The 53,723-nt window shown below is 40.0% G+C and overlaps 1 protein-coding gene across 1 annotated transcript; it reads left to right on the top strand.

Moving 5' to 3' along the window:
• The first annotated feature begins 14,621 nt into the window (after window positions 1-14,621).
• On the top strand, window positions 14,622-25,770 carry LOC117338856. Its single transcript, XM_033900219.1, has 3 exons — window positions 14,622-15,050; window positions 24,209-25,734; window positions 25,767-25,770. The coding sequence occupies exons 2-3, from the start codon at window positions 24,968-24,970 to the stop codon at window positions 25,768-25,770; spliced, it is 771 nt and encodes a 256-aa protein (XP_033756110.1). The 5' UTR covers window positions 14,622-15,050; window positions 24,209-24,967.
• Window positions 25,771-53,723: the final 27,953 nt, after the last annotated feature.

Genomic DNA, 53,723 nt, shown 5'->3' with positions numbered 1-53,723 from the left:
TTTTCTCCTAATACAAGCGGGGCATTCGTATTTAACCTATAAGTTCGATTCCACGGCTTTCTCCGGCTACTCCAGTTTCCTTCCACTGGGAGTAAGACTTACATCCGGGTCAACAAGAATGATTAATCTATTATGATATAACTCTTTTTCTTTTTTTTACAATTATAATATAATAAATAAATACATGTAGTCAAATACAATTGGTGGTCCTTGTTTGTATCGACAAGCGTCTGGTTCACACTGATCCCTGTAGTTCTGGTTTTAATTGTGAAACTATTGGAGTTTTTTGAATGCTAAATAATAAGCCACGTATGCTTAAAATGTCGAAAACGTAACATAAACACAATCACTTTTAGGTCACAACAATAATATCCATTTGTTTGTAATAAAATTGTATAACTTCCTGGCGGAAGTGGCAATTGTCAGAATGTACGCGTCATTAATGGCAAGAATTGTGACGTCATAATCATCACTACATATATAGGTACTTCAGTAAGAAGCAAAGAAAATGTATACGTATTTTCAACCATAGATACAGTATCATTGGCATGGCATTAATAGTCGATATGACCGACAATATTCAGTTATACAATATAGAGCTATATATCGCTTGCCTGCAAAGCTGTGCTATTCATATCGAGGATACGACATGAGAGTGTCGGATGACATTTTGTTGGGTGTTGCTAAGTCAATTACAGACATGTTACAAAACCAGAGATTCCAGTGGGATCCTGGCGCCTGCCATTGAATGATCTTATTGGATCAATGCGATTAATCGTTATATATATATGACATGTAAATATTGAATAAAATATTGTTTAAACTGATTAATCGTTGGAAAGTAACTGGAACCTGCATATGTAATCTGAGAAAAAAAATCCATAAAGAACATTCTGGGAAATAATTACTATAGTAACATCACAAAATTTCTAAATGTCTGCCTGTCAGCAATTTTATATTCTGACCAATCTCAAAATTGAACGAGCACAACGGTGACGGAGGGGAACTTGTACATCAAGTTCAGAAATATCCCTCCAATTTCTTTTCAAGAAATAGCGATAAAAACGTCAATTGTCAAAATCTAAGATGACCAGCTGTCGGACATTTTTTTTAATGATCAGACTCAATATTGGAAGGGCAGAACGACGAACCAAGTTGAATCTACGTACAAGTGTTGACAATGCTTCCAGTATATCTCAAGAAATAGCGATAACAAGAATTGTTTACGGACGAACGCACGGACTTGGGACGTAGGTCGATGGTTGACTATATCAGATGATTGGCCAATAGATATCTGCCTTTATCAGCAGATCATGTGATATTAACATTTGATTTCAGAGTCATTGCATTTACAAAGTTAATTGCACCTCATTCATCATTTTTCTTAGCAATGAAACCATCTTATATATACAACACCAGAAATGTATCGGTCCATCTTCAGGGAACACATGATCAACACCGTAGGTTAATAAAATTATTCATTATACCAGTCCGTCCATTTGTACACCAACCAATCGACACTTGCCGTTTAATACGAAAAACATCGGAATACTAACACATACCTCAGCGGTACTTAAATTTAGACGTTAGATGTAATCTTAATAAACAGAGTTTTAAAAAAGATGAAATCTTTTGGAATAACATATACAAATCGAATCTCAAACAGACAGCTGTGTCGATGATAAAAATTAAAAAAAAAAATGTTTTCGACATAACATATCAGCGATAGTACATGTACCTTCTTATTTATTACAAACACACAGGGATCTGGTAATTTATTACAAACACACAGGGATCTGGTAGTTTATTACAAACACACAGTGATCTGGTAATTTATTACAAACACACAGGGATCTGGTAATTTATTACAAACACACAGGGATCTGGTAATTTATTACAAACACACAGGGATCTGGTGATTTATTACAAACACACAGGGATCTGGTAATTTATTACAAACACACAGGGATCTGATAATTTATTACAAACACACAGTGATCTGGTGATTTATTACAAACACACAGGGATCTGATAATTTATTACAAACACACAGGGATCTGGTAATTTATTACAAACACACAGGGATCTGGTAATTTATTACAAACACACAGGGATCTGGTGATTTATTATAAACACACAGGGATCTGGTAATTTATTACAAACACACAGGGATCTGGTGATTTATTATAAACACACAGGGATCTGGTGAATTTATTACAAACACACAGGGATCTGATAATTTATTACAAACACACAGGGATCTGGTAATTTATTACAAACACACAGGGATCTTGTGATTTATTATCAACACACAGGGATCTGGTGATTTATTATAAACACACAGAGATCTGGTAATTTATTACAAACACACAGGGATCTGGTGATTTATTATAAACACACAGGGATCTGGTGATTTATTACAAACACACAGGGATCTGGTAATTTATTATAAACACACAGGGATCTGGTGATTTATTATTAACACACAGGGATCTGGTAATTTATTATAAACACACAGGGATCTGGTGATTTATTATAAACACACAGGGATCTGGTGATTTATTATAAACACACAGGGATCTGGTGATTTATTACAAACACACAGGGATCTGGTAATTTATTATAAACACACAGGGATCTGGTGATTTATTATTAACACACAGGGATCTGGTAATTTATTATAAACACACAGGGATCTGGTGATTTATTACAAACACACAGGGATCTGGTAATTTATTATAAACACACAGGGATCTCGTAATTTATTAGAAAACACACAGGGATCTGGTAATTTATTACAAACACAGGGATCTGGTGATTTATTATAAGCACACAGGGATCTGGTGATTTATTATAAACACACATGGATCTGGTGATTTATTACAAACACACAGGGATCTGGTGATTTATTATTATAAACACACAGAGATCTGGTGATTTTCTATAAACACACAGGGGTCTGCTAATTTATTACAAACACACAGGGATCTGGTGATTTATTACAAACACACAGGGATCTGGTGATTTATTACAAACACACAGGGATCTGGTGATTTATTACAAACACACAGGGATCTGGTGATTTATTACAAACACAGAGATCTGGTGATTTATTATAAACACACAGGGATCTGGTGATTTATTATAAACACACATGGATCTGGTGATTTATTACAAACACACAGGGAACTGGTGATTTATTATTATAAACACAGAGATCTGGTGATTTATTATAAACACACAGGGGTCTGCTAATTTATTACAAACACACGGGGATCTGGTGATTTATTACAAACACAGGGATCTGGTGATTTATTATTATAAACACACAGAGATCTGGTGATTTATTATAAACACACAGGGGTCTGGTAATTTATTACAAACACACAGGGATCTGGTGATTTATTACAAACACACAGGGATCTGGTGATTTATTATAAACACACAGGGATCTGGTGATTTATTACAAACACAGTGATCTGTTAATTTATTACAAACACACAGTGATCTGTTGATTTATTACAAACACAGTGATCTGTTAATTTATTACAAACACACAGTGATCTGGTGATTTATTACAAACACACAGGGATCTGGTAATTTATTACAAACAAATAGGGATCTGATAATTTATTACAAACACACAGGGATCTGATAATTTTTACAGTGTATCATATAGCCCAAACCAACAAGGAGATACTGAGACTGCGGTCCTGTAACAATTTCTCTGGTCCCTGTGTTATTACTCCTACAAACTGTACTGACTTTATTGTCAATAATGTGTCAAATCACCGATTGGATTTCTAATTAGAGGACACAATAGAAAGCTCGCTATCTACACAGGTCTATAAATAGAATAGTTAGGACGTCAGGATTAATTATATGTCACCCAAATGACATTCATTTAATGTAGATAATGAATATAATCTGCTAGTGTTAACAATTTAAAAGTTACATTTCAGAGACTATTTGAAATATTCTCGTGTATACCTAGAGTTTTCTTGCATTAATATCTTATATTCCTCAGGTACTTCATGTTGTAGGTCAACATTGTGTCAAAATGACGTCATTATTGCCATTTAAACTGGCGAGTGCAAAGCAAAAATTTGTTATATAGCTCTAAAACATATGATTTTAAGGATCACGTTTATATTGACGTCTGTCGGTGTTAAGTTGTTTAATGTTTCGCAAAACCAGCGATCAGGAAACGAACTGTATTGATTCAACGTTCATAAATAGAAACTAGATAGAGATTCCTTGATTCAGATATACCGCCGTGGGTCGTCAATATTCAGACATAATTACGTTAATGCGTGTTAATCTTAATGTCCCGTCGATTAGAAGGGCTACACCTGTCTACAGTTTCTATGCACGCGTTAGAAATTAACTTTGTGGAACCGAATGGGAGCAGTCCATTCGCCAATGATATACAGTATGGCGTAGCTATGACGACTGGGCGCGTGCCTGCTGGCGATCAGTAGGTATGTACCTATACCAGTACATTCATCTTCACAAGGAAAGGAATTTTCCTGGAGATACATTGTAGAATATTAACAATTTTTACGCTCAAACTCCTGACCTTTGTGAACAGGTAATTGTTAGATGAACTCAATTAGTACAATGTGAAGTCACATTTTGTTTAGATTTAAGACGTTGAACGTCTTGGTGGAGTTGGAAGCCTATCAAAATGCAGAAGATTAGTGACTGTTTTATCAACTCTCGGTCTTCTAAATTAACAAACTATAGAATATTATAAAATACATATATTAAAATCGACAGTTGCGTTCATACCCATATGAAAGAGGCAGGCCAAGCCACAGGGACTTGGCACGGACCCCCAACCCACAGTCCATATATACATGTATATATAGTATTATAATTAGTTGTCTTCCTTCGTCATTTGTGTTACTATGTTATATATCTATCTATTAGCACAATGCATCATATACACTATATGTTGGTGATCCGAAGATATAGATTTGAATTTCCTGTCGTAGTTGTACCGAGAGAAATAAGTATTATAATTATACATATATAAACTGTGGGTTGGATATTCGTGCTAAGTCCTTATGGGTATAGCGGAACGTGTGGTTGTCAACATGAATCTGGCAAGTACCGGAATGCTCGCTTCAAAAAGGAGGGGAAATAATGTCGGCCCCTCTTTTTAAAGACCACGGAACCAGGCAGAAAAGGGGAGACAAATGATATAGGAACAAAACCATTGGAAAAGAAATAACCTAAGAGGAAATACGAAATAAAAGGGAACATAAAGCAGAGAGAAACATACCTGTATGTAAACCACTAAACCAGTGTGAAATACCTAAAAACTCTGAAAGGTTACGTAATCCATTTTAAACATTATGAAACGGGCGTCAGGGATACACAAAAAACGAATGACAATTGACACATGGGGAATATAAAATACCAAGCAACCAAAAAACATAAAGGATAAACAGACACCAGACAGTGTAAAGGAACGGCTACAACTAGCTAGACATATTACTAGAGAACAAAGTCATCCGTTCTTGTCTGTTTATTGTCACGTGATAAGACACCATGACGTAAGAAGGTTGGTCATTGTATTTATATGTATTTGCCAGTACAATATGCCATTGCTAGTATGTCACATTTGCCTGGCATTATCACTATATAGTGTGTGTCGTTCCTGTACGTTTAAATACCATGCATCACGCGACACAATTCTAAGCGTATGCATACAACATAGACCGGAACTACAATGTGTCCTAATGTAAAAATTAAAACATTGTTAAAAATGAATTTCAACGAGGAATTATTTTGTTTAATTATTATGAAAATATGCCATATGCGTCTTATATCGATAATAAAATATCAACAAAATTGAAGTGTTAATCAAATTGTCCATGTACTATTTTGATTGCCAATCAGCACGCGACCATGTCCAGTTGTTCCATCTATTGACCAAAAAATTTGATGACTGTCGGTAAGGCGGGAATTATGAATTTTAGGTAGGATCTTTTAGCGAAAAAAAACAGTTTAAAAAAGTAAGGGTGATGTAATATAAGCGTTGAATTGTATTTGTATGGTATTTATGATATACATGTATTTGAACGCCAGAGGTTTTAAGGCAAACAAATCATAATGCGCATTATGTTGTTAAGCTTGCTAAGCTCTGGCGTTCAAATAGATCATAAATTCCATATAAAACAATTCAATGCTAAAATAAAATGAATACCATGACTTTTTATTGAAACGTTTCCAGTTGGCTTCATATTGCATATATATAGATAAAGCGAATATTACGCCCCTTTATATCACATACTAATACGGGTTGGTCGGTCGGTTTCGACTCTCAACTGTAAATAAACTGAGTTTTGAAATTATTTTATGGATTATCTTCTCCTTCTATAGATCCATTAGTCCCTTGTCAATAGGGAGTGTAACGGGAGAGAAACAGCCTTAATTATTTGCTTTCATACCTATTGTCTGTGTCAATTAGATCCGTAATGAGTAGTATGCGTGTAATTAGTGCTACCAGTAAGACCAATATAAAGGATAATTAAACCAAAACCGATGAGTCTAGAGGACACTCGAACTGTACGTCGAACTGGTCGCATCCGGAACATGTAATTAGGATCTTCCCGTCCGTTTGTGACTTGAATTCAGCGGTCGACGACAGAGAAGTGTCCGTTACTTGACTCTTTTGAACTTATAGGACCATAATAAAGGAAAAGGAACTGTGTATGACCTTGGTGTGCGTCGGAAAACATTTGTCGATATCTACATAGAAAACATTAATTAAAGCGGACATCCTGTTATTAACACGTTCTCAAGTTAAAACACCTGACGATCTTCATCCCATCTAACAGCTCATCACAATTGATGACGTCATATATGTCGCCACGTGAACTAGCCCTAATGAATGGTCATGCAAAAGAAAACAGTTGCTTTGATTTCGTATGAACATGGCTATAGTCAGTCTATGCTGTATGAAACTCGAACAAGCCATCGATCAAGTCCGTCCATTGTTCAGTCCGTGTACGTAAGCATAATGTTCTTTTGTATTCGTATTTTGACAGCCCTTGTTAACTACTGAAGTGCTTAGCTAAATAAACCAAATTGATAAAATGTTCAGTCAAAATATTTCATAGTTATAATTGAAATATACCGTGGGATGGCTTGTGTGACATTTACCATAATATATAAATCTCCCTTTCACCCGGTCCGCATTCTCGTTTGTTGAGGGCTCGCTAAACTAGGGAGTCTTCGGAGATCGTGCTTGCGACGGAGATTGTTGTTTGCCAAGATGACTGGTTTCTTAATACGATACCATATAACTGCGTAGACCTTTCTCGCAATACATATAAGAGAAAGCCATTTTCATCTGTAGGACAGAAATCAATACTAAAATATATCTAGACGGTGGCTATTTTTTTCTAGTTGTATTTATGTATAGGTATAGAATTCATATTGTTTTATATCAGAAATCGATCTTATCCCACAGACAAACTTAGTAGATTCTTGAGGCGTTCATAGGTATAGTTGATGAGCTTTCATCAGATTTTCCTAACTAGACCCCTCTGGATTTCCACAATTTTGACCCCTAACATCACTTGCGATTCCTCAAAGTGTTTTGTTTGTTTTTAAGGATTTAACGTCCTCGCAACAGACAGGGTAATACGAGGACGGGTGTCAAGGTCACACTAACAGACAGGATCATATCACGACGGATGTCAAGGTCACACTAACAGTCAGGGTCATATGACGACGGATGTCAAGGTCACACCAACAGTCAGGGTCATATGACGACGGGTGTCAAGGTCACACCAACAGTCAGGGTCATATGACGACGGAAATCAAGGAGACACCAACAGTCAGTGTCATATGACGAGGGGTGTCAAGGAGACACTAACAGTCAGGGTCATATGACGACGGGTGTCAAGGAGACACCAACAGTCAGTGTCATAGGAGGACGGATGTCAAGGAGACACCAACAGTCAGGGTCATACGAGGACGGATGTCAAGGAGACGCCATCAGTCAGGGTCATATTAGGGCGGATGTCAAGGACACACCGACGGTAAAAGTCATACGAGGGCGGATGTCAAGACGACACGAACAGTCGGGGCCATACGAGGACGGTTGTCAAGGAGACGCAAACAGCCAGGGTCACATGAGGACGGGTGAACAAAACAAGCACAGTGAGACGGTGCCGTGAGTAAAGAAAGGAAACATTTCGGATCCCAAGTGTTGCGACGGGGTAGACTATAAGTTTCGGTATCTCTAATGTCTCCTTAATAGAAGACGGTCAGTTCTATGACGTCATTCGTATTTGAAGGTGTTGTACACTGTGAGTCTTTTGTCTTACTTTATTTATTATGGCCTTAATACCGCTAGGACGGTAAGAAGTGCCGGGAAATAGCACCTTTTTGGGGGGCACAGGGACTTGTCACAAATTCCCAGCCCATGGTCAATTATACTTTTGTATTTGGATTATAGTAATTATGCGCCAAATCCCTGTACATGAGTCAAAGAAAATGGCATCTGCAGAAGTCCACCCTTTCAATTCATGTATTTTGTAGATATGTATATACATTTATGTACATATACAAGTGCATATATACTGATCATACCGACATCAGTAAAAGTTGTCAACTAGTCATATGCATATAACTCTGTGAAAATGGAGTAACACTCCAACATTTCTATTCAGGGGAGATTTGTGGCGGATTGCAGCATCGATCCTTCAGGCGTCTGCAATCGACCAATGTAACTTTGTCGATAGTAATGGGAACAAGCGAGGGGACAGAAGGCTCACATCACTGTATATTGACAGAGAGACAACAAACCATCCACTCCACAACACGCGGTACTAACTAACCGTAAACACAGAAATCGGTTACCCGGAAACACACATGTTGTAACATTTGGAAACTAAATCGTAAATTTCATTTAAAAATATAAAACAAAAATAGCAAAATGGCTGGGATAATGGGTATCGGTTGTTTCCATGGCTTCAAAGAAAATTAAATGAATTCTCTGCTCGAAATTGACCAGATATGTTGCAATATCGATTTTCGCCTTTCTCTCCAATACTGCTACAGATGCAAACGCGGGACGCTGTCAAATAATATTTATCTATGATAATTTCCTAATCTGTATAGCATAATTACATTTCTAAGTGGCATGGCTGTACGATATCCCAGTGAGCCGAGTTTGGTCAGCATGTCTAACATATCGCCTCAACAGATGGAAGTACATGTAGTTGATTTAGTACAAAACGAATTTCAGCTAAAGTCTGTATGAGAGATGTAGCCGAAGAGCTAGGGTATATAACGTGCAATATAATGACAAATACTGCAAAATGTTTGATTGAAGAGGTCAAGTACGAGATATGAAGATATTTTTCTTTTAATATTTTTCGAGGCGAAGTACTGAAATTGAGTAATCAAGTGACAAAATTCCATTCAATTAGCATTTGGCTTTAGAATTCAAATTAATGAATTAAGATATTTAATACATTGTTAAAATGACATCAGACTTGCCATAGTTAAAGAGAGAACTTTCTATGTTTAGTGGTTTGTTTAGTTTGATATTTGTTTTCAGCAGATAAATGGGATATCCATGTCGCCCTGTTCCACGCTGTCCGTTATTAGCCATAACTACAGGCAAAGTAAACACTCATCTCCACCAAATACACATCCCTGACAAATATAAACATGTCTACCCGGCACAGGTAGGATCGGACCCAGTACAGAGGTACTGTCATAGGCAGTGACTATTGAGGCGTACGGACAATTCACAGACACTTATGATAAAATAAAAACTTTACTTTACAACAAACATGACATAAGATTTCCCCGTGTAACGCTACAGTTTAGGTCAACGAGTGATTTCTCTTGTTGAACCCAGTGGAAGGGTTATGGTTGACTCATATGACAGAGCAGTCTCGTGGGTTTCCGTCATTGATGAGAAAGTACCACGTGTAATTACTCGGGTTCTTCAAAAGACTCACTGACACACCAGGATGCAATATAATATGCTGCTCCCTCCCACACAAATCGGCGAGTAGAATTCTGGTCACCCCGGGGAAGACGAGACCACTATCAACTACGCCCTCTCACCATATGTATCGTGTTTTGTTTAAAAAAAACGGCCATTGACCAATACATTAATGACATCGAAGATGACATCCAATGATAATACAGCAACGTCAAGCGTTTTACAGTGTCACGTTTTTCTGAATATATTTTGCTTTTATTTTGTTTTGTTTACGTCTTTTGTCCAGAATGAATGCCATTAACTCATTGTTTTCAAATTCATATTTACTCCATCTATATTCAATAAACATTTACGTAAATGTATGATATATAACATCATCGTTTAACGAATGGAACTTTCCTGTGTGAAAGTGTGATAATGAATTTCATAACTGTGTAGTGTGAAAGTTAATGCGATTCAGGAGGATAAATGATAAGCTCCCCTAATAGTCTCCTGTTTATATATTACAATCTAATTGAAACTCATTTTTATTGAGGTCACCTGTCATATTTATCTTCCTGACCTACATTTTCACTTCTCGCGGCTGTTTAAAATCCTCTTCATTATCAGTCTATTCATAGGAATGAATGTTTTCATATAATCTTGTTTGTAACGAGCCTTTTCATTGGCTGAATTATATTATCAGCCCATAACGTAAAGCTGACGTCTTCGTTTGTGACGTTGTTTTTAATTGGCTGATACGATGGCGTTATAATTTCTAAGAGAAAAAAAGTCCATCAACAAAAGTGTATTTTCGCAGAGAGTGTGTATGTTATGAAATAATAAAGATTAACTTGAATATATCATATGTTATGGAACTATACCACAAAGCGAATAGAGTCACATAACATATATTCAAAATGGTTTCCAGCTATTGTGTACGCCAAAAAGTGGAGACAACAATACACATTAAAATAAACCTCAGAAAGACTCATCTGTTCAATTAATATGCGTCTAACTGTAGAGGAATTATTTAGTATTGAAACAACGACCACATTGAACAAAATAAATAAATTGTAATTAAATGTCTGCAATATGCATACTGCTCACATGACCATAATGTGGCGTCATGTCAGAATCATATTGACCTGTGCTACATGTATGTCACCGCTTGCATATCGCCTCAGATAGCACGCGATGAAATCCTTCATAATTTGCTTATGATAGAAAACAAAAATATTTTAAAGTTATATCTGGAAGGCAAATAAACCTATCGAACGGATGCCAGATTCTATTTATTTGCCAATATTATACAACGTCGTTATAGTCGTCATCATATTTACTTGTAATTCTGATGGGATTAACATTGGTGATGAACACAATTTGACGACCGTTTATTGATGAAATGAAGAACAGTCCGAAAAGAACGTAGAAATGGAATCAGTGGGAATATTAGCAGTAGAAATGCTATATATAGAATGAAAACACCCCCCAAAAAAACAAAAAAAAAAAACAACAAAAAACAAACAAACAAACAAAAAAAACAAAAAAAAATCCCCAACAAATCTATAAAATCACATGCCTGATATTTGACAAGAAGATACACTATTTATATACTATATTGTAGCAACAATAAAACCAATTCTGTACGTTATATTTACCAATATATAATGCATCTTCGTGATCTTGTTGATAACAATGACTATATTTATTTAGGATATTGTCCACATTGGCGTCTTCTTCAGAATATTTAAATGTTCCCGAGGAGAACTCGCCGGCTTGACTTTGACCCACTGGAGTGACTATTATGATAACAATAAACTACTTTCATCTCGAGTGTGTATTAAAGTCCTTGTTAAGTATTCAAAGTACTCATGTTTTTCTTTCCACAATAAATTCTTGCTTGACTGATTTGAATAAGTAAATAGAACATTCGAGAAATCAGCTTTAATATTGATGACAATGTAATCACAATATTGGATATTGACTGACCATTAAATATTCTATATCAGTCTTTATATATACGAGGTTATTCTATAGAAATACTAACTGCGATGACCGTTGGTCAGTTTAAGCTGTCATATTCAAGGACAGTGTCTGTATTGCCTTCCTGTGGGATCGTATACGTATAGCATGGATCGTTTCGATACAGTCTCGCTTCCAAATACTCCCGGCGTCAAAGATAGTTATTACCATATGACGCCCGGCCTCTGGAATCATTTCCGATCCGAAACTCGATATCTCTCGGATTACTCAAACTTGATATAGAGCTGTCTTTTCCAGACTTATACAGAGCGTCTGTTCAATTGTCAGCGACACTTTAAAGACTAATAGGAAATCAGCTTCCATTTTCCCTGAGTTAATCAAAACCACACAAAGCTTCGTGCTTATTGGCTTCGGGATTGCTCTTCAAGGCGGACGGTCAATGGTTATACTTCTGTAAAATAACAAAAAAAACCCAGCAAAATCCTGCCTTCTTTTTGGTACAAGATATAACATAAAGGTTCTCAATATCATTCAATAAATACACTCAGTGTCAAGCAAAAATAAATAAGTAGATCAATATAAATAAATTTATTGGATGAATAAATGAATTCAAAAAATAAGATAAATAAACGATAAATTGAGATAAAAAATAAATTAAAAAAAAAAATGAAATAAATAAATGAATTCTGATAAAGAAATATATTTAAATTAACTTTGAAATTTGAATAGAATAAGGTAAATAAATGAATGGATTTAAATAATAAAGAAATAAATAGATAAATAAATAAAAAATTGTACGTCATCTGCGGATACAAGTTGAAATATCATAAGTGAGAAAACAATGTCTTGGGAATTGCACTTTGTCTACCATTATCTTTTATATAACATATCTTAACTACATGTACATGTAATTTTGTCGATTGATCTCGAGACTGTGTCGGTGTCACAAGAGATAGTCCCAGAAATCACCCTAAGAGAAACTATATATGTAAGTTATTTCTCGAGACCAGCCATGCCCCATACGGACTCAGCACGAACTTAAACTCCCAAATACCGACGATTAATTCAATACACAAAGCCCTGCCAATACACAATATTATAAATAAACTGCCTAAATCTCAATAACCTGGTAAACTATATATAATACAGTATATATACCTATGTTTACTTTCACACGGCGAGTCAGCTTTGAAGTCACGTGGTGCTAATCAAACTGACCTACCAAAAACCAAACTGTTATTGTAAACACAAATTAGGAGTACGTCCGGAGATTTCAAGTGTTATAGATATTCGGTCTATATAATATTAGGCCAGGTATGACGTTCTCATATGGAGGGCCCGTTCAATCTTAAGTGCTTCGCCTAACTGCATTTATAGTGTTATAAAACTCAACATAATAACATCGACAAGAATGGGTATAAAATCTGAAGTGTTAATATTCTTTATTAAATGTTTAAAGTGTAATTTCATTCGACCAATTGATTCATTTTGTTTTCAAAAAGTGAAATTGGCAAATGTAGAATGTTTTTACCACTTAAGGTATGTCAATGTATTTAAACTTAAGGTAGCGAGACTTCTATTTGAATATGTAAGGTGTCAAATTATTTAATTTATGAAATAATTCTCATGCTGATTTTTGTATAACAATCCAGAATAGGAAGATTTTAAGGAAGCACGGCTGCGAATCGGAATTCATAGAGCAGTCCCCAGGGTCGTCATGGAAACTAGCTTAGATGATCGGTCGTCATGGAAACAAGTTTAGATTATTAGTTGTCATGGTAACGTTGCTAGGAGATTGGTCGTCATGGAAACGAGTTAAGAAGATCGGCCCTCATGGAGATGGCATTAGGACTAATTGTCAACGTGGAATGGACTCTTGAGAATCAATTGTCTCGTATTAAATTATTGTTGGGCATTTTGGTTGCTCATTTCACTGTTAAATATGAAGCATTCGTTGTAATCCACAAAACAAAAAATATAGTGATTTACATTTATTCGCAGATTTATTGTTACCATCAACACAGCCATATACATTTTTTGTAATGAACTGCAGAAACTTGGCACGATTTCTGTACCCACGGAATATATAACTGTTATATGTGATACTAATTACATATAATACATATATATGGCACCGTGTTTGGAAAGTCGTGCCAAGTCCCTGTGTAATTAACCATCAAAAATATAATAGTAATTAGCAGGGGTACTTGCGGATTTCTGTCCCATATTTGGCACAAACGTCCAACCCGTGGTCAGTATATCTAATACCTGTTATTATCTAAACCATGAGATTGGGAGTTTGTGCCATAATCCGTGATTCCTACAGCCAAACTTTGTTTACCTGACAGGATTTTATTGTGACCAGTAACGCCGAACAGTTAATTAGTTCTTTAACCCTGTGCTCATTTGATTTGAACACATTTTACGTTAAGGATAACAGGGTTACCTCCCCTGAATCTTAATGCCATGCTCTGTTTTGTCCGGAAACTCTCCGCTTCATTAGTTCTTTGTATTATGACGATAAACAGGCATGTATAAATGGTGAACGGTCTCCACTTTACATTTGGTCAATTCCTAATACATTTCTGGGGGGTGGGGGGTGGGGTGTGTGTGTGTGTGTGTGTGTGTGAGGGTGTGTGCTCTCAGAATTACGGAGTTGTGGACACATAACGGTGTATAGACCAACGTTGTGGACACATTTTACATTGTGGACACCATAATTTGGTGTCCACAGTGTACACACATCTAGTGGCCTACTATAACCCTACTTAATATATTTAAGGGAAAACTGTATAACAGCGTTGTGAACCACCCTGATACACACCGTGTGTATAGGGCTGGAAAAATATGTTGAGTAGACACCTAGCGAATTACGTTATCTATATGGGTCACCTGCAGCTGATCCTGCTGCAGTGGCTAGCGCGGGTCAGTTTCTTACTGTCTATGAGAGGCACCAACGGGGTATATAACGTGATTGCATTAGTAAATCTATATAAGAAACACTATTCTATCCTACTGAGCACCCCGTAGTTTTCCCGCAAAAATGTCAAGAAAACCAAGGCACCAGTAAACCTAGTTTAGTTGCCGATACTACACCTGGACATTGGTGAGTTGATGTTATTCTATTATTACTTTCTTAATGATGATACAAGATAAATGTTTTGTATATATACTTTGTTGTATATCTGTATATATAATATATAAAACTGAATATGGAGGGTGTAAATATAAGTTTATATGCAATTACTAAAGTAGAATATATGCATACCCATATTATAAACAGGGTATAAATCTAACGGGATTTAATATGGCTAAGAAAAAAAAGAGCATTTACGGAATATTTTGTGGTAAATGATGTACATAAAAGTTTATCAGCTGAAACATGATATTCTGTTTGATTGTTTTATAACATTGGCATTATATAACTATATGCGGAAGCATTGTAAATTTTATATTTTTGATGAATTTCGACCATTTTGTTGTTTGTCAAATGATTATGTTCTGGACACATGTTTGTTTGGAAATCTAACAGGAAAAAATGGGAAATATATTGTAGTTTTTCATACATATACTTACTACTAGTGATGTACGTCATTGTCAACCTTTTTTTAGCATATATAGTTCAATATAAAGATTTTTGACTTAGTAATACATATTAGATTTTTGATTATTACTCTCTAACAATGAAACAAAACATGCCGCGCATTGTATTTAATGAGATTATCGGAGGATACAGAACATACGTCGCAATTCTAAACATGTTTATGTATTTAAAACAAGTAACAAATTCCACATAATATACAAATGTAATGCAATAATGCTATAAAAATATTTAGCGTGACTATATTTAAGGATTTTTTTTTTTTTTTAATTTTTAATTTTTAAGACATTTTTAATACATAAATACATGAATAATCACACACACACATACATACATCGATTCCAATCGGTATGTTTTTCACACTATCATTTTCACCATCATCACAAACTGTCTTTCATCATCATCATCATCATCATCATCATCATCATCAAACTCTCATCATCATATCATCATTACATTATCAAACTAATCATAACCATTATCTTATCGTCAAACTAATCTTCATAGCATCATCATCATCATCATCACAATCAACATTATAATCATAATATCACAATCATCTCATTATCATAGTATCTTCATCAACATCATATTCTCATCATCATACTAATCATCACAATCTTATCATCATAATCTTTTCATAATATCATCATCATTTTCATCATCATCATGGTCATCATTCAAATCATCATAATTATCATCATTATAATCATCATCATCATGGTCATCATCATTCAAATCATCATAATTATCATCATCATAATTATCATCATAGTAATCATCATCATGCAATCATCAAAATCTCATCATAATCTCATCATTCTTTCATCATCATCGTCTTCAACAAAACATCACAATCATCATCACATTATCAAACTAATCGTCATAGTATCTTCATCATCGTCCATGAACAATCATCATCATCATCATCATCATCATCAATATCACAATCATCATATCATTTTCAACAAACATTTTCATCATTGTTTTCAAACAACCATCATCATCATCATACTCAGCAATAACAGTCATATATCATCATCCATCAACAGATCATCATCTTCATCATACATACTCATAATCATGAATATAATGACAAACATATATACAGAACATACACACATCCTCATACACCGACACAGAATATACAAACACACACAAACATATTCAGTTTCCTGGTAGCCTGATCAATCATGTCAAGGGCTAAGTATCTGTGTTGGTCATATCAACTCTTTCCACATCAACAGAGTCATTGACATGATTGACCAGGCTCCACACTGATTCAGTCGATTACATCTATCATATCCTCTCACAAAAAAAAAAAAGGTAAATAAAAATAAAAAAGCAAAACAACATACTGTACATCACATTCAAAACAATCTCATTCACGTACACATATGAGAGAGAGAGAGAGAGAGAGAGAGAGAGCTGGGCTAGTCAATACAATGTTAGGAATAGAGTGAGCAAAGTATCTTTATTAAGGGTTCTAGACAGAAAAAGAAAGAAACAAAAATAACACATGATGGAGATACAAGAAAGAGAAACTTTTATCAGTAATTAAATGGAATAATTAGATTTAGGGTATATATATGAAATAATTAACTGGCTGCAATTTCTAAAAGTGGTTTCCATTTTCTCCATTCATTGTCCAATATTGCTTTTGCCTGCTCTCCTTTACTATTAGCTATATATTTCTGTAATATGTAATAATCTTTCAAATAATTAATCAGAGCATCTGGACTTAAAGTTTTATGTAAACATCTTGTCCTATATATATAAAATTTAATGATAATTAATACTTCATTATCAAGTGCGTTACCTATGGCAGACTCATTATTTATAAATAAGCCAAAAATGAAAGTTTTTTTATTAAATGAGAACGGAATAAAAAATGCATCTAACAGAGTTTCGATACTTTGTAAAAAACTCTGCACCTCTCGACATTCCCACATGATATGTAGTATTGTTTCTCGTTCTTGATTGCAGAGTGTACAAAATGGGTTGTTCACTAGCCCTACTTTAAACATTAAGGAATTTGTAGTTAAAATATGGTGGACTAATCTGTACTGAAACCATTGCAGTTTTGTATTCTTTGTCGCCCTGAAAATATTTTTATAAATCACTCCCCAGTTTAAATAATTTAATTCCATTATGGCTTCCCATTTGTTCCTACCAGTCGAAGCAATATTATTTTTCACCATAAGATTATATATATCTTTTGTTCCTTTTGTCTTCTTTATGAAACAATCAATATTACTTGGAATTATCGGATAAAGCAATTTATAATTTTCAAAATCAACCCTTGCTAAGTATGTTTTAATAGCAGATATTACACCTTGATATTGGAGAAAGTGTGTATTTATTCGATAAATTTGAATAAATTCTTGGAGTGTGTAGAAAGTATAGGTATTATTATCTTTAACAAGATCATCTACTATTGTTACCCCTTTATTATACCAGGTCTTGAAAAAAATACTTCTTTTTCCAATGGTTAAGTCTTTATTATACCATAATGGGGTTTTCCAGATATTTTTCTTCTTAATTTGTTTTACCCTATCACATTCATCAAATCTTATCCAAGCTCGAAAGACATCCTTCCAAAAACTATTTTTACATTTCTTTAGACACTCCCGAATATATTCATTACCACAGGTGGATAGCATATGTAGATCAATAATAGTTTTTAAAATGACTTGCCATTTACCTGACTTCTGAAATAGCCTTCTTACCCATCCTAGCTTCAAAGAATCAATAAAAAGTCTAATATCTACCATTTTGAGTCCTCCATCACAGTAATCCTGTATTAATACATCCTTTTTTATTTTGTCTGTTTTACTATTCCACAAAAAATTAAAAAGTATCTGGCTAAGATTATTCAAAAAGTGATTGTCTGGATTTGGCAATGACATAAATAAATGATTCAATTGAGATAACAACAGAGTTTTGATGAGATGAATTCTACCTATTGGAGTAAGTAATCTCCTACTCCATATCTTAATAATAGATTTAAGTTTGATCAACTTTTTGTCAAAGTTTAATTTGGGAATTTCTTGAAGATTAACACTAAATTCTATGCCAAGAAGGGTAAATTTTGCCATTCCCCATTTTAATTTTAACTCTGGCAGAAAAGTATCTTTACTATATATTTTACTCCCTATCCAAATCACCTGTGTTTTGTCTATATTCAATTTCAAACCAGAGATTTTTGCAAAGGTATTCAATTCAAAAATGGACTCCCTTAAAGAATTTTCTGAACCATCTAATATCAGAGAGGTATCATCAGCATACTGTGAGATTAGGATTGGAGTGTTACTAACATTTATGCCTTTAATTCTACTGTTAGTTTTTAGTCTAATACTCAAAATTTCTACACAAAGGATAAAGATATATGGAGCGATTGGATCCCCTTGCCGACAGCCTCTTTTAATATTAAGGAAAGATGACAAATTGCCCCCTTGATTTACAGTAGCATTTACATTATTATGCAGTACTTTTATCCAGTTTTGTATGTCAGGACCAAAATTGAAAAATTTGAAAACCTTATCAATAAATCTCCAAGAAACAGAATCAAAAGCTTTTTCAAAATCTATCATTAATAACATTCCTGGAATATTGTTTTCCTCAGCATATTGCATAACATCATAAACTAATCTAGTGTTTTCCCCAATAAATCGGCCAGAAAGAAAACCTGTTTGATCATCACTTATGAGTTTATCTAAAACATTTCTAATTCTATTTGCTATAGATCCAGAGGCAATTTTATAGACTATATTTAATAATGTTATGGGTCGCCAATTTTTCAAAAACTGTCTAGGTTTATCCCCCTTAGGAATACACGTAATTATACCTTGTCTTTGTGTAACTGATAACATACCTTTCTTATATCCAAAATTTATAGACCTTATAATAAAAACCCCTAGATATTTCCAAAAGCACTTAAAAAATTCCACAGTGAAGCCATCTGAACCAGGGCTCTTATTATTTTTCATGTTCTTCAAAGTTTTTGCTGCCTCATCAATAGAAATAATGCCTTCTAAGCTTTCAGAATCACCATGATCTAATTTTCTTACACTAAAAGTATCTAAAAAATCCATCAAATTTACATATTCAATTGTTTCATTGTCTGCATATAATTTTTCATAAAATGAACGAATCTCTTCAAGAATATCATCCTGCTTCGAAATAACTACATTATTCTCTTTCTCAATTTTTGGTATTATTTTGGATGTGAAATTCCTATTTTCTAGATTAAAAAAATAACTTGTCGGTTTTTCTCCTTCTTCTTGCCATTTTGCCCTAGACCTTACAAAACTGCCCTTAATCCTATTAAGCCTGATATTTTCTAATTCCTTTTTCTTTCTTTCAAGTTCTTCCACATCTACCTGTTCCTGCTCTTCAATATCTTGAATGGCTTGTCTTAGGTTATTTTCAGTCTGAGTTTGTTGTTTCTTTCTATAAGATGAATAAGATATTGTTTTCCCCCTAATTTCCATTAACAAAATTTCAAGAAAGAGTTGATCATTAATTACATACTGTAAATCTGTATCAGGAATGTTGGCAATACTGTTAAGGTTGTAAACTGGAAGACAATATTGAGTTTTTATATCCAAAATAGTTTTTTTAACTAGTTGTAAATATTCTTCATGGTATAATAAGGATGTGTTAAATTTCCAAAGCCCCCTCCCCCGTCTGAATTCGTTAAATTTTAAATTTACTGTTGGGAATGAATGGTCTGACCTATATCCAGATTCTATACCTGAGCTATTGACACTAGATAACAGATTGTCTGATAAAAGGAAAAAATCCAATCTAGCCTGTTTAATTGGGGTTTTCTTCCTCCACGTATACCTTCTACTATCAGAATGTAACTCCCTATAAATATCAACTAATGAGTAGTTTTCAATAATTTCCAAAACTTTCTCTCTGGCTTTCCGGTTATTGATAGATTTGTAGCTACTGTCATAATCGAACTCTGGGTTTAAGACCAAATTAAAATCTCCACATATTATATAGTTTTCATTCCCAAATTCTTCAATAGTGTCAGTTAATATTTCATAAAATCTTGGAGTACATCAGAGTTAGGTCCATAGAGTGTAATTAAAGTAAGTCTAAAACCTTCTAATAAAATATCTAGAGCCAGAAAATTACCTGTCAAGTCCTTTTTTTCTCTTTTTACCTTAATTTCCGAATTATTATTTAATAATATTGCTACACCTCTGGCGTTAGATTTGAAAGAGTTAAAATAACAATCGAAACCCCATTCATTTCTGATAAAGTTCTGGTTTTCTTCAGTAAAATGGGTATCTTGCAAGCAATAGATACTACATTTCTTAGATCTCAAGTAAGAAAACACATCCTTTCTCTTAAAGTTATCCCCAAGACCCTGACAGTTTGCAGAAAGAATAGATATACACTCCATCATGTAACGTTGAGTTTTCCACTTGTCATTACTAAACATGCATTATCTAACCCAGAAATAGAAAAAGAACAAAGAGAAAGAAACAGAGACAGAAGCAACAAGTTAAAATTCATAATATTGGTCGAAGACCTATACAACTGCTAACTCACGCAATATTCTCACATCTTTTCGAAAACTTGCTTTACCATGCGGCCAGGCGGAAGTAAAGAAAACCGGAAGTAGTATAATAATATTTGAAACCAATATGAAAAATTCCGGATAAAGTACAAACTAAAATAGGAACGGGAAAAGAAATCTCTTATTATCAATACAGTTTCAAAGAAAAGTTTCCAGCTATTTGGAACTGAAATATTAATGAATTGAAACTGAATGGTTTTAATAATGGTAATAATGATAGTAGAGGAAAGTAATACAGATAAAAGGAGAAGAAAAAAAACAATATACTGCCAGGCTGCTATAACAAAAAAAAAAAAAAAAAAAAAAAAGAACTTAACTTACCAGATTTTGAGAATTTTTCCACTGCATACATTTCCAAAACGAAAAAAAACAACAAAATAAAAAAACACTGACACACAAGGAAACACTTATCACACTCAATAATATAATAACACTGGTTCGATCGGTACACCAGAGAAAGTCCATCTCTGGCGGTACTGAGAAGTACTTAGTCCACTACCGATCACACACATATATATGTCCAGTTAATGAAGTCTATCTTACATCATTCCCTGTTCTGAAATTGTTGTCATTTAACAGATAATCATCTGTTAGACTAGTATCATATCCGAGTCTGCGTTTTTTATCATTAGTCAGCACTACGAATAATTTGCCATCCAAACTGTACGAGTGTTTAACACTATTCAGTCTGTATGCTTCCTTCAGTAAGTCCTGGTTTCTCTGAGTCAAGTCCTCGAACACAACTTGCTTCTTTCCCCTCAGTTTCCTCCTGTTCCTCAATATTGCTGCTTTCTTCCTTCTGTGGGTTAACTTGCATATGATTGTCCTTGGTCTGTCCCTATTGAAACGACCGAGTCTGTGCGCAATGTCTATGTCACCGGGTTCAATGTCCACATCCAGGGAATCTCGAACGAAAGAAACAACTTTTCCCACACATTCTTCAACTGTTTCTCTTTCATTTCTGTCCTCTAAACCCACGATGCGTACCGAATTCTTTCTTCCATGCTGTTCTAAGTCATTGAAGCTGTTTTGAAGTCTGGTGTTGATTTTCTCCGACTCACTAATACGGTTTGACAGATGATGCACTTTTTCCTTCAGAATATCATTTTCTTTCTCCAGGTCAAATACTTTCCCTTCTAATTGGTCAACAAGGAGCCGGTTTTCTTCTCTGATATCCTCCCTCAGCCTCTCTAGTTTTTTGTCCATTATTCTGTCCATATCCGACTTCGTTACAAGTGCGGATATCATGTCAAAAAGCACATCAACACGATCCTTTTCCGAAGATTCACTAAGAACATCAACTGATCTGGTTTTTGTACCAGACTTCCCCACACTTGGTCTCGATCCCGGCATGATTACAGATACATGTAGATATTTAAGGATTTAGCAATGTTTGATATGTCAATAAACACAAGTTTATCTTATTCAGATTAATATAATGTTTTTATGGCGATTTCATGTAATTTGGAAATACTATATTAAATTATTACAACGAAAATACATTCGTTAAGTTTTTAAGCATTTGTAGAATATAATGAAAAAAGTGATGTCGGTGGTCTATTAATTGGAAAGTACTGAGATATATTATATTTGTCAAATTTTACACCTGAAAGGTGGATATCACACCAAGACGGGGAAAGCGTTATAAACCAGAGGATAATGCAAAAACCTTTATCCTTAAAAATAAAATAAAAAACCCTTCAAAATTTTCTTTGACAGTACTATTTATGAACTAGTTTCTTTTTTTTCCAATTTGATGTTGAATCACATATATCACCAAACAAATGATGGTGTTCTGGAAATGCAAAAAGCTGTTTGAATTTTCATATACCATGCAAAATAAGTATTGTTTTTCATTTAAATAAGTATCATGATAGTATAATATTCAAATTTGATACGCTTGTCTCAGGTAAAGGAGTATTCGTCCTCAGATTGTTTACTAATTTCTTCTTGAGTATGCCGGGAAACTCATTAAAGGAAAGGCCACTAAGTATGTTCCAGATACCAACTTTATAAAGCAGATCTAGTAGTCCCATATCGGGAGCCTGAAGTTAGTTCCGAGTTCCGTGTAAGTAAAACGGAACTAGGAACCAGTTCCGAGTTCCGTTTAAGATAAACGGAGTTCCGAGTTTCGTTTAAGAAAAACTGAAATATTATGTATTAGCTTAATTGGTTTTACATATAGCTTATACATAGTTGTTCCGTTTTCTTAAATGGAACTCGGAACTGGTTAAACGGCACTCGGAACTGGAACGGAACTCTGGTTCCGAGTTCCGTTTACTTAAACGGAACTCGGAACTGGTTTCTAGTTTTGATTTTCTTCACCGGAACTGAAAACTAGGACCCAGTCCCGTAAAATTCATACGTGACTCATAAATGACTTTGCATCCATTTGACACATGTAGTTTTTCTTCTTCAGATTCGGGTCTCATATTTAGATAAAGTACATAGAATATTTTCTTAAACGGAACTGGGAACTGTTTTTCTTCAAAGGAAGTCAGAACTGGGACCAAAACTCGTAAAGCTAATACATTGCAGCTCCGTTTTTCTTAAAGGGAACTCGGAACTCGTTCCTAGTTCCGTTTGTTCCGAGTTCCGTTTCTCTTAAACGGAACTCGGAACTGGGACCAAAACCAATAAAGCTAATACATAGTATTTCAGTTTTTCTTAAACGGAACTCGGAACTGGGACCAAAACTAATAAAGCTAATACATAGTATTTCAGTTTTTCTTAAACGGAACTCGGAACTCGGAACCAACTTCGGGCTATGGTATACATTGTAGGATTGTACAAAAGGCACACACGATATTAAACAGCATTTAAATAAGATTGCACAATTCAGATGTTTGTCCTTCATTGACTCAACAGTGATGATATGAACAAAAAAAATGTAGATACTGAAAGGCAGCTAAAACATCAACTTGAAATAGATCAAACACAATTACGAAAATATTAATAGAAACGAGCACCCATGATTCAAGTAAATATGTAAATTGTGATTCCGACTTTGATATTTTATTGGCAATATCTAACATTAATCTTGAATTTTTTTGTTTTGTTTTTTAAGGATCGATGCCACGGAGGAACTCTAACTGACCACATGAGAAAGTCTTCGTCGCCTTGTCAATCATGCTTAACGTGGTGTAGCAAACGCAACGATAAAACTGGTCGATTAAAATGGATAGCCACGTCTTTGCCTTTTCAGCCTCAGTTTTGATTTACCCAAACCATGTAGACATTATAAGATATATTTATGTGACCAACTTTCACAGCTTTTGACATTGTTTTCAAAACATTTTTTTTAAAACTGGTTTCGTTTGAATTTTAAAGATAAACTTAACTGACCGTGAAACGAGTGTCACCGATGTACCGAATAGCTACTCAAAATGGCATATTCATTTTACATAAGATTTTATTCCTTTCTTTTAAAAAATAATATTGATATTTTACAAAAAGGAAGGCTAAGAAATGACTATGGCATCGATGACTAACCCAGCGAGGAAAATACTAATTGAGCGAGTTATATAACCAACAGTATTCTGTATAAAAAGATCACGTGATGCCCTAACTGAGCTGACCGGTGTGTGTGTGGTGCGAACATTTTTTCTAAAATACGGATACGTATGGACATTTTTCTGTGTTTCTTACAGCAAGTAAGTGTATATGAACATTCAGTTGTTAACTGCAGAAAATAGTTTTGACCAAATCTAGGACTATCTGGAATATTGTCAACTTTTGTGATCTGTGAAACTACCTATAGAGCGGCCATTTCTAAATATAGTCACTCCGCTATCGAACATTCCACGTGCACGTATACGTCCTAGATATGGCTAATCATGACCAGCAGAGCAGGGTGAGTGCATCCAACGACGATAAAGGTTTACGAATCACCCCGGAACAAGCCCTAGTTTTTACAACCCCAGTGAGTGATAGCTATAGTTCAAAAGATAAGCGTAAGCAAATGTCTAGCCCACTGTCCCCATATTTGATGGAAAACAAGCGTTCCGATTTTGGGTTGACGGACAGTCATGTCCCCATATGTGACAATAAACAGTCATCGGGCACACCGAGTATGGTTGAATCCATGTTTTCGCCTGAACTTATGCAAGATTTCGCCCAAATGCTGGCCCCTACCATAGCCACGATGGTCGCTACGTCAATTGAACAATCACTCTCTCAGTCCATCCAGCCCCTTATCCATAGTGCTGTGAATGCCGCCATACGCGACAATACTCAACTTGACACTGTTATCTCTGAGCAAGTTAATGCGAAGGTAGCACCACTTGTTGATATAATACAAACTCAATCATCAGAGTTACAGAACTTAAAAACGGAGTTAGGCGATCTCCGAACGGCTTTAGAGGAACAACAGCAGTATTCAAGGCGCACTGCGCTTAAGTTCCACAACGTCCCAGTCCCTAGTAGTGATATTTCGGCCTTTGATACCCATCAGGCAGTCATCGACATTGCTCGGAAAATTGACGTCAACATCAGCCGCAACGACCTTTCCAGGACCCATATCCTTGGAGGAGTCAGGAATGGAAAAACGACGGTCATCGCGCGCTTCGTCCGCTACTCAGACCGATACAATGTGTTTAAGAATAAAAAACTGTGCAAAAATCAAGCTGATAACATTTTTATTACCGAAAGTCTGACAAAACACAGATCCTCCCTTGTAGGCCGACTCAACAAACTGCGCAAAGACAAACATATTTATTCCATGTGGACAATGGACGGTCGCATTTTTTATAAAGTAAGCGAATTTTCTCAAAAAGTTCTAATCAAGTCCGAGTCGTGTGTGACGGCACTTGAATCTCAGTATCGCCCAAATCCAAACGTCGTTTCTGCAACCCAATGATTCCATCCTGCAGTTTGCTATGATTTTTGAAGTATCGAACAGTCTCTGCAATGAATATAGATATATTGTGTTGTGACAATTTGTAAATGTGTTTATAAACCATAGGTATACTAATCTTAGATGAGATGTTGTAATCGGTAACCGTGTGTATGATCGTCTAAAATAAGGTACAACGTACATCTGTAAATTACATTGTAATCTTTGTGAGAACAATTTTTTTTACTACCTCGTATATAATACTCATTCCACTATATAAGTCGAATTGTTTCGACCAATTTGTGTTGTTGCCTTCATATTACCATTATTATTGCTAGTGTCTCAATAAGATAAACCACTGACTTCGGGTTGCCCCAGTCTCACCTTCTGGATGATAGATTATTTTACGTACGCGTGCAGTAATGTCAGTAAATGTAATTGATCTCGGTAATTGATGTCTGAAACGCTCGGACGTCGTTGAAGACATACTAGTGTATGTGTGCGCCTTTGCTGTAGTGTTTACTCAAGCATACCTTGCCTGATTGCATTTATCCAGATGGCGTTTGGTGATGCATACTGCTTTAGTGTGACAACTTAGACATAAAATGCTTACACAATAATAACTTATTGAATATGTAAGCTGTATTTTTTTCAAGTCTTTCTGACACGTTCAAATCCTATGTCAAATGTAAATACAATGCAAGCAGGTAAGATATGTGATGTGTGAGTAAGGTACAGTGTACACGTGTGTGCATGAGTATCGAGGGTGCACGCCCACGTGCGTGATTTCATTTAGCCGTGACATGTATATAGTTACAATATATTATATCAATTAAATATGGTTAATGTAAATATGAACAATGTATATATCAGTCTAATTGTTTGAAAGCAATAAGTTCAAAATTTTGATAAGTGCACCGTAAAACGTTCTAGTGTCTAGCTGGTTTTCTGCTACAGTCAGTCTTGTTTAAATCTTACGTGTTACCAGTTCTTGTAAAGCAATCGTGAGGAACTATTCTAAAATTTAGTATTCTAGTGTTGATCATTGCTCTTTTGGCAAATTTTAATTAAATCATTATTCATTGTATCTACTAAGTATACAACCGAATGATATATTCCCAACATAACTATATATATTTTTTTATTCAATTTATTTTCAATGTCCACGTTTCATTTGTATCAATATGTCTTAACATAATACCCACCATACAACCCGGATACTCCATTGAGTATCTGCTGTAACTTACCTGTACTTACCTGTACTTGTTTATCTTCTTCTCTCTTTATTACCTCCTTTTACATTTGTCTGCCTCGCCTTCCGAATGGCATTCATCTTTTTCCTTTTCCTCTGTGTACTTTCTTCGCTTGGCTCGGTCTCCCCCCTCCTTCCCAGTATATACGTATGCACCGCGGTCACCTATGGCAGACCTCCATCAATGCTTAGAGAATTTTATTTTTGACCCTCCATGACAGGTAATGATGTTTGCGCCTGGAGAGCTGCCATAGGATGTTTCTATTGTAAGTTGGCATGTATACCAGTCACATTTGTCTTCAATAATGATTTCTCCAAAGTTTTTAAAACAGCTATCTCCAATCTGAACTGTCTCCATAGGATATATATTTTGCTACTACAGTTGTCCCATTACATCCATCATCCATACAATGTAACCTTAATTATTTTATTAATAGCTGGGGATATTCACCCAAATCCCGGGCCCAACTCTAATAGCAGTTCGGCTACCAGTGTCATTAGTTTGCTCCATTTAAACATCCGAAGTTTAAGAAATAAGGCTCAACATTTGTGCTCCCTAACAGATGATGTTGATATTGTATGTATAACTGAGACCCACCTCGATAACTCCATTCCAAACTCCGATATTAATATCAGTGGTTTTCTGAACCCTTTCGTAAAGATCGAAACATGTTTGGGGGAGGGGTTGCCATATATTTTTCTGAATCACTTGTAGCCAAGAGAAGAATCGATCTTGAATTTGGTAACGATGAAACAATATGGTCTCAAATTAAATTTCGTAATACCTTGTATCTAATTTGTAACGTATACAGACCACCCTCTTATACTGGTACTGGTTTGTGGCAGAATTTACGACACTCGATTGATATTGCTTTCGAAGAAACGCCCAATATAATAATTACTGGTGATTTAAATATTGATTTTTTAAAGCCTATCAGAGGTGATCTGTGTGATATCCTGTCCAATTATAATTTAACTAATGTTATTGTAACCGGTCGTTTTGAGCCGGGTCGGTTATTCAATTGTCTACACCATGACTCCAACGCTTAAGTTCCAATTCATAGTTTATTAGTCCATAAAACACCCTAAAATAACAAATAACAACAATAAGTAAAATAGTTACAATCTCAAAGTGGAATAATCCATCCCACAATAACACGGCAGGTGTACGCACCTGACGCAACCGGAAGCATAACGCTTAGAACCTAAGATTCAAGAACACCTACTAACCCAGGCGTAATCATAAACGTTACAACTAATACTGAACTATGCACATTACAGATCTGACAAAGTAGCAAGTGCGTAACGCTTATACAAACAATGACAATTTCTCATGTACATGGATATTCTTAAAAATGATGCTACCAACACAATATAAATGGAGCCATATAAAAAACCTACCTCTTCATTTGACGAAGAGGGCTCGACTCCCGGGGAGACAACCCGTACAATATTACAGCGCATATAAATGCTACAATAATAAAATAAACAATATTTACTAACATGTACTAGCACCGTATACTAACTACAATGTTTAATATAAAAGGCTAAATGCATAACGCCTATCAGCTAAACCAAAACGTTTATCCACACAGAATAAATAATAAGAAAGTGGCGGGAAATTCAATTTCTGGACAATCTTTACCAATAAGTAAATTATTTCAATTAATTTATAAAGGAAATAATTGACATTCAACATATCCAAATATTACTACATACAATACAATATACATTAAAGTTAGAAATTATGAAGTACTCACAGTGATGTAGATTGGTACAACACGGATGCGCTAAATATATAGACGCGACATATACACGTCCACTCACAACGGTGCCTAGTACGGGAGTGACGCTACCCTAAAAAGCGCGGGTGCGCATTGACCCATGGTCACTCTACTATAAAAATAACTCTGACCTCTGACCTGTTAAACAGGTTTACATATATATATAAATAGCATACGATACAACTGCGTACACATATACATATGATAAATACGGAGCCTGTACATACACAGTAGTACAAAAATGGATAAATCTAAATAATACCCAAATGTCATTAAATAATGACACTGTTACATTCTCCCCACCTTGTATGAAAGATGTCCACATCTTTCCAGCATCACAATGTTCTTACAAAAAACTACCCATATACAAAAACTTTAAAATACAATTCGCAGTCACATATTATATGACCATCATGTTCAAAAAATATGAACGACATGATAATACTCTTATAAAAATTCAAAAACACACAAAAATTGTACACCTTCCTTCCCTGTTCTCAAAGAAGATGTTCACATCTTCCACAAAAAAACTCCATCAAACAAATGGAAAATACCAAGTAAAATGTACAATGTATTCAGGAAAAAAATTGATAACGATAAAAACAGATATATCCCAGGTATACAAACTCCATACCTAAGATTTCAAAATATGGAGCAACGTATCCCTGGCAACATCAGACATTCGATTAAACATATCGCCTGCAGTAATGTTAATTAAAAACATAGCTTTCTTCTCCCACTCAGCAATCTCGGAATGGAAACATGCCTGTTTACAGACAAAATCCCCAGATTGCATCCAACTCGGAGACTTCCTTTCCCTTGTAGATCTCCTAGGTACTGGAGTGGGAATTGGTACTGCTGGTGGCACATCCTGAGTAGGCGGAGCGTTGACTGGATCGGCTGGTGGCGTTTCTAAATGTTCAGGTTGAACTCCAGCTTCCGGTTCTTCCTCACCCAACTCGTCATCATCATCATCATCTGAACTCGAGTCGTCTGCGGATGAAGAAGAACTCCCTTCCGGTATGGGTGGCCTCGAGATGTAGGTTGCTACATCTTCTCCCATGTCATCAAAATCATCGTCGCTATCACTCGTTGACTGGTGATCAGAGACTGACTCTACAGCTGGTTCCAACCTCCGACTCCGGTTTATCCCTGTCCGAGGTGCTGGACATGGCCGAGCCATCTCAACCTTATTCCCCATGGGCAGAGATCCAATGGGGAGTAGATGGTTCCGATGCAACACCCTGTCCTTGCCGTGACCGTCCTCCTTCCTTACTCGATATACTGGAATGTCTGGATTGTCCTGTCCCACGACGACATAAACATCAGACTCCCATCGATTGCACAATTTATGCCGCCCCTCGAAAGCTAAAATCTTGACCAAAACTCGGTCATCAATATCCAAAACTGCGTGACGAGCCTTAAGGTCATACGTGGCCTTCTGGCGCTGCTGAGCATCTCTAGCCTTCCTGCTGGCTAGCTCAAAAGACTGGCTCATCCGCTTCCTGAGATCCTTAACATACTGGGGTATCTTCGGGGCTGCCTCACTCTCACCCAATCCAAAAACCAAATCAACAGGTAACCGTGGCTGGCGTCCAAACATCAACTGGAACGGCGAGTAACCTGTTGAGTCATGTCGAGTAGAGTTGTATGCAAAGGTCAAGGGTCCCAGGTGACGCTTCCAATCACGCTTCTGGTCCACGTCTAAAGTCCCAAGCATATTCATCAATGTACGGTTAAAACGCTCGCAGGTACCGTTACCACTGGGGTGGTATGGCGAGGTCCTGGACTTCTCAATCCCCAACAACAAGCACAAATGGCGGATGACCTCCCCACAGAAATTAGCACCCTGGTCCGAGTGAAAACGACGTGGTATACCATAGTGCTGTATGTAAGCTAACAGTGCATCAGCCGTCGTCCTAGCGGACATGTTCCGCGTCGGAATAGCTTGAGCGTATCGCGTAAAGTGATCCGTCACTACTAGTACGTAGGAATATCCACCCTTGCAAATCTCTAGAGTAAGGTAATCTATGCAGACCAGTTCCATGGGCTGTGTCGTAACTATGGAAACCAATGGTACCCGCTGTGTGGTAGGGGTTTTGCGCAGCACGCATCGCGGACACTTCTTTATCCAAGCATCTACATCCTTAGACAAACACGGCCAGAAGAATCTATCTCTTAACAAAGACAATGTCCGGTCGCGTCCAGGATGGCCGACATCATCATGTAAGCCTGTCAACACCTTGTCTTTCATAGAACTTGGAATGAAAAGTTGGTCTATTGTCGAATCTCCTTGCTGCAAGCATCGATACAATACCCCACGTTTCAGCTTCAAACTGTCCCAAACCCTAACAATAGTGGCCCACTCAGGATTTTTAGGAATCGCCTTCTTACTTGGACGTTCTTGGCGACGGACGAGAGGTAGTATCTGTCCAATGAGAGGGTCCTTAGACTGTAGCTGTCTCCAGGTGTGAGGTGTCATAGCCTGTATATCCTGTACATCTTGGTCCAGTACATCTGCAGCATCAGCTAACATACAAACACTCTCCACCAAGGGATCTTCAGCAAATACCATTCCCTTACAGACTGCCTGCACACCGTCTATGGATATTTCCTCTGTGTGGGTATCTAGCTGATCATCTTTGCTGTCTGATGAAACTGGTAATCGGGATAAAGCATCTGCAGCTACATTCCCCTTTCCAGGTCGATACTTGATGTCAAAATGGTATGTAGACAATGCTGACAGCCATCTATGTCCTGTAGCATCAAGCTTAGCCTTCGTCAAAATATAAGTCAAGGGATTGTTGTCAGTGTAGACAGTAAAGGTCCTCCCATACAAGTAATCGTGGAACTTCTCTGTAATGGCCCATTTGAGTGCTAAAAATTCCAGCTTATGAGCTGGGTAGTGGCGTTCCGACTTACTGGTTCCCCGGCTGGCGTAATGTATGGGTCTAAGCTGTCCATCTTGATGTTGGTATAACACTGCACCCAATCCATTTCCCGAAGCATCAGTATGCAACTCAAAAGGTAAACTGTAGTCTGGATATCCAAGTACCACAGGACTGCAAAGTACATCCTTCAGTCGTCTAAATGCCTCTTCCTGCTCCGTATCCCATGACCACTTGATGGCACTGGATGGTAGCGGGCTCTTGGACCTCTTTTTACGGGTAGGTGGTAGTAAATCATTCAGTGGACGGGCGATCTGACTAAAATTCTTCACAAACTTGCGGTAATACCCGGCAAATCCCAAAAACTGCCTAAGCTCATCCGAGTTACAAGGTGTCGGCCAATCACGAACCTTCTCTATCTTGGCAGGGTCAGCCTCGATTCCACTTGCCGAAACAACATGGCCTACATAAATCACCTTATCTCTGAAGAAGTCACATTTCTTGGGAGATAATTTCAAGCAACTCTCACGAAGACGCTGAAAAACTCTTCTGAGACGATCCAAATGTTCATCATATGAGTCTGCGAATACTATCAAGTCGTCGATATAGACTAAACAAATAGTCAAGTTAAGATCACCCATACACTGTTCCATGAGTCGCTGAAAAGTGGCTGGTGCGTTGGTCAATCCGAACGGCATTCGATTAAACTCATAAAAACCTAACGGACCCACTGTAAATGCTGTTCGCTCCTTGTGCTCCTCAGCGATCATAATCTGATGGTAACCCGACTTTAAATCAAGTTTGGTAAAATACTTGGATCCTGACAAACTCTCCAAGATATCATCGATCCTTGGAAGTGCGTAGGAATCCCTGATGGTACCTCGGTTGAGTTGTCTGAAATCCACGCACATACGTAAAGATCCATCTTTCTTTCTAACAAGGACAATATTACTTGCAAACGGACTGTGGCTGTGCCTAATAACTCCCGCCGACAACAGTTGCTGCAGGTGCGTCCGTACTTCCTCGTACATCGATGGAGGAATCTTCCTATGCCGCTGTTTAAAAGGTCGATCATCAAGCAACTCAATCTTATGCTCCACAAGATTGGTACAGCCAAGATCCTCATCACCGTGAGAAAAGATATCCTCATACTCCCTGATCAGGTTGATTCCTATCTGAAGCTCCTCACCATCAACAACAGACTCGGTCAAGTCTATCTTCTCCATAAATTTGGGCAGGACTCTCTCCTCAGTAACCGGCAACTCCTGAACTATCACAGGCTGAATCTCACACAGTGTAGCCCCAGGAGGAATTACAAATGTGTGGGTAGTAACGTTAGACAGCTGTACATCTATAAAATCGTTGCTACTGGTATTACAAGAGATGATAGAAGGTGTAATATCAATATCTCCTGCCAATGTGGACCTCTTGGAACTCTGTAAAACTCCGCAGGTAACAGGGTAGGGAACCTTCTGGTCAATAACTCCCTGTATTGTAACAGTAGAGTTAGGCTTCAAGATCTGCCCCTCTGTGGCTGCATTCTTGACCAAAGCAATAACATTACCATTCCTAGACAACTCCCGATCCCTCATGGACAAACACCGGAAAGCTAAAAACCATGGAGTTCCAAAATTTCCATGCTGGGCATACCTGACTCCCAACTCCTTCCGACAATCCTCCATAAGTGGTGTGAGAACATTAGTTCCCAGGAGAACAGGTACACGGGTATTATACTCGCTGTCTGGAACAATGAGGAATAAACAACTAAGATCCCTGCTCCCTCCTAACCCATGAAACCTAACGCTAGCTTCCACATATCCACTATATGGCAGCGGCTGGCCATCAGCACACTCTACCTTCAAAATGGTATCAAGCTGTCTTATCGGTAAATGGTGTAAATAATCCCGTCTAAACGACTCGCTAACAGTAGAAATAGTGGCCCCTGTGTCGAGGAGTGCGTCAACATCAATTCCCTCCACCTGTATGGTTACCTCATTAGTGCTACCGACTAACTCAGTTGTCCGTAATGACCTTGCCATAGGTGTAGGACCTGTGCTTCTCTCACCTACCGTTGGTCCTTCGGGGTAGGTGGCTCCTCGTTTAAATCATCTGGCAACACCGTCTTGCAGTTGACTTTAATATGCCCCCACTGATTACATCGCCAACATTTTACATTAGGTTTAGACTGGTTGCCGGCTCCGTAACCACGACCTCGTCCTCGAGAAGTATAACCTTGACCTCTGGGTCTGTATCCAGCATTACTGGGTGGCCCCTCCTGAAATTTCTTCTCTAAACTCTTAATAGCTGCAGTGAGCTGATTTACCATTGTCTTCAGACCGGTAGCCTCATCTTCTTGAGCTGGTGCTGAGGTTGCTGATTTTGCTGTGGTTGGCTTGACCTTGACCCCATCTTTACTATGTCGTGATCTTTCTATGGACCTCACAGCAATACAAAGTTCTTCAAAATCTTCTATAGCGTCAGCCTTGTGTCCGGATACTTCCCGCAGATCTTGTCGAAGCCCAGACCAAAACTTGTTGTGAAGCCTCTTATTCCTGTCCACCGACGACAAAGACGGGTCAGCACGCGTCAACAACCCTTCAAGACGACAAGCCCAGTCTGTCACAGACTCCTCTGAAGACTGATGTGCCGAGTAAAAATCTTCCAACAGTGTCTCCTGTAAGTCGACAATACCATACAAACTACGCAGCTTTGCCAATATCTGGGAAGACGTTGCAGATGACCCCAACCTCATAACAGTTTCAGCTGCAGGACCACGCAGAGACCTTCTGATGGACTGACGAATAACCTCATCATTCTTCCTCGCATCTATTAGACACTGGACATCATATCGCCAAAGTTCAAATGATGATTCCCCTTTACCATGCTCACCAGAAAATATAGGTAATTTATAAAAACGGGTATCCAAAACAGATGAGTTGACCTGTAATGGAACAGCATCTCCAGCATGTGCACTATCCTCTGACTGATCACTGGCCTCTGTCTTAACATCACCACTTGCCTCAGGTAAACCCTTGGTCGCTCTCAAAAAATCTATCATCTGCTTCTGTAGCATCTGTAAGTTCTCACTACCTGCCTTGCCCTCCTTAGTAGATATCCTATGAAACATCTCAGCCATCGCTCTAAATGGATCTTCGGAAACTGGTGCCTCAGGCTGTTGCTTCGGTAAGTTGAGTTTATCTTCCCCCGTTGCCATGGTTAAATGTGATACTGATTATATAATATTTGTATAATAATTCAAAAAATAGTACTGTACATCACCAAAAATCACCAAATTCAAATAAATTGCAGTGATGAGTATTAAACAATAATATCTGTAAAGAATCACCACAATACAAAGTGTATATCAGATGGTAATACACATGGAAACCTCAAGTTCAATGTATCATATCATGAATACATGTATATGTATACAGATGAATAAATTGCAATTACTGATTAGAATAAGTTGACAAGATTCAAAATAAATACAGTGAAATACTATTTCAAATAGTTTTAAATGTGGTTAATTATCAACAAAATATTCACAGGTTGTATGATGAGATATTATACCACAATCAGCTTAAATGTACCACAATGACTAAAGCAAATATGAAATGTCTCTACACGTAGGCTAAGGCTAACATATCATGACACTGGCCCCGTGCCTCAAATGTAAACAAATGTCACTGGACACACAGCATCCATGGCGAGGTAATTCACACGAAATGTGGAACAGACAAGCAAATCGCCAAATATAATCAACACATTAAGAGGCTATACAGTTAAACATAACACAGAATACCTCATGTTCATGTCAGTAGGATTTATCACTGCACTGCAAAGTTCAAGCTACGAAAACAAACACCATGTCGTTGAAACATCATCACAGTCTTGTGTAAGTAGACTTCCGTTAACATGGACTCCTCCAGCGAAGGGGTGTTGTGTAGAACACACATACATGGGCGCCAAATGTAACCGGTCGTTTTGAGCCGGGTCGGTTATTCAATTGTCTACACCATGACTCCAACGCTTAAGTTCCAATTCATAGTTTATTAGTCCATAAAACACCCTAAAATAACAAATAACAACAATAAGTAAAATAATTACAATCTCAAAGTGGAATAATCCATCCCACAATAACACGGCAGGTGTACGCACCTGACGCAACCGGAAGCATAACGCTTAGAACCTAAGATTCAAGAACACCTACTAACCCAGGCGTAATCATAAACGTTACAACTAATACTGAACTATGCACATTACAGATCTGACAAAGTAGCAAGTGCGTAACGCTTATACAAACAATGACAATTTCTCATGTACATGGATATTCTTAAAAATGATGCTACCAACACAATATAAATGGAGCCATATAAAAAACCTACCTCTTCATTTGACGAAGAGGGCTCGACTCCCGGGGAGACAACCCGTACAATATTACAGCGCATATAAATGCTACAATAATAAAATAAACAATATTTACTAACATGTACTAGCACCGTATACTAACTACAATGTTTAATATAAAAGGCTAAATGCATAACGCCTATCAGCTAAACCAAAACGTTTATCCACACAGAATAAATAATAAGAAAGTGGCGGGAAATTCAATTTCTGGACAATCTTTACCAATAAGTAAATTATTTCAATTAATTTATAAAGGAAATAATTGACATTCAACATATCCATATATTACTACATACAATACAATATACATTAAAGTTAGAAATTATGAAGTACTCACAGTGATGTAGATTGGTACAACACGGATGCGCTAAATATATAGACGCGACATATACACGTCCACTCACAACGGTGCCTAGTACGGGAGTGACGCTACCCTAAAAAGCGCGGGTGCGCATTGACCCATGGTCACTCTACTATAAAAATAACTCTGACCTCTGACCTGTTAAACAGGTTTACATATATATATAAATAGCATACGATACAACTGCGTACACATATACATATGATAAATACGGAGCCTGTACATGCACAGTAGTACAAAAATGGATAAATCTAAATAATACCCAAATGTCATTAAATAATGACACTGTTACATTATTACCGAACCTACTCGACAAACCGATACCTCCTCTACACTACTTGACCCGATCATTGTAAGTGATACTGTTAATGTCGTTTTTTCTGATGTTATTGAAATTGAGCGAACCATCAGTGACCATGATGCTGTTTTTGCAATTATAAATATCCCTGTCAAAATTAAACATTATTTTAAAAGAAAGGTTTGGCTGTATGATCAGACTGATATTGATAAACTGAAAGTCATGATTAATAGTATCCCATGGCTTGACAGATTTGCGAACCTATCACATGTCAAAGAAATGTGTAATTGAGAAATTCCTTGATGCCGTTGACAAATGTATACCGTCCAAAGAAATAGTAGTACGCGATAGTGATAAACCGTGGATGAATGGAATAGTTAGACGTAATATGAGAAAAAGAGATCGACTTAAAAAAATAATGTTCAATAATAGAACCGAGTCGAACAAAAATAAATATAAGTATATGAGAAATAGAGTAAACAATATGATCAAGAGGGCTAAAGAAATATTTTATGATAATATAAATACAGTTATAGATAAAAGTACTAACAGTCCTAAGACGTATTGGAAACTTCTTGGGAATATTCTTAAAAGTAAAAAAACCCCAGATATATCCCCTTTACTAGATAGTACTACAAACGAAATAATATACGACAATGATAGAAAATGTGAATTACTAAACAATTACTTTAGCTCTGTGTGTACTTTACCTGAAAATGATATAGATAAACCATTGCCAGCTTTTGAGAGGCGGACTGATTCTATTTTATCAGAAATACATATAGATTACAGTGAAGTTGAAGATATTATAAATAATCTAGATGTTAATAAGGCGTCTGGCCCTGACGGAATTAGCCACAAAATGTTAAAACTACTGTCCAGTGAAATAGCTATACCGCTATCTTTTATATTTAATTATTCTTTGTCTTCCTCTATATATCCTGACAATTGGAAAATTGCGCATGTCATGCCTATTTTTAAGGCTAATGACGCAAGCATTGTCTCCAACTACAGACCTATCTCACTGCTAAGTTGTATAGGTAAACTATTTGAGCGTGTAGTACATAAACATATTTATAATTTCTTAATCGAAAATGACCTTATTTATAAATATCAGTCCGGGTTTCTACCAAACCATTCCACAACACATCAACTTATCGAGTTATATCATTCAATAATTACATCATTAGAAAATTATGAGCATTCGATTTTAATTTTTTGTGATTTTTCAAAGGCCTTTGACCGTGTGTGGCACAAAGGTCTTCTACATAAACTTAACAATTATGGTATCTCAGGATCTCTTCTAAGATGGATAACTAGTTATCTGTCGAACAGAAAACAATCAGTTTTTATTAATGATTCTATATCTTCGCGTAAGACTATAAATGCTGGTGTCCCTCAAGGATCAGTTCTAGGTCCACTTTTCTTCCTTCTTTATACAAACGATATTTCATGTGAACTTTCTTCCCTATCTAGACTCTTTGCAGATGATACCTCTCTTTCTTATTCGTCCCATGACTTAAACACTATTGAAGCAGACGCAAACGCAGATCTTATTAAACTTGAAGTCTGGTCTAAAGAATGGCTAATGTCCTTTAATCCTACTAAAACTGAGGCCCTGGTTATCTCAAATAGGCAACTTCCATTTATCCCATCTTTAACATTCAACAATACCCCAATTCAAATCACTAACCAACATAAACACTTAGGTGTCGTTTTTTCTAATGATTGTAAATGGAATATCCATGTTGAATATATGGTTAAAAAAGTTAATAAATATATAGCCACACTTCGTAAATTAAAACTTATCCTAAATAGGAATACATTAGAAAAAATGTATCTTACTTATATTCGACCTCTACTCGAATATGCCTGCGAAGTATGGGACAACTGTGGTACAACAAATTTATTGCTATTGGAAAAAATAAATTTAGAAGCTGCGAGAATAGTTACAGGGCTGCCCATATTCACAAAAAAAGATTTCTTATATCAAGAAACCGGCTGGTTACCCCTTGCGAAGAGAAGGGATGCTCGGAAACTGTCTTTATTCTATTCTATAGTTAATAATTTGTCACCTACTTTTCTCGTCGACTTATTGCCAATGTATATTGGAAATATAATTCCATACAATTTGCGAAATGCACATCTTTTGAGAGAACAACACTTTCGTTTACAACTTTCAAACAATTCTTTCTTTCCCTCTACGTCAAAACTCTGGAACGACTTGAATATCACTATTAGAAACTCGCCTTCTCTAAGTTCTTTTAAGTCAAATGTAAAGAAATCTATGACAGCAAACAATATATTATATAGTAAGCATTTTATAAACTATGGACCTAGGAATTTAAATATTATCCACAGTCGACTGAGAAATCGAACTAGCACACTAAACTATGATCTTTTTAGAGCTAATCTCGTAGATTCACCCGAGTGTCAATGTGGGCATCCCTGTGAAGATTGCTATCATTTTTTCCTTATCTGTCCTTTGTATGCCAATTTAAGAAGAACACTTATTACTGAAATATCATGGTACGGTCCTGCCAACATCGATGTTCTTTGTAAAGGTGATCCTAATATTTCACCAAATGACAATGTAAAAATCGCCAAAGCTGTGCAAAACTTCCTGAGAAGGTCGGGTAGATTCGACTAGCTGCCGTTTCTTACTCCCCCTCCCTTTTTCCTCTCCTTTTCTTAATCTTATTAGTTCATAAACTTGCTTCAAAAGTGTCCTATCTATCCGTACTTTATATATAGTGTAAGGACAACAATGGATCAATTGAATCCATCTAAAAATGTAGGTTGTATTTCTGGTCCTTCCGGATCCAAACGGCACTTGAGAAACGTAGTTAACTGGAAGAGCGGACGGAACCAGGAGAAAGCCACTTACGCACGGGATGTGATGAACATTTGAACCAGCTGAAAGATTGGAAAGTGAATAGTGTAACAAGTGTCGTCTGTGTCGGGAAGGATCGGAAACACAATCTCAATTAATTAATTTTACTTGTTGCAAGCTATACAAAACTATTGTCACCCCCCCATCTCTCTCTCCTCCTGCCTGTCTCTCATTCTCTCTCTCTTTTTCCATCCCTAATAAAATATAACCTTTTTTTTTATTTTTTAAGAAAGACAATTCATCAATCATCTTTTGTTTATCATATTGTTGAATATTTGTACATATCATCATGTGACCACTGTATATTATCATATGTCATTTATGCGGGAAAGGTCATCAATAAGTTGGCAAAACTTACCGACCAATCCCTTTGTCATTTTATGTCAATAAAATATGTTTAAACTTAAACGCTACCGTGGACGCGCGGTTAATTGTTCCCCGATGAAAATTTTGTCGGAATGAGCAGGTTTTCCTGTTGATCACATCCCACTGGAGGTGCCCAAAAAGATCCGAACCCTCCTAGCAGCTCTAGAAATGACGTCAGAACTGCACGGTGAGCGTCGTTATATTTCGTAGTATTGTAACCACGCTACCGCGGACGCCATGTTAATTGTTCACCGATGGAAGTTTTGCCGGAATGAGCAGGTTTTCCTCTTTTATCACATCGCAGTGGAGGTGCCCAAAATGATCCGAACCTCCTAGCAGCTCTAGAAATGACGTCAGAACTGCACAGTGAGCGTCACCATATTCCGTAGTATTGTAACCACGCTACCGCGGACGCGCGGTTAGTTGTTCACCGATGGAATTTTTGAGGGAATGAGCAGGTTTTCCTGTTGATCACATCGCACTGGAGGTGCCCAAAAAGATCCGAACCCCCTAGCAGCTCTAGAAATGACGTCAGAACTGCACGGTGAGCGTCATTATATTTAGTAGTATTGTAACCACGCTACCGCGGACGCGCGGTTAATTGTTCACCGATGGAAGTTTTGCCGGAATGAGCAGGTTTTCCTGTTGATCACATGCCACTGGAGGTGCCCAAAAAGATCCGAACCTCCTAGCAGCTCTAGAAATGACGTCAGAACTGCACGGTGAGCGTCACCATATTCCGTAGTATTGTAACCACGCTACCGCGGACGCGCGGTTAATTGTTCACCGATGGAAGTTTTGCCGGAATGAGCAGGTTTTCCTGTTGATCACATCCCACTGGAGGTGCCCAAAAAGATCCGAACCTCCTAGCAGCTCTAGAAATGACGTCAGAACTGCACGGTGAGCGTCACCATATTCGTAGTATTGTAACCACGCTACCGCGGACGCGCGGTTAATTGTTCACCGATGGAAGTTTTGCCGGAATGAGCAGGTTTTCCTGTTGATCACATCACACTGGAGGTGCCCAAAAAGATCCGAACCTCCTAGCAGCTCTAGAAATGACGTCAGAACTGCACGGTGAGCGTCACCATATTCCGTAGTATTGTAACCACGCTACCGCGGACGCGCGGTTAATTGTTCACCGATGGAAGTTTTGCCGGAATGAGCAGGTTTTCCTGTTGATCACATCCCACTGGAGGTGCCCAAAAAGATCCGAACCTCCTAGCAGCTCTAGAAATGACGTCAGAACTGCACGGTGAGCGTCACCATATTCGTAGTATTGTAACCACGCTACCGCGGACGCGCGGTTAATTGTTCACCGATGGAAGTTTTGCCGGAATGAGCAGGTTTTCCTGTTCATCACATCCCACTGGAGGTGCCCAAAAAGATCCGAACCTCCTAGCAGCTCTAGAAATGACGTCAGAACTGCACGGTGAGCGTCACCATATTCCGTAGTATTGTAACCACGCTACCGCGGACGCGCGGTTAATTGTTCACCGATGGAATTTTTGAGGGAATGAGCAGGTTTTCCTGTTGATCACATCCCACTGGAGGTGCCCAAAAAGATCCGAACCTCCTAGTGGCTCTAGAAATGACGTCAGAACTGCACGGTGAGCGTCACCATATTCCGTAGTATTGTAACCACGCTACCGCGGACGCGCGGTTAATTGTTCACCGATGGAAGTTTTGCCGGAATGAGCAGGTTTTCCTGTTGATCACATCGCACTGGAGGTGCCCAAAAAGATCCGAACCTCCTAGCAGCTCTAGAAATGACGTCAGAACTGCACGGTGAGCGTCACCATATTCCGTAGTATTGTAACCACGCTACCGCGGACGCGCGGTTAATTGTTCACCGATGGAAGTTTTGCCGGAATGAGCAGGTTTTCCTGTTGATCACATCCCACTGGAGGTGCCCAAAAAGATCCGAACCTCCTAGCAGCTCTAGAAATGACGTCAGAACTGCACGGTGAGCGTCACCATATTCCGTAGTATTGTAACCACGCTACCGCGGACGCGCGGTTAATTGTTCACCGATGGAAGTTTTGCCGGAATGAGCAGGTTTTCCTGTTGATCACATCCCACTGGAGGTGCCCAAAAAGATCCGAACCTCCTAGCAGCTCTAGAAATGACGTCAGAACTGCACGGTGAGCGTCACCATATTCCGTAGTATTGTAACCACGCTACCGCGGACGCGCGGTTAATTGTTCACCGATGGAAGTTTTGCCGGAATGAGCAGGTTTTCCTGTTGATCACATCCCACTGGAGGTGCCCAAAAAGATCCGAACCTCCTAGCAGCTCTAGAAATGACGTCAGAACTGCACGGTGAGCGTCACCATATTCCGTAGTATTGTAACCACGCTACCGCGGACGCGCGGTTAATTGTTCACCGATGGAAGTTTTGCCGGAATGAGCAGGTTTTCCTGTTGATCACATCCCACTGGAGGTGCCCAAAAAGATCCGAACCTCCTAGCAGCTCTAGAAATGACGTCAGAACTGCACGGTGAGCGTCATTATATTTCGTAGTATTGTAACCACGCTACCGCGGACGCGCGGTTAATTGTTCACCGATGGAAGTTTTGCCGGAATGAGCAGGTTTTCCTCTTTTTATCACATCGCACTGGAGGTGCCCAAAAGATCCGAACCTCCTAGCAGCTCTAGAAATGACGTCAGAACTGCACGGTGAGCGTCACCATATTCCGTAGTATTGTAACCACGCTACCGCGGACGCGCGGTTAGTTGTTCACCGATGGAATTTTTGAGGGAATGAGCAGGTTTTCCTGTTGATCACATCGCACTGGAGGTGCCCAAAAAGATCCGAACCTCCTAGCAGCTCTAGAAATGACGTCAGAACTGCACGGTGAGCGTCACTATATTCGTAGTATTGTAACCACGCTACCGCGGACGCGCGGTTAATTGTTCACCGATGGAAGTTTTGCCGGAATGAGCAGGTTTTCCTGTTGATCACATCCCACTGGAGGTGCCCAAAAAGATCCGAACCTCCTAGCAGCTCTAGAAATGACGTCAGAACTGCACGGTGAGCGTCACCATATTCCGTAGTATTGTAACCACGCTACCGCGGACGCGCGGTTAATTGTTCACCGATGGAAGTTTTGCCGGAATGAGCAGGTTTTCCTGTTGATCACATCCCACTGGAGGTGCCCAAAAAGATCCGAACCTCCTAGCAGCTCTAGAAATGACGTCAGAACTGCACGGTGAGCGTCACCATATTCCGTAGTATTGTAACCACGCTACCGCGGACGCGCGGTTAATTGTTCACCGATGGAAGTTTTGCCGGAATGAGCAGGTTTTCCTGTTCATCACATCCCACTGGAGGTGCCCAAAAAGATCCGAACCTCCTAGCAGCTCTAGAAATGACGTCAGAACTGCACGGTGAGCGTCACCATATTCGTAGTATTGTAACCACGCTACCGCGGACGCGCGGTTAATTGTTCACCGATGGAAGTTTTGCCGGAATGAGCAGGTTTTCCTGTTGATCACATCCCACTGGAGGTGCCCAAAAAGATCCGAACCTCCTAGTGGCTCTAGAAATGACGTCAGAACTGCACGGTGAACGTCACCATATTCCGTAGTATTGTAACCACGCTACCGCGGACGCGCGGTTAATTGTTCACCGATGGAAGTTTTGCCGGAATGAGCAGGTTTTCCTGTTGATCACATCCCACTGGAGGTGCCCAAAAAGATCCGAACCTCCTAGCAGCTCTAGAAATGACGTCAGAACTGCACGGTGAGCGTCACCTATATTCGTAGTATTGTAACCACGCTACCGCGGACGCGCGGTTAATTGTTCACCGATGGAAGTTTTGCCGGAATGAGCAGGTTTTCCTGTTTATCACATCGCACTGGAGGTGCCCAAAATGATCCGAACCTCCTAGCAGCTCTAGAAATGACGTCAGAACTGCACGGTGAGCGTCACCATATTCCGTAGTATTGTAACCACGCTACCGCGGACGCGCGGTTAATTGTTCACCGATGGAATTTTTGAGGGAATGAGCAGGTTTTCCTGTTGATCACATCGCACTGGAGGTGCCCAAAAAGATCCGAACCTCCTAGCAGCTCTAGAAATGACGTCAGAACTGCACGGTGAGCGTCATTATATTCGTAGTATTGTAACCACGCTACCGCGGACGCGCGGTTAATTGTTCACCGATGGAAGTTTTGCCGGAATGAGCAGGTTTTCCTGTTGATCACATGCCACTGGAGGTGCCCAAAAAGATCCGAACCTCCTAGCAGCTCTAGAAATGACGTCAGAACTGCACGGTGAGCGTCACCATATTCCGTAGTATTGTAACCACGCTACCGCGGACGCGCGGTTAATTGTTCACCGATGGAAGTTTTGCCGGAATGAGCAGGTTTTCCTGTTGATCACATCCCACTGGAGGTGCCCAAAAAGATCCGAACCTCCTAGCAGCTCTAGAAATGACGTCAGAACTGCACGGTGAGCGTCACCATATTCCGTAGTATTGTAACCACGCTACCGCGGACGCGCGGTTAATTGTTCACCGATGGAAGTTTTGCCGGAATGAGCAGGTTTTCCTGTTATCACATCCCACTGGAGGTGCCCAAAAAGATCCGAACCTCCTAGCAGCTCTAGAAATGACGTCAGAACTGCACGGTGAGCGTCACCATATTCCGTAGTATTGTAACCACGCTACCGCGGACGCGCGGTTAATTGTTCACCGATGGAAGTTTTGCCGGAATGAGCAGGTTTTCCTGTTGATCACATGCCACTGGAGGTGCCCAAAAAGATCCGAACCTCCTAGCAGCTCTAGAAATGACGTCAGAACTGCACGGTGAGCGTCACCATATTCCGTAGTATTGTAACCACGCTACCGCGGACGCGCGGTTAATTGTTCACCGATGGAAGTTTTGCCGGAATGAGCAGGTTTTCCTGTTGATCACATCGCACTGGAGGTGCCCAAAAAGATCCGAACCTCCTAGCAGCTCTAGAAATGACGTCAGAACTGCACGGTGAGCGTCACCATATTCCGTAGTATTGTAACCACGCTACCGCGGACGCGCGGTTAATTGTTCACCGATGGAAGTTTTGCCGGAATGAGCAGGTTTTCCTGTTGATCACATCGCACTGGAGGTGCCCAAAAAGATCCGAACCTCCTAGCAGCTCTAGAAATGACGTCAGAACTGCACGGTGAGCGTCACCATATTCCGTAGTATTGTAACCACGCTACCGCGGACGCGCGGTTAATTGTTCACCGATGGAAGTTTTGCCGGAATGAGCAGGTTTTCCTGTTGATCACATCCCACTGGAGGTGCCCAAAAAGATCCGAACCTCCTAGCAGCTCTAGAAATGACGTCAGAACTGCACGGTGAGCGTCACCATATTCCGTAGTATTGTAACCACGCTACCGCGGACGCGCGGTTAATTGTTCACCGATGGAAGTTTTGCCGGAATGAGCAGGTTTTCCTGTTGATCACATCCCACTGGAGGTGCCCAAAAAGATCCGAACCTCCTAGTGGCTCTAGAAATGACGTCAGAACTTCACGGTGAACGTCACCATATTCCGTAGTATTGTAACCACGCTACCGTGGACGCGCGGTTAATTGTTCACCGATGAAATTTTGTCGGAATGAGCAGGTTTTCCTGTTGATCACATCCCACTGGAGGTGCCCAAAAAGATCCGAACCTCCTAGCAGCTCTAGAAATGACGTCAGAACTGCACGGTGAGCGTCGTATATTCGTAGTATTGTAACCACGCTACCGCGGACGCCATGTTAATTGTTCACCGATGGAAGTTTTGCCGGAATGAGCAGGTTTTCCTCTTTTATCACATCGCAGTGGAGGTGCCCAAAATGATCCGAACCTCCTAGCAGCTCTAGAAATGACGTCAGAACTGCACAGTGAGCGTCACCATATTCCGTAGTATTGTAACCACGCTACCGCGGACGCGCGGTTAGTTGTTCACCGATGGAATTTTTGAGGGAATGAGCAGGTTTTCCTGTTGATCACATCGCACTGGAGGTGCCCAAAAAGATCCGAACCTCCTAGCAGCTCTAGAAATGACGTCAGAACTGCACGGTGAGCGTCACCATATTCCGTAGTATTGTAACCACGCTACCGCGGACGCGCGGTTAATTGTTCACCGATGGAAGTTTTGCCGGAATGAGCAGGTTTTCCTGTTGATCACATCCCACTGGAGGTGCCCAAAAAGATCCGAACCTCCTAGCAGCTCTAGAAATGACGTCAGAACTGCACGGTGAGCGTCACCATATTCCGTAGTATTGTAACCACGCTACCGCGGACGCGCGGTTAATTGTTCACCGATGGAAGTTTTGCCGGAATGAGCAGGTTTTCCTGTTGATCACATCCCACTGGAGGTGCCCAAAAAGATCCGAACCTCCTAGCAGCTCTAGAAATGACGTCAGAACTGCACGGTGAGCGTCACCATATTCCGTAGTATTGTAACCACGCTACCGCGGACGCGCGGTTAATTGTTCACCGATGGAAGTTTTGCCGGAATGAGCAGGTTTTCCTGTTGATCACATCGCACTGGAGGTGCCCAAAAAGATCCGAACCTCCTAGCAGCTCTAGAAATGACGTCAGAACTGCACGGTGAGCGTCACCATATTCCGTAGTATTGTAACCACGCTACCGCGGACGCGCGGTTAATTGTTCACCGATGGAAGTTTTGCCGGAATGAGCAGGTTTTCCTGTTGATCACATGCCACTGGAGGTGCCCAAAAAGATCCGAACCTCCTAGCAGCTCTAGAAATGACGTCAGAACTGCACGGTGAGCGTCACCATATTCCGTAGTATTGTAACCACGCTACCGCGGACGCGCGGTTAATTGTTCACCGATGGAAGTTTTGCCGGAATGAGCAGGTTTTCCTGTTGATCACATCCCACTGGAGGTGCCCAAAAAGATCCGAACCTCCTAGCAGCTCTAGAAATGACGTCAGAACTGCACGGTGAGCGTCACCATATTCCGTAGTATTGTAACCACGCTACCGCGGACGCGCGGTTAATTGTTCACCGATGGAAGTTTTGCCGGAATGAGCAGGTTTTCCTGTTGATCACATCCCACTGGAGGTGCCCAAAAAGATCCGAACCTCCTAGCAGCTCTAGAAATGACGTCAGAACTGCACGGTGAGCGTCACCATATTCCGTAGTATTGTAACCACGCTACCGCGGACGCGCGGTTAATTGTTCACCGATGGAAGTTTTGCCGGAATGAGCAGGTTTTCCTGTTGATCACATCCCACTGGAGGTGCCCAAAAAGATCCGAACCTCCTAGCAGCTCTAGAAATGACGTCAGAACTGCACGGTGAGCGTCACCATATTCCGTAGTATTGTAACCACGCTACCGCGGACGCGCGGTTAATTGTTCACCGATGGAAGTTTTGCCGGAATGAGCAGGTTTTCCTGTTGATCACATCCCACTGGAGGTGCCCAAAAAGATCCGAACCTCCTAGCAGCTCTAGAAATGACGTCAGAACTGCACGGTGAGCGTCACCATATTCCGTAGTATTGTAACCACGCTACCGCGGACGCGCGGTTAATTGTTCACCGATGGAAGTTTTGCCGGAATGAGCAGGTTTTCCTGTTGATCACATCCCACTGGAGGTGCCCAAAAAGATCCGAACCTCCTAGCGGCTCTAGAAATGACGTCAGAACTGCACGGTGAGCGTCACCATATTCCGTAGTATTGTAACCACGCTACCGCGGACGCGCGGTTAATTGTTCACCGATGGAAGTTTTGCCGGAATGAGCAGGTTTTCCTGTTGATCACATCGGACTGGAGGTGCCCAAAAAGATCCGAACCTCCTAGCAGCTCTAGAAATGACGTCAGAACTGCACGGTGAGCGTCACCATATTCCGTAGTATTGTAACCACGCTACCGCGGACGCGCGGTTAATTGTTCACCGATGGAAGTTTTGCCGGAATGAGCAGGTTTTCCTGTTGATCACATCGCACTGGAGGTGCCCAAAAAGATCCGAACCTCCTAGCAGCTCTAGAAATGACGTCAGAACTGCACGGTGAGCGTCACCTATTTTCGTAGTATTGTAACCACGCTACCGCGGACGCGCGGTTAATTGTTCACCGATGGAAGTTTTGCCGGAATGAGCAGGTTTTCCTGTTGATCACATCGCACTGGAGGTGCCCAAAAAGATCCGAACCTCCTAGCAGCTCTAGAAATGACGTCAGAACTGCACGGTGAGCGTCACCATATTCCGTAGTATTGTAACCACGCTACCGCGGACGCGCGGTTAATTGTTCACCGATGGAATTTTTGCCGGAATGAGCAGGTTTTCCTGTTGATCACATCCCACTGGAGGTGCCCAAAAAGATCCGAACCTCCTAGCAGCTCTAGAAATGACGTCAGAACTGCACGGTGAGCGTCACCATATTCGTAGTATTGTAACCACGCTACCGCGGACGCGCGGTTAATTGTTCACCGATGGAAGTTTTGCCGGAATGAGCAGGTTTTCCTGTTGATCACATCCACTGGAGGTGCCCAAAAAGATCCGAACCTCCTAGCAGCTCTAGAAATGACGTCAGAACTGCACGGTGAGCGTCACCATATTCCGTAGTATTGTAACCACGCTACCGCGGACGCGCGGTTAATTGTTCACCGATGGAAGTTTTGCCGGAATGAGCAGGTTTTCCTGTTGATCACATCCCACTGGATGTGCCCAAAAAGATCCGAACCTCCTAGCAGCTCTAGAAATGACGTCAGAACTGCACGGTGAGCGTCACCATATTCCGTAGTATTGTAACCACGCTACCGCGGACGCGCGGTTAATTGTTCACCGATGGAAGTTTTGCCGGAATGAGCAGGTTTTCCTGTTGATCACATCCCACTGGAGGTGCCCAAAAAGATCCGAACCTCCTAGCAGCTCTAGAAATGACGTCAGAACTGCACGGTGAGCGTCACAATATTCCGTAGTATTGTAACCACGCTACCGCGGACGCGCGGTTAATTGTTCACCGATGGAAGTTTTGCCGGAATGAGCAGGTTTTCCTGTTGATCACATCCCACTGGAGGTGCCCAAAAAGATCCGAACCTCCTAGCAGCTCTAGAAATGACGTCAGAACTGCACGGTGAGCGTCACCATATTCCGTAGTATTGTAACCACGCTACCGCGGACGCGCGGTTAATTGTTCACCGATGGAAGTTTTGCCGGAATGAGCAGGTTTTCCTGTTGATCACATGCCACTGGAGGTGCCCAAAAAGATCCGAACCTCCTAGCAGCTCTAGAAATGACGTCAGAACTGCACGGTGAGCGTCACCATATTCCGTAGTATTGTAACCACGCTACCGCGGACGCGCGGTTAATTGTTCACCGATGGAAGTTTTGCCGGAATGAGCAGGTTTTCCTGTTGATCACATCCCACTGGAGGTGCCCAAAAAGATCCGAACCTCCTAGCAGCTCTAGAAATGACGTCAGAACTGCACGGTGAGCGTCACCATATTCCCTAGTATTGTAACCACGCTACCGTGGACGCGCGGTTAATTGTTCACCGATGGAAGTTTTGCCGGAATGAGCAGGTTTTCCTGTTGATCACATCCCACTGGAGGTGCCCAAAAAGATCCGAACCTCCTAGCAGCTCTAGAAATGACGTCAGAACTGCACGGTGAGCGTCCGTATATTCGTAGTATTGTAACCACGCTACCGCGGACGCGCGGTTAATTGTTCACCGATGGAAGTTTTGCCGGAATGAGCAGGTTTTCCTCTTTTATCACATCGCAGTGGAGGTGCCCAAAATGATCCGAACCTCCTAGCAGCTCTAGAAATGACGTCAGAACTGCACGGTGAGCGTCACCATATTCCGTAGTATTGTAACCACGCTACCGCGGACGCGCGGTTAATTGTTCACCGATGGAATTTTTGCGGAATGAGCAGGTTTTCCTGTTGATCACATCGCACTGGAGGTGCCCAAAAAGATCCGAACCTCCTAGCAGCTCTAGAAATGACGTCAGAACTGCACGGTGAGCGTCACCATATTCCGTAGTATTGTAACCACGCTACCGCGGACGCGCGGTTAATTGTTCACCGATGGAAGTTTTGCCGGAATGAGCAGGTTTTCCTGTTGATCACATCCCACTGGAGGTGCCCAAAAGATCCGAACCTCCTAGCAGCTCTAGAAATGACGTCAGAACTGCACGGTGAGCGTCACCATATTCCGTAGTATTGTAACCACGCTACCGCGGACGCGCGGTTAATTGTTCACCGATGGAAGTTTTGCCGGAATGAGCAGGTTTTCCTGTTGATCACATCCCACTGGAGGTGCCCAAAAAGATCCGAACCTCCTAGTGGCTCTAGAAATGACGTCAGAACTGCACGGTGAGCGTCACCATATTCCGTAGTATTGTAACCACGCTACCGCGGACGCGCGGTTAATTGTTCACCGATGGAAGTTTTGCCGGAATGAGCAGGTTTTCCTGTTGATCACATCGCACTGGAGGTGCCCAAAAAGATCCGAACCTCCTAGCAGCTCTAGAAATGACGTCAGAACTGCACGGTGAGCGTCACCATATTCCGTAGTATTGTAACCACGCTACCGCGGACGCGCGGTTAATTGTTCACCGATGGAAGTTTTACCGGAATGAGCAGGTTTTCCTGTTGATCACATCGCACTGGAGGTGCCCAAAAAGATCCGAACCTCCTAGTGGCTCTAGAAATGACGTCAGAACTGCACGGTGAGCGTCACCATATTCCGTAGTATTGTAACCACGCTACCGCGGACGCGCGGTTAATTGTTCACCGATGGAAGTTTTGCCGGAATGAGCAGGTTTTCCTGTTGATCACATCCCACTGGAGGTGCCCAAAAAGATCCGAACCTCCTAGCAGCTCTAGAAATGACGTCAGAACTGCACGGTGAGCGTCACCATATTCCGTAGTATTGTAACCACGCTACCGCGGACGCGCGGTTAATTTTTCCCCGATGAAAGTTTTGCCGGAATGAGCAGGTTTTCCTGTTGATCACATCCCACTGGAGGTGCCCAAAAAGATCCGAACCTCCTAGCAGCTCTAGAAATGACGTCAGAACTGCACGGTGAGCGTCACCATATTCCGTAGTATTGTAACCACGCTACCGCGGACGCGCGGTTAATTGTTCACCGATGGAAGTTTTGCCGGAATGAGCAGGTTTTCCTGTTGATCACATCCCACTGGAGGTGCCCAAAAAGATCCGAACCTCCTAGCAGCTCTAGAAATGACGTCAGAACTGCACGGTGAGCGTCACCATATTCCGTAGTATTGTAACCACGCTACCGCGGACGCGCGGTTAATTGTTCACCGATGGAAGTTTTGCCGGAATGAGCAGGTTTTCCTGTTGATCACATCCCACTGGAGGTGCCCAAAAAGATCCGAACCTCCTAGCAGCTCTAGAAATGACGTCAGAACTGCACGGTGAGCGTCACCATATTCCGTAGTATTGTAACCACGCTACCGCGGACGCGCGGTTAATTGTTCACCGATGGAAGTTTTGCCGGAATGAGCAGGTTTTCCTGTTGATCACATCGCACTGGAGGTGCCCAAAAAGATCCGAACCTCCTAGCAGCTCTAGAAATGACGTCAGAACTGCACGGTGAGCGTCACCATATTCCGTAGTATTGTAACCACGCTACCGCGGACGCGCGGTTAATTGTTCACCGATGGAAGTTTTGCCGGAATGAGCAGGTTTTCCTGTTCATCACATCCCACTGGAGGTGCCCAAAAAGATCCGAACCTCCTAGCAGCTCTAGAAATGACGTCAGAACTGCACGGTGAGCGTCACCATATTCCGTAGTATTGTAACCACGCTACCGCGGACGCGCGGTTAATTGTTCACCGATGGAAGTTTTGCCGGAATGAGCAGGTTTTCCTGTTGATCACATCCCACTGGAGGTGCCCAAAAAGATCCGAACCTCCTAGTGGCTCTAGAAATGACGTCAGAACTTCACGGTGAACGTCACCATATTCCCTAGTATTGTAACCACGCTACCGTGGACGCGCGGTTAATTGTTCCCCGATGAAATTTTGTCGGAATGAGCAGGTTTTCCTGTTGATCACATCCCACTGGAGGTGCCCAAAAAGATCCGAACCCTCCTAGCAGCTCTAGAAATGACGTCAGAACTGCACGGTGAGCGTCGTTATATTTCGTAGTATTGTAACCACGCTACCGCGGACGCGCGGTTAATTGTTCACCGATGGAAGTTTTGCCGGAATGAGCAGGTTTTCCTCTTTTATCACATCGCACTGGAGGTGCCCAAAATGATCCGAACCTCCTAGCAGCTCTAGAAATGACGTCAGAACTGCACAGGTGAGCGTCACCATATTCCGTAGTATTGTAACCACGCTACCGCGGACGCGCGGTTAATTGTTCACCGATGGAAGTTTTGCCGGAATGAGCAGGTTTTCCTGTTGATCACATCCCACTGGAGGTGCCCAAAAAGATCCGAACCTCCTAGCAGCTCTAGAAATGACGTCAGAACTGCACGGTGAGCGTCACCATATTCCGTAGTATTGTAACCACGCTACCGCGGACGCGCGGTTAATTGTTCACCGATGGAAGTTTTGCCGGAATGAGCAGGTTTTCCTGTTGATCACATCGCACTGGAGGTGCCCAAAAAGATCCGAACCTCCTAGCAGCTCTAGAAATGACGTCAGAACTGCACGGTGAGCGTCACCATATTCCGTAGTATTGTAACCACGCTACCGCGGACGCGCGGTTAATTGTTCACCGATGGAAGTTTTGCCGGAATGAGCAGGTTTTCCTGTTGATCACATCCCACTGGAGGTGCCCAAAAAGATCCGAACCTCCTAGCAGCTCTAGAAATGACGTCAGAACTGCACGGTGAGCGTCACCATATTCCGTAGTATTGTAACCACGCTACCGCGGACGCGCGGTTAATTGTTCACCGATGGAAGTTTTGCCGGAATGAGCAGGTTTTCCTGCTGATCACATCCCACTGGAGGTGCCCAAAAAGATCCGAACCTCCTAGCAGCTCTAGAAATGACGTCAGAACTGCACGGTGAGCGTCACCATATTCCGTAGTATTGTAACCACGCTACCGCGGACGCGCGGTTAATTGTTCACCGATGGAAGTTTTGCCGGAATGAGCAGGTTTTCCTGTTGATCACATCCCACTGGAGGTGCCCAAAAAGATCCGAACCTCCTAGCAGCTCTAGAAATGACGTCAGAACTGCACGGTGAGCGTCACCATATTCCGTAGTATTGTAACCACGCTACCGCGGACGCGCGGTTAATTGTTCACCGATGGAAGTTTTGCCGGAATGAGCAGGTTTTCCTGTTGATCACATCCACTGGAGGTGCCCAAAAAGATCCGAACCTCCTAGCAGCTCTAGAAATGACGTCAGAACTGCACGGTGAGCGTCACCATATTCCGTAGTATTGTAACCACGCTACCGCGGACGCGCGGTTAATTGTTCACCGATGGAAGTTTTGCCGGAATGAGCAGGTTTTCCTTTTGATCACATCCCACTGGAGGTGCCCAAAAAGATCCGAACCTTCTAGC

Source organism: Pecten maximus, chromosome 12 (assembly GCF_902652985.1).
Source record: "Pecten maximus chromosome 12, xPecMax1.1, whole genome shotgun sequence".
NCBI classification, from domain to species: Eukaryota; Metazoa; Mollusca; class Bivalvia; order Pectinida; family Pectinidae; genus Pecten; species Pecten maximus.
This window is presented reverse-complemented; position numbering and strand designations above follow the sequence as displayed.

Excerpts from the sequence above, each read along its gene's own strand:
- LOC117338856 (XM_033900219.1), top strand. The coding sequence starts at position 24,968 with ATGGCTAATCATGACCAGCAGAGCAGGGTGAGTGCATCCAACGACGAT.